Raw genomic sequence first — 71,007 nt, forward strand, 5'->3', positions numbered from 1 at the left:
GCCTTGACAGGTAAGTGGAAGGAAGTGGAATGGGTCCTGAGGCCAGCGTGGCTGGCCAGTTCTAGTTCCCAATCAAGTCCCTCCATAGTTTTTCTGTTTGTTTAAGGGTTTTGTTGTGTTGTTTTTTTTTTATTTGGAGTATAACTGCTTTATAATATTGTGTTAGTCCAATGAAGTGAATCAGCTATATGTATACATATATTCCCTCCCTCCTGAATCTGCCCTCTAACCCCCCATCCCAGCCCTCTAGGTCATCACAGAGCACTGAGCTGAGCTCCCTGTGCTATATAGCAGCTTCCCACTGGCTGTCTATTTTACACATGGTAGTGTGCATATGTGAATCCTACTCTCAATTCCTACTACCCTCTCCTTCCGCTGTTGAGTCTGTAAGTCTACTCTCTGTATCTGTGTCTCTATTCCTGTCCTGAAAGTAGGTTTATTTGTACCATTTTTCTAGATTCCATGTCTCACAAATAGATGGGGAAACAGTAGAAACAGTGGCTGACTTTAATTTTGGGGGCTCCAAAATCACTGCAGATGGTGATTGCAGCCATGAAATTAAAAGACACTTACTCCTTGGAAAGAAAGTTATGACCAACCTAGACAGCATATTAAAAAGCAGAGACATTACTTTGTCAACAAAGGTCCGTCTAGTCAAGGCTATGGTTTTTCCAGTCGTCATGTATGGATGTGAGAGTTGGACTATAAGAAAAGCTGAGCACTGAAGAACTGATGCTTTACAACTGTGGTGTTGGAGAAGACTCTTGAGAGTCCCTTGGGCTACAAGGAGATCCAACCAGTCCATCCTAAAGGACATCAGCCCTGGGTGTTCATTGGAAGGACTGATGTTGAAGCTGAAACTCTAATACTTTGGCCACCTAATGCGAAGAGCTGACTCATTGGAAAAGACCTTGATGCTGGGAAAGATTGAGGGCAGGAGGAGAAGGGGACAACAGAGGATGAGATGGTTGGATGGCGTCACCGACTCAATGGACACAGGTTTGGGTGGACTCCGGGAGTTGGTGATAGACAGGTAGGTCTGGCGTGCTGCAGTTCATGGGGTCGCAAAGAGTCAGACACAACTGAGTGACTGAACTGACTGATGTCTTGTGTGACTTTGGGCAAATCATTTTCTTCTCTGGGTTTCAGTTTTCTCCTCTGTAAAAAGGGGAGGATAATACTGCTGGCCTCACTGAAATCAAGTCTCAGCTGGCACACTCCTAACAGTAGTTGCCTTTACTCTGGGCTCATCTGTACATGGCACTATGATAAACTCATGAGACTTGAATTAATACACTTCTTCCTTGCAAGGTCGGGGGTGGTGCGACCCAGTTTTCAGTGGAGGCAGAGGCGGGCAAGCAGGGCTCCGTGAATGCTGGTGGCTGATGACCAGCTGCCTTGCCTTTTCCTGCCAAAGGAAATCACATACCTGATTTCATGTTCTTAGTCCCCCGGATGAGCCCCTAGTTCGCTGCCGTCCCAAGCTAGTCCAGTTCAAAATTCCGTCAGGATTTGGGAAAACAAAGGGAAAAAAAAAACAAAAAACAATACCAGAGAGCCGGATAGGCCCCCACTCTGGGAAAACAGCAGAGAAAGGCAGCCCACAGAGGAGGGGCCCAACCAATTCCTGGGCGTCTTCTGCCCAGCGACCAGGTCTCCCAAGGACAAATCTTTGCCCTCGTGGGGTTTATATTCCAGTAGGTTGGAGAAGGGGCGATACATAGTAACTACAACACTGACAACAGCCAAAACATGTATTCGCGCTCATGTATTTGTGCCAGCACTGCTTTGACTCATAATTTTCACCCCCTGTGAAGTGGATGGTATTAATATTATTTCTCAGTTCACCAAGAGGAAACAGAGGCACAGAGAGGTTAAGTGACTTACCTAAAGTCACACAGCTGATGAGTGGTGGAACCTGGATTTGACTCAGTAAACAGGTAAACAAGAATCAAAAATTCCTCTGTCCCCATGCCAAGAACTCATATATATTCCTCATGCATGAGATGAGGTTTCCGCCTCAGGGTATGGAGGTTGAGAGAGGTGAAGCTACCGTACAAAGTCTCAGGGTCAGTGGTTGGGGAGGAGGATTTAGAGCCCACTGCCTCTAACTTGGGAGTTGGTCAAGACACTGCTGTACCTCAGGCTCTTCTCCCCAAAATCTACTTGCCCATTCCAGCCAAAGGCAGCCCCAGCACAATCTGCCTCAAGACAAGAACACGTTCTCATTACTATCACAGCACTGGAGCCAGGGCCACCCTAAGGTCCGGCATCCCTCCAGGCCCCAAGGGAGAAGGGAGGATGGGAGCCTGGCTGCGGCGCCCACTTCCCGGCCTTGCAAGGATTTTCTCTGTCTCTAGAAACAGATTGAACTGGCTGCCTCCTCCCCAGCCTCACCCCACTGCCCCCCTCCCCGTTGCTCTGTCTAAGGTCACTCCGCTGTGTTCCAAGGCTAACATGAAATCAGAAGGGGTAGGTGGAGCGGGAGAAGGAGAAGGCGCTGGGGGCTGAAATTTGAGATCCCAGCCTTGCGAGGAGAGGTTGGAGAGAGACACGGAAAGACAGAGACAGAAAAAGAGAATTCAGTTGCCTTTGGTTTTCCGAAGTGGGCAGCTTGCGGGCTTGGGGTGTGTGTGTGTGTGTGTGTGTGTGTGTGTGTGTGTGTGTGTGTGTCTTGTTTTCTTTCCTCCCCTCTGGCAGGGAGGCCAGGCCTCCACTGGATCATAAAAGGACTCAGAGGCAAGGCAGGCAGAGCCAGCCAGTGCAGGGAAATAGCAGCAGTGTGTGGACACGCGTGAGGAGGCAGGAAGAGAAAGGGGGAAGAATAGAGGTGAGGGGGTGGCCGGGGGCGGGAGCGTGCGGCGGTGGGAGGAAGTGGAGCAGCTGTGGTATTTGGAGCAATTATAAATAGCCGCCTGGACAGAGCTTGGCCAAACAGGGCTTTGCAGCTGCGGCGGCTGTGCAGGCAAGCCTGGCCACTGTTGGCCAACGGCGGGTGCAAACAGCGCGCAGAGATAGGTGGCGGACAGGCCCAGCCCCGGGGCTCTGACTCGACACCCCTCACCATCGCCACATCTCTGGATGCCCTCCCGACCAGCCATGCTGCTGGGTGGCCTCCTCCTCATTATGGCCTCTACAACTATGGCCTCTACAACTGTGGCCCAGCGGAAGGGGCAGGAAGCCGCCTGGCGCCACCGGGCCCACCGAGTCCAGCAGGGCCAATGCAGCTACACCTTCGTGCTGCCAGAGCCTGAGCCCTGCCCACCCATGCCTAAGGTCTTCGGGAGCTCTAACAGTCTCCAGAGGGACTCCCCGGCGGCTACACTGAACCTAGGAGACTGGTCAAGACAGCGGATGCAACAGCTGGAAAAAATGCTGGAGAACAACACGCAGTGGCTGCAGAAGGTAAGGGCTGGGTCTGCAGGGCGGTGAGGGCAGCGAACAGCAGGTGGAGCATCTACCCCAGAGCCCTGCCCTGGACACAGATGACCAGGCTAATAGGGCCCTTGTCTCTGAATTGTACATATTGGAATGATGAGGCCCAGAGAGGGGCAGAGATGAGCCTGAGACCACACAACGAGACTGGGAGAAGTCAGAACTGGAAACCTAACTCCCCAACTGCCATTCATTCATCCAGTGTGGACAAGTCCCGTCTTAGGAGCAGCAAATGCAACAATAAGCAGAAGAGTACATTCCCTTCTGGACCAGTATAGGAAAGAGACAATTAAGGGATGAACAATATGTACTCTGTCAGAGGTGAAGCAAAATGAGAAAGGGAAAAAGGCAAGGAGTGACTAGAGGTGGCTATTTGAAGTCAGATAATCAGAGGATGGGGCTTCCCTGGTAGCTCAGACGGTAAAGCGTCTGCCTCCAATGTGAGAGACCCAGGTTCAATCCCTGGGTCGGGAAGATCCCCTGGAGAAGGAAATGGCAACCCACTCCAGTATTCTTGCCTGGAAAATAGCATGGACTGAGGATCCTGGTAGGCAGTCCATGGGGTCACAAAGAGTTGGACACGACTGAGCGACTTCACTTCTTCACTTCAATCAGAGAGGATTTCTCAGAGGAGGTGACATTTGAGACCAGAGAACAAGTGAAGTGATGGAGCAACCTGGGAAGGTTTCTGGGGGGAGGCTATTCCCAGCCAATGGACCAGCAAGTGCAAAGGCTGTGTGGTGGGAATGTAGTTGGGGTACCTGGGGAACAGCAGCATGGCTGGAACAGAGAAGGAGGGCGACAGAGGGTTGAGGGACAAAATCCAAGAGGTGAGGGGAGGGCAGACCATGTCGGGGCTTGAGGGCCACTGGAAGACCTTTGGCTCTTCCTCTGAGCTTCACAGGAGCCATCGCAGGGTTTTGAGCAGGTGAGACACACCTGAGTTAGTTTTAACAGAATAGACTATGAGGGACAGATTTGATGCTGGGAGCCCAAGGAAGAGACCACTGTAGCCACCAGGCAAGAAGTGATGGAGGCGTGAAGCAGGACAGGACAGCAGGGGGGAGTGTGGCCGGTCAGATTCTGGTATATTCCGAAGGGGAAGCTAATGGGCTCTGCTGATGAACTGGATATGGGGTGGCAGAGCTGAGGGGGCTGAGGACCCCACTGCCATTTTGACCTGATGCTGGGGCCACTCTAGGGTCGCCTGTCCTCATTCTTTCAGCAGATATTCTGAGCATCTGCTGTGTGCCAGGCTCTAGGCAAGAAACCGAGGTGAACAGAGAGCTATTTCAACCCTGGGTGGGGCGAGGAAAGCATCCTATGATGTCCAAGATGGGGAGCAGTCCCTCTTTATCCCATGGTTCAAATTGTTCAAACCGTTTGCCTGGTCAGCAAACAATGTTTTGCTCCCCCAGTACATGCATATTTATTTAGTATTTGTGCACCCTATTAATATAATATGTACAGGGTATGACACAAATGAAAACTTTGAGAAGATAACATGAAATCACATAAATTAGAGTTCCAGTGGCTTCCTCTTGTTTTCTAAAGGACGGCCTTTTGCATACCCTGGGTTGACCACCTCCCAGGTGGAGAGTTATACTTATCTAACCAAGCTGATCTGTGCACATACTCGAATACATGCTTAAACTCCTGTTTCATTCCTGCCCTGACCATCTATCTCCTCAGCCTCCTATTCACCACCTTCCCATAGTCCCTGTCTACTTGCCCCTCCTACCTTGCAACACTTACAGCTGCCACCATCCTACTCTTAGGTCCCCCCTCAAGGGAGCTCTTGGCCGCATACACTGGATCGCAGAGGGCTCCATGCTGCCTGAAATCTGTGTGTCTTCCGGCAGCTGTTTCCAGTCCTGTAAGGGTCATGCCAAGCCTTGTCTCCTCCTCAGCCTCCATTTCACCATCCTCTCACCAGACCACGGATCTCCTACTTCAAAGTATGGGGCCTACCCCACACTTGCAGATTCACCTATGCACCCACCAGTCCCCAGGGCCTTTCTCTAGCTCATGGGCCAAAGTCACTCTTTCACACCTGTGGGTCGCATCCCCTGCAACTCCTGAACCTCCTCAAACCAACCATTCCTCCTGTGTCTCTAACAACTCCTCCCTTTAGGCTGTTCCTTCCCCTCAGTCTTTAGTTGCATTTCCCGTGTTAAAGAAAGAAAGAAAGAGGAAGGGGAGAAGGAGGAGGAGAGAGAACAAGACACTTCTCCAGCCTATACCTTCTGACTTCTGGCCCGGCTCTCAGAAGTGTACAAGCTCTGCCTCCACTTCCTCCTCCATCCCATCCTTTCCCTAAGTAGCCTCCCACTTCCCATTTCCTACATCCAGTGGCCACCACTCAGTCTTCATCTTACTTGACCTCTTGGCAAATTTAGTATCGCTAACCAATACCATCCTTCCAGAAACTGTCTCCATCAGCCCGTCCTCATCTACCACTCTGCTTTCCCTACCTCCATCCTGGACCAGTCACCTCCATCTCCTACTTGGATGGCCATCACAACTGCTGTCCTAGGCTCCATTTCCACCCAGACCCTAATAGTCCATTCTGTATTCAGCAGACAGAGGGGTCCTGTTAAAACCTAAGCTAGGTTAGTTTCTCCTCAAAACCCTCCTGGGGCTCCCACTCTCTTTAGTTATTCTTTTACTGAGCAAAAATCCTTGCTAGCTGCAACACCCATCACCCAGACATGTAAGCAGCTCACTCCTGACCCACCTCAGATCTGCTACTTAGACTTCACCTCCTCGGAAAGGCCCCTCCTGACCACCACATTTAAAATAGCCACCCTCCTTATGGTCCATTCACCCAGCTTTGGTTTTCTCCCTTAGCACCTACCACCACCTGTTCTTAAAAACATTTCTTTTGGTCTGTGAGCTCTAAGAAGATAGGGGCCACGTCGGTTTTGTTTGTTACTGGGTTCTCAGGGGCTTAGAACAGTGCCTGGCACATAGTAGGTGTTCAATATATGTCTGTTGAATGGCTGGATGCACCATGGTCTTCCCATCTCTCAGGCCATTCCTGCTCCTCCCCTCATCCTGAAACGTTGCTGTTTTCCAGGGCAGTCTGTTTGTTGCTTCCTCTCACAGTTTGTGGCACAACCCCCAGGGCTGCTCCCACCTCCAGCACTCCCGTAGCACCATCTCCTCCTGCTCCATGATGACACCAAACCAACATCTGAGGGGCTCCCGACCTCCCCTCTGAGGGCTCACAGGTTCTCAACTCCAAAGCTGCGTGAAACTAAGATCTTCCCTCCCACCCCCCCACCCCACCTATTCTACTGAAGGTAGTACCACCCAGCCAGCAGGTCATCTGTGGCCCTGGGGTGTCCTTAACCCCACCCCACTCCCAGGCAGCAGGTCCTATCCATCCTGTCCTCTCAGCTCCTCAGCTCATCCTCCTGTCTTCCTCACTGCCCTGGCCCTTGTCACCTCTCTCCTGGACACTGCTCTCACCTTCCACCTGCTTTGTCTACCCCAAGCCTCACCCTCTCATCCCTCTTCAACTCCCCTGGGTGCCTGGTGGTTGGATAACATTGGTTGAGCCAGATGATAGATTTAAACCAGTGGGTTTCAGGTTAGGAGGTCACCCAGCTCACCTCTTCATCTGGCAGTCGAGTGTCCTCTCCAAATAGCTGTCCACATAGCCTGATAATCCCGGGCAAGGCTCACCATGGAGCCCTGTGGGGTTAAAGAGTTCCCATGTGGGAATCAGGTGGATCTGAGTTTACATCCCAGCCCCAGCACTTGCTTGCCACGTGGCTGTGGATGAGCAAGGCTCAGTTTTTCCTTCCTCGAAGTGGAGACAATAACAGTATGGTAGAGGGTTGGCTGCGAGGATCAGTGAGACCACTAACTCACCCCTCTCAGCTGCATGGGTAACTGACCCGGGCAAGGATGCAGTAGCTGAACCAGCTATTACTTAATTCAGCATCATCTCTATAGGAGCCCTGCACCACTGGTCCTGGTCAAGTCAATCCAAGGGTGGCAGCTAACTTGGGGCAGGGAGTGTCACTTGTCCATACTGGTGTTCTCTGCAGTCCCCAGTCCTACCCGATCTCTACTGGGGTCCAAGCAGAGGTTTGTCCTGCCATCTCCTGAGTGTGCTTGGGTTGCGTGTTCCCTTCAGGCCATTTGGTCTTTGGGTCACCGCCAGGTCAGCCTGTGACAATGGAGCCTGCCCCAAGGTCAGACCCCCTTCAGCAGTCACTTTTCTCTGGGTCCCGTCACCTCTTTAGGCAGCAGCATAGCCTGGAAAGTGAGAGCCCCAACTCCGGAGCCCAACTTTTTGAATTCGAGACTCAATCTGCCCTTTTCTGACTGTGTAACCTATGGCAAGTTGCTTCACCTCTCTGAATCTCTGTTTCCTCACCAATAAAATGCAGTGCCAACACTACCTACCTCTAAGAAGGTTTACTGAGATAACGCACATGAAGTCCTTGGCCCAGAACCTGTCATACAGTAAATTTTCAATCAATGTCGGCTGTTTCCATGAGGAACTCTCCATGGAAAGAAACACAAGTCCCGAAATTCTTGAGTCCTTCCTTCCCCAGATAAGACACGGGGCCGCTGGCTCAGGGGTATGAGGCACCTGAACAGTCCTCTCTCTCCCTCCAATCAGGAATACTTGCTACCTTGTGACCATGACCTTCCTCTGGTTCTTCTCTCATGCATTCTCTTAGTCTGGGCTTGTCTCAGAGTCTTTGAAACTTGAGGGCCTCTTTTTGGCTTCTGCTACAATCTCTCAGAAGAGAAAAAAAAAAAAGAGTTTTAAAATAGTCTCATCACCATTGCCATCGGGGATGACTGGGGAAGACCGGCCTCCCAGACTGAGCTCTCAGCAAGTTTCATTCAGCTGGGAAGTTACAGAGAAGAGCTTCCCTCCCTCATGTCCCCAACCCCTCTCCCTCTTTCCAGTCCAGTGTACAGATGAGCAAACTCAGAGGCCAGAGAGGGGAAGGAACTTGCCAGAATGGCACAACAGGGAGAACCAACGTCCACTTCTCCAAAGTCTGGGCTCCTCCTGCAACTCTGGAGGGTGTGAAGGAGGTGGGGGAGGCCAGATCTGAGACAATGGGGGTGCTCCCTTCCAGAATCCTGAATTCCCTAATACTCACTCTCTTCTTCCAGCTATTCGGCCTATGCTCAGGGTGCTTGGGGGTGCCCCATCCCTGCTCCCTCTCCCCCTTCCTCACTCCCTTCCCCTTCCCTTCCTCCCACTGGTCTCCTTTTCCTCCCCCTCCCCCTCCTCCTGGAAGCCTCTGCCCCAATGACTCATGTCTGGAGTCATCAGCTCGGTGGGCTGCACATCAGCTCTTGGCTCTGCTCCACTCCTTCATCTGGGTGAAGAGCTGCAGCAGGAATGTTGAGGGGAATGGGGGGGTTAGGGGGGGCAGAGCCAGCTGGAGAGCAGGCATCCCTCACTGGGCTGTGCAGCCCAGTGGTTAGTGCCTGGCTCCTGAGTCCCTCGCAGACTCAGGAATACTTGCTGTGAGTGTGAGACAAGAGAGTGAAAGCACCTACTCCTGACATTTGATGTGGGGCTAAGAAAGGCAGAGCCCAGAAAGCATCCGCCCAGAGCAGGTGCTTAATAAAGACCCACTCCTGTCCTGTCACCCTGCAGCGCCCCGGGCCTCTCAATCAGGAAGTGCCACACTTAGTCCTCGTCGCATGAGAAGCGTGAGGAAACACAAGTCCCCAGGCTCCTGTCCCACCCTCAGCACCTGAGGGCAGCAGAGCTTCCGCTAAGTCTCCAGGGTCCCAGGAGCAGGGCAGACTCTGAACCGCCAAACCTGAGGGCCCTCTACTTTCTCGTCTGTACCAAGAAAAGCTAGCCCTCTCTGCTTGGCTTCCTGTGTATCTCCGCCTCTCTCTCTCTCTGTCTCTGTGTCTCTCTGTCTCTCGTCCTGTGGCTCTCACGGTGGCCTGACTCACCTTCTCTAAGTCTGCGGGTGCCCGTCACTAGCATTCTCTCTCCCGTCTGGCTGGCGTCTCCCTAGCTTTCTCCCTGTCTCACACTCGGGCTCCCCCTGGTCCTCCCACTCCTATGCCACCCATCTCTCCTGCTTTTACCTCCCGGGGTGTCCGCATGCTCCGTCCACACTGGAGGACATCCCGGCGCTATGGCCAGCACCCCACTCCCAGCTCTGCTCAGCTGGGGCCTCCTTCTCTTCCCCTTCTGTGCCCAAAGCCAAGCAGAGGAGGGTCAGGGGCTGGACAGGAGCCCCCCAGCCTCTGCTGTTCTCTCCGGGACCCTGACGTCAAACCTCAGAATAACTCGGCCCCTCGGCCCAGTGGTCGTAAGGCCTTGCCTGGCTGGATGTGGGTCAGAAGCGCGTCCAGCGGGAGCACAGCGTGGGGTCCTGCCCCAGCCCAAGATCCTCCCAAACTGGCCAGGACTCCCAACTGCCCTGGCCTCCCCAGGCTGCCCGTAAATTCTTGGCATTTTCGGCCTTTGGTTATCCAAACAAGAAATGGATCTCGGCTGCTGAACAAAATGTCTTGGGGTTTGATTTCCTAACCTCACTGCTGGCTCCTCTAGACAGTTCGGGGCTGGGGAAGGGGGTGGGGAGAACAGCATCTGCTTCTTGGAAGAATGCTTCTCCCTTTTCCAAGAAGGGAGCCTAGAAACAGCTGGCACAGATGCCCTGGGCCTAGGGATGACCAGGGGGCAGCAGCAGCGCAGCCCCTCATGCGGGATTCCCCAGAGGAACCGGCCGGCCCTGTACTTCTGGCTCTCTCCTCCCAGTCCCCAGAGCTCAGCCGGGCTGGAATATACACAGATCCTCTCTCCCCTTCATTCCTTGAGCGGGAAATGTGAGAAAACAGGCCCCAGGTCTGCCCTTAAGCCTGTACCTCTGCCTAGACTCTGGCCTCTGAGTGTTTGCTTAGCCCTGGAGTTGGCTCTGAAATGCCTGGAATGGAGCCTGAATCAAGGGCCATGTCCCAGAGGGCTTGCCAACCAGCTGTGGGCCCTGGGGAAGCCACCTGCCTCAAATAGTGCCTCTGCAAAGTGGAATTTGAAATACTGCCTCCCAGCGAGAGGGTAGGATAAAGAAATAGACCAGGAGTTATGGCTGGCATTTATGAAGCCCTTCCTGTGTGCCAGACACTGCCCTTTGTGCCTTGTGAGAATGATTGCACTGAATTGTCACAATGAGCCTATAAAGGAAGATTGCCTGCCCATTCACAGATGAAAAAACAAGAGGTGGTGACTTGCCCAAGGTCCCATAACCAGGAAAGGTGGGTCACGTTCACCCTTAGACTGTCTAATACCAGAAACCACACTCTCAGCACTTACGCCAGTTCCTGGCTAATCGACAAGACCCATCCATTGTGTCCTGGTCCTCGGGTACTCAGCTGGGGCCTGGGGAGCAGAGGTCCTTGGCCGCCAGAGGGGAAACTCACAGGGGCTAGATTTTCCCCTTCCCCCAGGAGGCCCTCAGCCAAGGAGAACTTGTGCCAGAGAAGATTTACATAGCACCTCAGTCTTCAAGGACAGCCCTTGAGAACTGAGGAGACTCCAAACCTCCATCTCGGCGTCCTCACTGTTACAACCTCCCTCCTTGTACCAGGGCCTGGGGTAAATCCGACAGAAACTGAGCATGAGCCTTGGGGTCCCACTGACTCAACCTGAATCCCATCTCCACTGCTTGCTGGCTGTGTGTTCTCACTTTGCCAGTTTGTGCCTCAATTTTCTTGTCTGTGAAACAGGGACAATAGTAGACGTCACTTTGCAGGTTGTCATGGAGATTGAATGAATGAATATACATGCAGGACTGAAGACAGTGCCTGACAGAGCCCAGGAAAGCAAGCTGTTGTAAACACACCGGGGGAACTTCCCCGGCAGTCCAGTGGTTAAGACCTCGCCTTTCAGGGCCTTTCAGCCAAGATCCCACATGCCTTGCTGCCAAAACACCACAACATAAAACAGAAACTATATAGCAGCAAATTCAATAAAGACTTTAAAAATGGTCCACATTTTTTTTTTAATCTTCAAAAAAAAAAAAAAGAAAGGAAGAAAGAAAGGAAAACATACTGAGGATGCTCGGCCCAGGAAAGGAATCCATCTTGGAATCAGCACAGGAATGCCAACTTTTCTGCATCCTGCCTGTGTGATCTTGGGAAAGTCCCTTTTTCTGTTCCCTGGGCCTCGGTTTCCTCTTCTTCAAAGTTGGGGGTGGTGGTGCATGAATCCAAGCACCTCAGGTGAGGACAAAATGAAGTAAAGCATGTAGAGACCTGGTGGGGTAGGCAAGCAGGTGAGGAGATGACTGGGGCTTGAGGCTGAAAGTAAAACTATGTCCCTTGGCCAGAGGAACAGAGCCTCAGAAGGTTAGAATGGAGGAGACTTGTGGCCCTTCGCTCCTGACTCCAGTCCAGCACTCGTTGGTCTGCTAAATGAAGCTGAAGAAAGGAAGGTGATTCCCAGGCAGCTGAGGGGAACCCCCACAGGAAAGCTCTGCAAAAGCTGTAAGTGGGCCCCCCAGGCAAAGAGATGAGCTGGAGAGAGGCTGCAGATGAGGGGCTGGGGCCTCTTCCTCCAGAGTCATGCTGACCTGGGGTCCAGTCCCAGCTCTACCTCTTGCCAACAGCCCTAGTTGTTTTCCTCAGGTTATGACTAATTTTCAGCATGCAAATATTGAGAAATATGGAATTGTGTGAAGACGCAGAGGGGAAAAAAAAATCATTGTCATCACTATCCCCTGGTTATTTCCTTGCTGCTCATTCTGTGCATTTTAAATGGTTACTGAAATGTTTCAGATGGATGAAAAGGTAGAGAGAAAGATCAGATGAAATTTCTTGTCCCTAAAAACCAGCTTAAGTAACAAAACTTCATCAATCCCTTTAAGCCCCTGCCCCACTCCTGCCTCCCTCCCCCACCAGAGATAGCTACTGTGAATTCTGTGTTACTGATCCCTTACTCCAGGTCCCTCCCACATCCTGTATAAGTGGTCCATCTCTTTCTACAATTTGCTTTTGTTCGCTCAACCTTGTATCTGTGAGATTTATAGCTCCAAAAATGTGGGAAAAGCCTGAGTCTCAGGTTTTCCATCTGTGAACTGGGGACGATGGTAAGTACGTGCCTGAGTTTGCTGTGAGGCCTGAATAACCAGTGCCTGCTGAGGTCTGGGAGCGTGTCTGGCACCACATCTGCTTGTAGGGAAATCAGAAATTCTGCTATCGCTTCTTCTGTCTTCCAGAAGACTCCACACACTGTCTTCTGAAGCCACTCCAGCGACTCCACACACTGTACTGTCTCTGTGCCAGGCACTAGTACACGTATTTTTCAAACATGACTCATTAAACCTCCCAACATCCTGAAAGGTGAGGATTGTTATGATCTCCACTTATTGTGGGGAAACTGAGGCCCAGAGAGTTTATACATCTGGGAAGTGAGGGAGGTGGGCTTGAACCCAGGCAAGCCGGTTCCAGACCTCACACTCTTAATCACTACACAGACTGCCTCTCCCTGCTGCCCATTTTACAGATGGGTACACTCCCCTAGGCAGGAGGAGTGACTTGACTACATTCACCCCGGGGTCATTGTCAGGGACAACTTTGCTTCTCCTCCCTAGTGCTGAGAGGACACACAGCACGTCAGGAAACTCATGAAAAAGCCATGTGTCCTTACAGTTAGAAAACTCTGGGATTGTGTGCACGCCCATGTGTGCACAGTTCCGAACTTAATTTGCCAGGTGGAGTGTTCATTCCTCCATGTGCTTAATCACCCCCTCCACTGATGTTAGGGCTTCTCCGGGGGCTCAGACAGTAAAGAATCTGCCTGCAATGCGGGAGACCTGGGTTCTAACCCTGGATTAGGAAGATCCCCTGGAGGAGGGCATGGCAATCCACTCCAGTATTCTTGCCCAGAGCATCCCATGGACAGAGGAGCCTGATGGACTACAGTCCATGGGGTCGCAAAGAGTCGGACATGACTGAGCAACTAAGCAGAAGCAGAAGCCATTGATGTTTACCACGAGCTTACATGCTAGTCACTGTGCAGATGGTGAAAATTCAACAGTAAGCAAGGAAGACCTGGTCTTTTGCCCTCCAGGAGAAGCAGCAAAGACACTAACCTGGTAATTTCTCATGTGTACTGATCAACCATGATATTAATACATGCTGTGAAGAAGGGGCTCACCTGTTGTAGGAGTAAATAATAAGGGGCCCAACCTTGATGGAGGAATGGCTCCAGGAATAAGAACAGAGCTGGGAATCTAAAGCGTAGATTAGGAGTTCTTAGGCAAGGAAAAAAATGGGAAAACATTTCAAGCACAGGGACCAGCAAGTGCAAAGGTCCTGAGGTAGAACAGAACAAAGGGATTTCGAGGAAGTAAAAAATGTTCACAGTAGCTGGAATGCAGAGAGTTAGGAGAATGTGGCCCAGATGAAACCAACCTCCCCAGATCTTACCCTGCTCTTGAGGCTCTGGGGTGCTGGAAACTGACATGGCCACTTTTCTGTCCCACCCCCAGTGATGGGCAGTGGCTATGGACATCTGGACCTGCTCCTCTCCTCCTTGCCTGACCTTGGTTCTATCCTTGTCACCCTGTCTTCAGGGCCAGCCTTACCCACCAGTGATGGGTGGGTAGAAAGAGCTTAGCCATTGGATTCAGTTCCTTACTTACCAGCTGTGGGTAACGCTTGGCCTCTCTGGGTCTCGGTTTAAACTCATTTGTCAAGAGGGGAGCAATCACTCTTTTCCTCCAGGCTGCAGAGGAGGAAGACCAGACGAGGGCAGAGTTACCCACCAGATTTCCTCAGACAGGAAAGCCTGGTGCTACCTGGGGGAGATACTCCAGCAAGGCTTCCCTAAGTGAATCATTCCCAGAGAACCTGGACTTGCCCCAGTGAGCTGTTTGTCCTTGGACAAGTTGCTTAACCTCTCTGTGCCTCATCTGTAAAATAGGTAGATAGTATCTCCTACCACAGAGGATGGTAACAGGGATTTAACACACATAGTGGCTAAAACAATGTCCAGCACATAATAAGCACTAAGTAGACATTTGCCAAGCAAAATGGACACACCATCCCACTCCAGGTAAGGGCTGATGCCCAAGTGGCGGGGAGGTAAGCAACTGCAAGAAACGTCACCCTGTTGTTTCAACTCCTGGCTCCTACACTTGGGAGAGTAAGAAGGACTCATCTGCTGGGCCTCATTGTTGACAGTCCTCCCAAGATCAAGGTTTCAACACAGACAACCATAAAGGGATAGCTGAGGCCAAGGCCCTGGCTGCCCTGCCCCAGCTGACAAGAAGCACCGACATCCAGGCAGCAAAGGGGCCCACGCCAGCCCCTCTGAGGGGAAGGATCAGTGAGCCCCACTTTCTGATGAGGCCACTGAGGCCCAGAGAAGCTCCGTCACTGGTCCAGAAAGGACGCAGCAAAGCAGTGATGGAACCAGCGCCTGACTCAGTGCCGTCGCCAGGCCCACGCTAGACTCAACGCTGCAGCTGGAAGCTTGGTGGAGCCAGGCCTGTGCCGGGAATCCGGGAATTGCAACTTAAGCTAAGAGTTGAAAAGCGCATCCCTCCTCTACAGGCTGTTGGTGCACGACACTCTCCAGGCCTGGCTCCCTGCCCACTCACTCCACTGAGCCCTGACCCAGAAGGAAAGCAACAGGATCTTTTGCAGCGAGGAAAACAGCCGAAGAAGGCTGGGCCTGGCTGCTTGATAAAAACAAGACAAATCCCCTCTGCCTTTAGCTCAGGGGTCAGGGCCTGTGTGAACCCAAAGGGATGGGAGGAGCTGGAGATGGGCAGAGGAGGGGCCAACCTTGGCCATCAAGTCCACAGATACAACGTTAGTTCCATTGGGAAAATGAAACTAGTTAGTTCCTTTGGGAAACTGTAGCCTGGAGGTGACAGGGTGGGATGTAATGTGTCAGGCAAGGGGAGTGGGCCGCCTGTGAGCAAGAGTGTCTGACTTCCGTGACCTCTGTGAAAGCAGTAGAGTACTTATCTAGCATGGCATAACAAGTCACCCTAAGGCATTCAGCAAGTTGGGCTTCCCTGGTGGCTCGGTAAAGAATCTGCCCACAATGCAAGAGATCCAGGTTCGATCCCTGGGTTGGGAAGATCCCCTGGAGAAGGAAAGGGCAACCCACTCCAGTATTCTTGCCTGGAGAATCCCATGGACAGAGGAGCCTGGCGGGCTACAGTCCCTGGGGTCGCAAAGAGTCGGACACAACCAAACAACTAAGACTTTCATTTTCACACTTTCATTTAGCAAGTTAATTGAACCCACAAACATTTGTTATCTCTCACAGTCAGGAATCGGGAGCAGCGTAATAAGGTAGTTCTGACTTGGGTCTTTTTTCTAGGCGGTTATACTCGAGTGTCAGCCGGGGCTGCAGTCATCTGAAGGCTCGACTGGGACTGGAGGATCAGCCTCTAAGGTGGCCCCAGCACAGGGCTGGGAGGGCAGTGCCTGCCTGTGGTGGGAGGCCTCTGTTTCTCTCCAGATGGGTTCTCAGGACATGGTGTCCAGCTTCCTCCAGAGCAAGAGATTCAGGAGGGACAAAGCAGTAGCCACGACGTGATGATGTCAGCCTGGCTCACCACCACCACGTCTACAGTCCTGTTGTTCACACTGGCCAGTCTGATGACACAGGGGCATGAGAACTGGGAGGGGAGGAGATCACTGGGGCTGCCTTGGCGTCTGGAGGCCACAAGCAGCCCACTGAAGTGCTGACAGCCGTGGTCTTGGGAGCCCAAAGGCCTGGTCCTGAGCCAGCCTCTGCCACTCACAAGCTGTGAGACTTGGGCAACGGGCTCGTCATCTCTGTGCTCCTTTTCCTTGGCTGTGAAATGGGGGCGATGAGACAGCCAAGATCTAAACAGACCAAATAAGGCCCTCGGGGCCATGCCTGGCACCACCTCTGAAGCAGGAACAAGCCTCCTCTGGTCAATGCTCTCCCCCCAGTGCCCTGCATGGGTCCCAGCGCTTCTGAATGAGTTTGCTCAACAGACAAATGAGTCCCAAGACTATGTCAGGTTTCTGGAACTTTCTCCTTCAGATGCCCCAAGCTGTCTCTCTCCCTTGCTCTGAGCCTCCCTCTGCTCCTCCCCCCTCCCTCCAGCTTCCCCTTTTCTTCCTGCCCTTGGACTAGTGGTCTCTCCAAACTCTCTGACCCCCTTGGCAATGCCTCTCACAGGGATCCAGGGGGAGCTGGGGCTGAGTCAGAGTGTCCAAACTTATTTCTAGCACCCAGACTAATATTCTGTGGAAATCTGGTGCCCTTTACATAAAATGGACCCATATGTTTTTTTTTTAACAAATAGTTACTGAGCCCCTCTTATTTGTTACTGAGTTGGTATAGCTACTGGCACTGCTTGAGGCACAGAGGGTGTAGACATGAACAGGGCACCCCTGTGCTCCTGCGGCTGACATTCCCGTGGAGGGAGAGAGGCGAATAGGAAACGACTGCAGTGATTTCAGACACGAGACATGCTGTGACGAAAGCACAGTCATGGCAGCTGTAGTATGGCTGGGGGTGCACTTACCTTTGATGGGGTGGCCATCAGAGGAGGTGACACTTGTGGGCAGACCTGAAAGTCAGAAGGGAGCTGACAGGAGAAGCTCTGGAAGCTCCTGCAATTGGGGCATGTGGATGTGTGTTGGAGGATTTGAGTAGGTAACACCCCGGCTCTGTGGCCAGACCCAAGCATCCCTCTTCCAAACGCAGTGTGAGAACCACAGACACAACCCTCTGCCCAGAGCAGTTCGCCAAATCTCAAGTGTCCTTACCCTTTAAAGAGGCTGCTATGGTTTGAGGGATTTATCCCCAAGCAGCATTGCAGAGGGATTAGTGACAAGTGGGCAGGATGTTCCCAGCAGCCCTGATGTGATGGCAAACGCCTGGAAATGACCTGCAGACCCAGTGATAGGGGACCAGAGGGGCAAACGATGGGGCACTTCAAACAGCAAGGCAAGTTCCTCTTGATGAACATAGAGCAATCTCCAAATTATATTAAGAAAAAAGATGCAAAAAAAAAGAGAAAGAAAAAAAGATGCAGGGTATGGAATAGTGAGCTGACATTGTTATAGACTAGAAGCAGGGGAATAGGAGCATATTCAATGCTGGTATGTGCTTAAGAGTTTCTCTCTTGCCCACTGGACCTGACCTCCTGGCCTTCTAAATCAGCAGACCTGGATATGAATCCAGCAGCTACCAACTTGATGGGTGACCTTGGGGAAGTGACTCTGCATGTCTAAGCCTCCATTCGCTTGGGCCCTTTCTTTGAGGTCCACATCTTCCCTCTTCACTCCAACCCCACATAGTGGTACTGTTACCACCCATTTATTAATGGCAAAATGGAGGCACAAAGGTGAAAAGTGGCAAGCCACGAGGCAGCTCAGGCTGGGGTTCCTTGGTTTTTTAAAAGCACTTCTCTCCTTTCCTGTTGTTCTCTTCGCCAGTGGCTATACCACAGATCTACATGGGGTAGTTTATTTCAGAGCTAATTCTTCCAGGAGGGGAGATGTCCAATCCATCCATTCATTCAGCTCAACAAATATTCACGGAACACCTAGAAACTGCCAGACATCTTTCCAGGCACCAGAAGAATTGCTAGCAAAGGCCCTGTACCCGGAGTTAGTGGCCCACTGAGTGTCCACTCGTGCGTGTGTGGGAGGGGTTTTCAGAGTCTCAGCCTTTCCCGTGCCCTGGGCCCCTCTGGCATCTGGTAAAGATCTACAGCCTCTCTCAGAAGAATGTCTTTAAACATACATAATTATATGCTTCAGGATTTCCCTGGTTGCCCAGGTATTAAGAATCTGCCTGCCAATTCAGGGGACTTGGGTTCGAGCCCTGGTTCAGGAAGATTCCACATGCCTTGGAGCAACTAAGCCCTCGTGCCATAACTACTGAAGCCTGAGCACCTAGAGCCTGTGTTGCACAGGAGAAGCCACTGCAATGAGAAACCCACACACCGCAACTAGAGAGTAGCCCCTACTCACCACAACTAGAGAAAGCCCGCAAGCAGTAATGAAGATAGCACAGCCAAAAAAGAAACAATTCAGTGTGTATACGTAGATTTACAAAGGAAACAAATTGCCTTGTGATACAGATATCAAACATTTTTCAGAACAGATGTGTGATGAGAGAGTAGCGCACACTACCGTGTGTAAAATAGATGGCTGGTGGGAAGCTGCTACATAGCGCAGGGAGCTCGGCTCGGTGCTCTGTGACGACCTAAAGGAGCGGAATGCAGGGGCCGAAGGGAGAGTAAGGAGGGAAGGGATATATGTATACAGAGAGCTGATCTACATCGTTGTACAGCAGAAATTAACACAACATTCTAAAGCAATTTTACTCCAATTAACAACTAAATTAAAAGAAAAAAGAGCAGATGTGTGATACAGTCATATAGTACTTCTGTATTAGTCTATTAAATAAGAAGACCTCTGGTGGATCTAGTACTTGCTGTCATTTTTTTTTTTTTTCTTTTGGCTGTGTTGGGTCTTGCGGCATGCAGGATCTTCATTGCAGCGTTTGGACTTCTCTAGTTGTGGTTCCAGAGCATGTGAGCTCAGAGGTTACACTGCGCGGGCTTAATTGCCCCATAGCATGTGGGATCTTAGTTCCCTGACCAGGGATCGAATCCACAACCCCTGTCTTAGAAGATGGATTCTTAACCACTGGACTGCCACGAAGTCCCCCTTCCATCCTTTTGAAGTTGTAATAAGTATAAACAGTATGTCGTAAATGTCCACAACCACTGGAGTGAGACACGGGATTATCTGTGATGTCTACTGGTGACAGTCACACGCACTACCACCGCTGCAGTAATTTGTGGCCTACATTCATCACGGTAGGAAAAGCTCCTTTCAGTTAGAGATTAGCAAAATAAAAAAACAAACTGAACAAAACTATTTCCCATCCAAGTCCACAGATTCCCTGAATTCTAGTCACAGATCCCTCAGGGATCCAGGAATAGCTGTTAAGAACGCCTGGCTGACACACGGCTTTTCAATATTATAGTAATTATATCTGTACAGGCAGACCTTGAAAATATTGGGAGTTTGGTTCCAAACTGCTGAAAATAAGTGAATATTGCAATAAAGAAAATCACATGAATTTTTTAGTTTCCCAATGCATTGCAAAAGTTGTTTTTACACTATATTGTAGCCCATTAAGTGTACAATAGCATTATGTCTTTTTTTTTTTAAGTACAGGCCTTAATTAAATATACTTCATTGCTAAAAAATGCCAACCATCATCTGAGCCTTCAGCGAGTCATAATCTTTCATAGTAATTACATCAAAGATGACTGATCACAGATCCCTATAAAAATATAATAGTAATGAAAAAGAAATACTGTGAGAATTACCAAAATATGACACAGGGGCATGAAGTTAGTTAATGTTGTTGGGAAAATGGAACCAACAAACTTGCTTGGCATAGAGTTGCCACAAATCTTCAATTTGTTAAAAAATTTTTTAAAAAAGGCAATATCTGCAAAGCATGATAAAATGAAGTATGCCTGTATACAATCTCATTCTGTTTTTTTAGAATCCAAACAATTTAGAGATACAGAATATAAAAAACAAAAAAAACAAAAACAAAACGTTACCATCACCACCATTGTAATCGCCTTCCCTGAAGCAAAGCACCAAGGTTACGAGTTTGTGTCTCCTAGACTTTTATCTGAGTACACATAAAAACACATCATCTGGGATTTCTTACACACAAATGGGTCCACACTGTAGGTAATGTTCCGTATCTTGCTTTTTTCTCTCAAGAGTGTATCTGGAACATCATTTCACGTCTGCTCCTGATGAAGGCCGACCTGGTTCTTTTCAACAGCTGCTTGGTAACCCTTGATACAGACTTACAGACATACCAGAATTTTTCCTGTGTCAGTTACGTAATCATGCTTTAGGCCCTTTAAATGGATCATGTCTGGAATCTTCCCTACCATCTGGAGATAGGAGCTACGATTACCTGCATTCTAGAGAAGTGGCCCAAAGAGGTAGAGGTCACATAGCCCAAGGTCACAGAGCCATTAAGCCAAGGAGCTGTGATTTAAACCCAGGCTCATCATATATAAGGCACTACTCTTTCTTCCTGCCTTGGCTTTTATCTGTAGTTGACAAAATGCATTTCCCAAATCTGAACCGTTTCTACAAAAGAGACAGGCAGGACATATCGTTGTGATTGACCTTTTTGATTCTCTGCCACACCAGACACATTCCCACCTTAAGGCCTTTGCACTGCCTTTCCCTCCATTCCCTTCCTCCTGACTTTCCTCCAGCTGGCTTCTTCACATCAGCTCAGCTCAGATGGCCCCCTCTGCTGAGCATTTCCCTGCCATTGTGGCTAAATATGCCCCTGACCCCGCTCACTACCCTGTCTTGTTTTCTTTGTAGCGCTCATCACCACTGGAATTTAACTGATATAGTCAATGGAAGTGTTCTGGAATCAGAAAACTTGCCAGTTTTGTTCATTCCTTATTCTTGAGTACCTAATACAGGATCTAGCATATAATAGGTGCTCAAGAAATAATTTCTTGACTACATAAATGAAACTCAGAAGGTGAGGGATTAATTTGAGGAAACACATTTATAACATACATTTCCCATGGACTGCATCCTTCCAGGCTCCTCTGTCCATGAGATTCTCCAGGCAAGAATACTGGAGTGGGTTGCCCTGCCCTTCTTCAGGGAATCTTTCCAACCCAGGGATCGAACCCATGTTTCCTGCATTGCAGGCAGATTCTTTACCATCTGAGCCACCAGGGAAGCCCATACGTATATATAACGCATATTATAACATATATTTTATATGGGACATTTTATAGAACCTTGTGTTGGTGGATTTGTTTTATATTGAGATATAGTCCACATACAGTGAAATTCACCCTCTTAATGTACAGCTCTGAGTTTTGACAAATGTATATCATCATGTAACCACCGTCACACAATACAAAATATTGCCAACACCCCCAAAAAGTTCCCCTGTGTCCCTTTGCTGTGAATCCCCACCCCTGGGCCTCAGCCTCTAGCAACAAATGATTCTGACTTTTCCAGAAAGTCATATGAATGGAATCCTACAATCTGTGGCCTTTTAAGTCTGGCTTTTTTCAATGCAGTCTAATTGGAGGTGCCTCCATGCTGTTGAATGCATCAGTAATTCATTCCTTTTTATTGCTGAGTAGAGTTTATTGGATGAGTGGGCCACAATTGCTTATCCATTTACCAGATGAAGTCTTTTTCATTTAGATAATGCAGGAAAAAAAGCAGACTTCAGCAGATCTCCTTGGCCACTGAGACTCTCATGCCTCTTTGCTCAGCTGTATTCTATCCAGCATCCCCTCCTTCCTCCCCCAGGCTCTGCCTATCAAAACTCCTTCCTTTCCTTCAAGGCCCTTTTCAAATTCTCCCTCGCACAAAAGAAGCAGGGTTTACTGTCCCTGTGTCACAGGTCGGTAAAGTGAAGCTCAGGGAAAGGCAGCCCTCAGCTGCTAGAGGCCCACGCTAGGGCGTAGCAGAGCCAGAACCAGACTCAGGGCCAAGGGGAGAAGGGGGCAGCTCAAGGGACAAAGATCAGCCTCTTTGCAGGCCAGGGGCAGTGGGTCAGCGGGGGCAGAGATGCAGGCCCCCTCTTTCCTATGTCAGCCCTTTTACCAGCAGGAGGGTGACAGAGAATGGGTAGGTCCAATCCTGAGTGGGGCTGGGGGGCCAGGGCAGATCCCATCTGGGGTCTGCCCCTCCATGAGGACTTTTCCCTTCCCACCCTTCCAGCTGGTGCCTGAGCCCTGGGCTGGATCCAACCCCCACACACAGGCTGACATTACTCATCAGAGCTGCAGGCTGGCTGAACTGGGGCCCTTTTGCCCAGATTACCATTCTAGAGCCCATGAGTGGGCATGGCAAGTTGGGTGATGAGCCCCAGCTGTGGGTGGCCTTCGCCCCACCCGGCCATTTGCAGCCACAGAACAAATAGGGGACTAATAAGAGTGCTTAGGGGGTTCCCATTACTAGAGAGGACCCCAAGCTACCCTGAGGCCCCAGCTCTGCTGTGCAGACCTGAGGAGCCCCCTGGGCAGGGAGTCTTGGAACCCAGGCCATCAGTTGGTGACCTTGGACAAGTTTTCTGGGTCCCAGTTTGGGGACTTGGGCCTCTGGTCCTGGGTGGAGCTTATGGATACTTTCTCAGAATATTACTTAAAAAAATTTTATTTTATTTACGTAATTTTTTGGTTGCACTGTGTCTTCGTGGATGCCTACAGGCTTTTTTCTCTAGTTGTGGAGAGCAGGAGCTACTTTCTAGTTGCAGTATGTGGGCTTCTCATTGTGGTAGTTTTTCTTGTTGCAGAGCACGGGCTCTAGGCGCACAGGCTTCAGTACTTGCAGCACGAGGGCTCGGTACTTGTGGCTTGTGGACCCTAGAGCTTGCAGGCTCAGTAGTTGGGGAACATGGGCTTAGTTGCTCTACAGCATGTGGAATCTTCCTGGGCCAGGGATCGAACCCATGTCCCCTTTATTGGCAAGTGGATTCTTATCCACTCTACCACCAGAGAAGTCCAGAATATTGCTTTCAAATGCATAAAATAAGAACACCTAGTGACATTGTGATTATAATGCGCTGTGGTTGTAACATTACCCAGTGGTGGGTTTGAGAATGTCCATTATTCTGAAGTCATGATCAGTATTTTTTGACACTCTAATATCTATGCTGTGATAGGAAATATTTGTGATTTCTGTTGGTAACGAATTTGCAGGATCAGCTAACAGTGTTACAATTTGGAATCTCTGCTCATAATTGAAAGTGAGAGCCGCTCAGTTGTGTCCAACTCTTTGCGACCCCATGGACTATACAGTCCTTGGAATTCTCCAGGCCAGAATACTAGAGTGGGTAGCCTTTCCCTTCTCCAGGGAATCTTCCCAACCCAGGGATCGAACCCAGGTCTCCACATTGCAAGTGGACTCTTACCATATGAGCTACCAGGGAAACCCAAGAATACTGAAGTGAGTAGTCTATTCCTTCCCCAGCAGATCTTCTCAGTTCCTGGGGTCTCCTGCATTGTAGGCAGATTCTTTACCAACTGAGCTATGGGGAAGCCCAGTTGCAGGATCAGCTAACAGTGTTGTGATTTGGGACCTTGGCTCATAATTGAAGGAAATGCCAAATTTTTATTACAGGTTAGTGAACAAAAAAGAAAAATGTAATTATTCTTTCACCCAAGTTCATGGACCCCCTGCATTCTCTTCATAGGCCCTGTGGTCCCCCATTAGGCACCTGTGACCTACAGAGAGAATGCCCAGGACTAGGGCATGAGAGCCCCCAAGAAACCTGAAAAAGGAATCAGATAGGGGATGATGGGAGGGGAGGGGGAAGGAATAGGAAGGGGAGAATGAAAACTAGGAGAGGGTATACCTGGGAAGTACTTCCAGAAGAAGAGAGTGGCCATATGGGTCACTGCTGCTGAGACGGAGAGTAAGCTGAGGACAGAGAAGTGTCTGCTGACCACCCTTGTCAAAGACAGTTACAACAAGGTGTGTTAAAGTGTCTCTCCAGGGCTGGGGACAGGTCAGGGGTGCACAGGATTCAACCATATGGGTTGTATTTTTTTCCTGAGTGTAGTAAATACACAGATTTTATTATATTATTATTTATGCTGTGTGAATGTGTGTGTGTGTGAAGAACACCATAATAATATTATTTTTTTAAAGGTAAGCATAGAGAGGAAGGAAAAAATGGAGATAATTTATTCAAGAAGTTATGTTGTTTGGGAGTGAGCAAAGAAATTGGAGGCACAGATAGAGGGGATCTGTGGAGTCAAGGATATTTTTTTTTCTTTAATTTTTAGCTAGGGACCCTTGGACCCATTTGCCAGTTGCAGAGGTTGGGGCCGGAGAGGAAGGAAGGGGTCAAACGGACAAAGGCTTGAGAAGTTCAGACACACTTATCTCCCTGGTCCTCAAGTCCCCTTTGTGACCTCTCCACTTGAGCGAACATCAGTTGGATGAGTCTCTCCCCAGAATTTCTGATTCTGTAGGTCTGGATCTGGGACCTAGAAACTTGCATTTCTCACAAGCTCCTTGGTGATGCTTGCCCCAAGGACGCGCTTTAAGAAGCGAGGCTCTGATCGACACCACTTGCGCCCCCTTCAGGATTTGACATTGCACTACAACGAGCCACGCCCCTTAGAAAGCGCGGAGGTGAGGGAGGTATGGGAGCAGACAATTGAAATGGAAGAGAGGTGAAGAGACTAAGGAAGAAACAGCTGAAGCCTGACCCCCAGCCAAGGTCACCCCCTCTCCCTGGGAAGCACCAGCCTTCCCAGGGACCCTGGGAGCTGCCCTGTTGGACCTCCTAGAGGGCTGAGTGACAGGGGGTGGGAAGGAGCCAGAGCTGGGGGATGGAGATGGTGGCGAAAGGCCAGCAAATATGCCCAATGGAGAGGGAGTGGAGGAGGGGCACCAGCTTTCTGTCCTCAGGCACTGAGCCCTGAGAACACGCTGTTCACCTTTGCAATTTGACCTGGTCTCATGCCAGACCAGCTTCTCCTGCTCTTGGGAAAAAGAGCAGTCCTGTCAAAGAAATGAACATTAGCGTGTCAGATCCCAAGATATCTAAGCAGGGAGGACCCTTGGAGACTGGCCAGTTCATCTCTATTTCACAGACGGAGGGGGCCAGAAAATAAAAGTCTGGTTTGATGGATGGACTTGCAAACTCCAGTATAGGGAAAGATTCATCCCCTCTTCCCGCTGTTGGCTCAGTCCTAAGAAGCTGGGTCATGTGCATGATGTTGGGGACTATAATGACAATTGCTGCTTCCCCTCTTAGCAACTCATTGGACACATTTTTTTTTAACACCCACTGTATGCTAAGCACTGTGCTAGATATGGAGATAAAGTTGAGAGCAAGACCAAGCTCCTGGCTTCATGGCATTGACGTGTCAAGGGCAAGTTTTAAAAGGCAATAAACAAATAAATATGTAATACAAAGTTGGGGCGTGATAAGGGGTTGGAAGAGAACTGAAATGACATGAGGGAGTGAGCCTTGTAGATGGTGTGGGGTGGTAGGATCCAGCGAGTGGGAATAGCATGTGCAAAGGCCCTGAGGCAGGTGCATGCTTGCTGTGTTGGAAGGGTGTCACAGAGGCAAGGTGTCTGGAGTGGAGTGAGGGAGACTAGGAGAGGAAACCACAGTGGTAGCAGGAGGCAGGTCATAAAAGCACCTGCAGTCAGGGAAGACTTTGGCTTTTCCTCCCTGACTTTTCTGTGGAAGACTTTGGTGAGATAGGAACCCTGGGAGAGTCCTAAATGGAGGAGAAGTGTGATCTGACTTCAGTTTAACAGGATCCCTCTGGCTGCTGAGTGGAGAATGGGCTGTGTATGGGACAAGGATGGAGGCAGAGAGGTTGAGGAGAAAGCAACAAATAGAGTAAGCAAGAGGTGATGGCAGCCTGACCTGGCATCAAGGCCTCCCCCAGTTGCTCTATGTCCTTCCAGGGGATATATGGAAGGGACAGGAAGCTTCCCCTAGCCCTTACCCATGACCCCAGCACACTGTCTGTCTCCTCACAGCTGGAAGGGTACATCCAGAAGAACCTGAGGTTGGAGCTGGCACAGGTTCAGCAGCACTTGGTCCAGAACCAGACAGCCACCATGCTGGAGCTGGGCACCAGTCTCCTGACCCACACCACCGCCCAGACCCGCAAGCTGACCAGTGTGGAGGCTCAGGTACTACAGGGTGAGGGGGTGGCACTGGGGGCACCGTGGCAGGCCAGGCTGGCTCATAGCCCTAGTCATCTTGCGTTGACCCTTGTCCCTGGGAAGGCCAGAGCCTCCTCTGACCTTGCAGCCCCTGATGACCCCATCACAGAACTGTCTCCCACCAGGCCGTGAGCCCAGAGCAGGATGAGGGGGCACGGTAGACACTGGGTTTGGCTCTTCCGCCTCTGTGATTCCAGTGTCCGGCCTGAGCTGGGATTCAGCAGCACACATCTGCCCTCGGGGGCTCACAGCACTTCAGGAAAATGTGGATAACAAATTAGACTTGTTTATTAGACCTTAGGGGGACAACATCTCTGAAAGAGGAGGCCACAGGGAGCAGCAGAGAGGGAGGAAGGAAAGGGACAGGAATATAAGTGAAAAGGTGAGTAAATGAATGGCTGAAAAGACAGCTAAGAAAGGACCATGTGTTTCCTAAACCTTACTATGTGCCAAGCACTGTTGGAGATGCCTGGTTCTAGTTTACAGCAGTAAATAAAATAGGTATGCATCTGTACCCCCCCTGGAGCTTCCTTCTAATGAGCACCAAGAAAACAAACAGGATAAATAACATGTGTATGAGACAGTGATAGTGCTAGGGAGAAAGTAGCAAGGACGAGATGACCGGTGGAGAGTGTGTGCCAGGACTGGCGAGAGGGACAAGTTGCAAGCTTAGACAATACAACCAGGAAGGCACTACTGGGCAGGTAGGGTTGGGGCCAGGCTTACTAGAACAGCCTTTTCAACAGGCAGAGCAGTATGTGCAAAGGCCTGGAGGTGGAACAGATCTGGCAAGCTCCAGGAACATCAAGGAGGCCAGTATGGCTGGAGTGACCCAGGGAGACTGTTCAGCCAATGTCAGAGGTGATGGGGGCAGATGGCATTACAGGGTTTTGCCGGCCCATGTGAGGTGGGAGCGACAGGAGGATTTTGAGCTAAGGGGCCGCATTTTAAAAGTCTACCCCAGACTACCAAGCAGACAGTGGCCTATAGAGGACACGGTCAGGGACATGGAGCCCTGTGAAGAGGCCAGCACAGGACACAGGGTGAGAGATGGAGGTCAGGGCCAAGCGGGGCATGGAGGAGCAGGAGAGTGGTCATGTAACCATTTGGAAGGTGGAGCAAATATCTAATTGCTGATGGATTAGCTATTGGGGTGGGGGGGGCGGGTCAAGGGTGACTCCTCCCACATGCATGGCAGGAGGAATGGAACTGCCATGAACAGGGATAGGGAAGAGAAAATTTAAGATAATTACAAGCCTAGTTAGGTGTCATGGTCCATGCACAGGTTGGGAAAGAATTTCCAGACACAAGGCAGAATGAAAGAAAGGACCACAATATTAGGGTCTATGAGTGAGTGAGTGAATGAAACACTGAGAGGGTTTAAATAGGTCAGCACGTTTCTGGGATGGCAGGGCCTGAGGTCATGTGTGTGGCTGCTGGGCAGGGCTCCTGCAGGGCTTACAAAGCTCCCTATCCCCACCTCCCTTGTCGGGGCAGTTCCTGAACCAGACATCACGAATGGAGATCCAGCTGCTGGAGACCTCACTGTCCACCAACAAGCTGGAGAAGCAGCTGCTGCTGCAGGACCATGAGCTCCACCGGCTGCAGGGCCACAACAGGTGGGCACTGGCCCCCTGACACGGGGCAGGGACCAGGGCTGAGCTCCAGGGCTGGGCTGGGACCCAGGTGGGCTGGGGATCCGGGGTGAGCACCAGAACCAGCCTGAGCTGGGCTCCACTGGGCGGCGAGGGGGCAAGATTAAAAGGTGGACTTGAGCTAGTGCCCAGGATGGGGGCTAGGGCCAGAGGGAGAGGCCTGAAGACCGGAGCGGGGGGCACTAGGGCTGGAGCTAGAGCTGGGATGTGGCCAGGGCAAGGCCTGAAACCAGGGTAGGAAATCAGGCTAAAGTTAAGAGTGAAGGTCGACACTGGGGCTTGGCTGAGGCCTGGCCACTCTGTCCTGAGTGGGGATAGGAGACAGGCATTTTCCTAGGGCTCGGGGCACCCTGATTCTTCCTCTCTTCTTTCTCTCTCTCTCTTTCTTTCCTTCTTTTCTATCTTCCTTTATTTATTTTATAGATTTTAACAGCTTTCCTGAACTACCATTTACATGCCATACAATTCACCCTGTACACCTTAATTTGATCTACATATCTGGAAATAAATAAATATAATCTCACCTACCAACTCCTCTCCTTCCCAGAAACAACCACAATGATATGTTTCTTATCTGTATTAGCAGAGAGTCTCAGCATTTATAAGCAAATAAACACAAAGGGAACACCCTTTAAATTACAAAGAGTCCTGGGGTACAGATAAGTCAGAGACATGGACCTCTGAGGCTGATTTCATCTCAGTTTCGAGCTGAGTGGAGAAAAAACTGCCAAGCTGAGGCTGGTGGAGAAAGCAGAACCCACACAGGTAAGCAGTCACAGGCCCATGTACAGAATAAGACGTTATTGTTGCTCATATGCTGAGTCAAGATACGGAAACAAGGATCCTCAAGCTCCCTGTGATCTGGGGACCATTAATGATAGTTTGTGTACCTCCTTATACTTACTCCCCACCCCAAGGGAAGGGGGGAGCGCTGGGACACTACCCAGCGCTCTGAACTGAATTAAAGCGCCTAGAAACCAGCAAGCCAGCAGTGGGTTTCCCTGGTGGCTCAAATGGTAGAGTTTGCCCACAGTGCAGGAGACCAGAGTTCAATCCCTGGGTCGGGAAGATCCCCTGGAGAAGGAAATGGCAACCCACTTTAGTATTCTTGCCTGGAAAATCCCATGGATGGAGAAGCCTGACAGGCTACAGTCCATGGGGTCGCAAAGAGTTGGACATGACTGAGCGACCACCACACACAGAAACCAGTGAAGATGGAGGGTGTCATCAATACACGCTTGGCCCATGGAGACAGCTAAAATTCTAGACTCCAGGTGTGCCCAAATCCTGTCTCTTTCTGAGGCATAATCTGGGGTCCAGGGAAATTTCCTCCGGCCCTGGCTGGACTCATTTTCTTACTCTGGAGAATGGTTGGCATAGCCTTGTGCATAAGAAAATATCTCCCTCCTGCCTCATCAATCAGCTACCCACCCACCGGCAGCAGAGGCAAATATGTATGCATAGTCCCCTTTTTAACCCTTTTAAACCCAAGTGGAACATACTATTCTTTGGCATGATGGTATTTTCTTTTTTTTTTTCCCAATTATCCTGGAGATGGTTCCATAACTACATGACACACTTGGGCATTCTTTTCTCCAGCTGCATAATGTTCCACTGGACACCTGTCCCCAGATATATTTCCCAGGGCCCAATTAGTGGATACTGAGATTGTTCCAGTCTTTTATGATTCCAACACATGGTGCTACGAATATCACTCCCATCCCTTATTGAACACACATGTGAACAAATCTGTAGGATAAAATGCCAGAAGTGCAAAAGCTGAGTCAAAAATTTCTTTCTTTTTAATAAAACTCATTACAAAAATGCCTCATGCTTATTATATCCTCAGACAATAGACACTTGTACAAAATGAAAGGGAAAGTTGGCCCCCTCCACCCACCCCTTCCTTTTCATTTCCATCCGCTCAAACCGGCACCACAGAAGTACCAGCACTTAGTAGATTTTCTTTCACATTCTCTATAAACACAGGTCCCACCAAGTCCTTCCATATGTCTATCCACGCCTCTTCCTATAAGCTCCCAAGTATCCGTCTACATTTACCTTCATACCTTTTTCTTCCTCTTTTAATTTCTTCCATGCAGGGTTAGACCACAGGCAGTGACGTGCCACTCCGAGTCCCTGGCCTCTTTCCCCTTCTGCACAGCTGTGCTTAGCCTCCTTGCTCTTCAGAACCGCTCCAGATCATTTCCAGGGAAACCAGAACAGAACAGCCTCAGCCACTCCTGGCTGTTGTGCATTTTGGCTGTTTTGTTTTTCCCTATTACAGCCGACTCCCCCAAAGGACATTCTTGCCCATGCCCCCCGCAGGCTGTCTGCGGTGAGTGGACTGCTAGGTCAAAGGACACACATATTTGGGATTTGATCAGGGCTACCGGGTTGCGGGTGTGTCCCCCCACCCCACCTGTTTCCTCTACTGGACCCTGAGGCATTTTACTCCAGGGCCAGGTTTCTCTTTCCTCCCTTCCTCACTCTGCTATCCGTGGGCACGGACCTTCCGGATGTGGAACCCTAAGGCAGGGCGCTCCCTCTCCGAGCCTCGGTGAGGACCCAGGGGAAAGCCCTTGAGTGTGACTGCACACTGGGGGCGGCGGGTTCACCCCTGTGCGCCCCCTCCCCTCCCCGCAGCGCGCTGGAGACGCGGGTGCAAGCCCTGGAGACGCAGCAGCAGGCGGAGCTGGACAGCCTCCGCGACGAGAAGGAGCAGCTGCGGCGCCTGCTGGGCCGCCAGAGCGGCGCCCTCGCCGGCCTCCAGAGCACCCTGCGCGCCGCCAGCATTAACTCCAGCCTCCTGCAGCGCCAGCAGCACCAGCTGCTCCAGTCGGTGCAGCGCCTGATGCGCGTCATAGCCCAGGGCCCGGGTGAGCGACCGGGGCACCCGGGGTGCGGGCGGAGGGCAGCAGAAGGGAGGGAGACCCTGCTTACCCTCCTGCCCTTTCACGCTTGTTCTGGCAGCCACTGCAGGAAGGACCATCCCCGCCCCTACCCATGAAACGGAAATGACAAAGAGTAGTCATCATGGTGACAACAACCAGAGTCCTAAGAGGAACCAATCCAGACTCTCCTGACTCCATGAGTGACCTTGAGCATGCCCCATCCCTCTCTTGGTCTCCCTTTCCCCATCTGTTCAATGGCGGTGATGATAAGAAGGACACCACCAGCCCAGACTGACAACTTGGGGATTCCAGGATCCGCCCTCCATCCCCGCTTGCTTGGGCTTGCCCCCTCATCCCCAGGCCTCAGTTTCCCTGTCTACAGAATGGAGAGGTTGGATTCTGCCCCACCCCACCCCCCAAGGACTTCTCTTGCCCCCTAAACCAAGAGGGCCAAACAGAAGCTGAGACGCACCTCTGGATCAGTTTCCTAAGGACAAAGGCTGGGCCTGCTCCCCAGCCCCCACTTCTAATGGGGCTGACTTCAATCACTCAGTTCCAGGGTCAGTCACTCAGTCAACAAGCGCTTACTGAGCCAGCCCAGCGCTGAGTGCTGGGGGTACAGCAGTGAACAGCATACTTCCACAAATGTCTCTTGCCAAAAAAAAAATGGCTAGCCCCCTCTGTGGGTCTCTGAGGGAAGGAGGAAGAAATGCATATTTGTTAAGTGCCTGGTATGTGCTAGGTGCCCTCCTAGCAGTGTTCTTGAAGTTTCCAGACTTGTTTAATTGCTCAGCTGTGTCTGACTCTGCCACCCCATGGATTGCAACACACCAGGCTTCCCTGTCCTTCACCATCCCTCGGAGTTTGCTCAGGCGCATATCCATTGAGTCGCTGATGCCATCCAACCATCTCATCCTCTGTCATCCCTTCTCCTCCTGCCTTCAATCTTTCCCAGCTTCAGGGTCTTTTCCAGACAATGGAAAGCCTAAAACGCTATGTGCAGGAGAGGGGACTTCAATCTGAGGGCTGCAGGGAGTCACAGGAAAGTTTTGAACAGGGTGGGACTAACTCATTTTCTAGGGACTAACTTTTAGGAAGTGTGATTGGAACCAGGGAGGGGAGAATGGGTGGTGAGAGAAAGGGAAAGGGTTCCTACCGCTGCTGGGTCACCATAGGGGGAAGTTGGAAAGCCTTAAGGCACAGGAGTTGAACAATAATGATGGATTCCAGACACTGTGGCTGGCAGCAATGTGGAGACAGAGGACAGTACCATAGCGCCATCTAAGCTGGGCACCCCCACAAGGTGGAGGTTTGAAAAGGTTTGAGGTAGCCACAGGCAAGAGAGGTGGATACCGTCCATACCATGAGATTAACAGTGACCTGAACCCATCACTGGCTTGTGCATAGAGCCGTGGCAATGAGGCTGCCTAAATTCATCCTGTAGCTCAGCCAAAGGAATGGGGACTGGAGCCAACACCTCACCCCACAGGCTCACTGCCAACCCAGTCTCCAGTTGTGGCCCAATGTCTGCTTCCCTTCCCCAGGGACCAGGGGCCTGGCCAGTGAGACCATGGAGATCCTGTCCAGGGAATGTTTTTGCACAGACTGGGATGGATTGAGGGCTTTTGTCTCTTCATTTGCGATCTGGGAATAATAGCCTCCTTTCAACAGGGCCTCAGCTCCAAGATCCAGGATTGAGGTTCACGTATGAAGCCAAAAACAGTAAGTCACACACTTGGTAGCTTCCTGGTTCATCCCTGGTCAGGATACCTATCCATCTGGAACTTTAGCCCTGTCCATGGATACCCACCTTAAACTTAGTGACTCAGACATTAAAGGATCTCCCCGCAATGTGGGAGACATGGGTTAGATCCCTGGGTCAGGAAGATTCCTCGGAGAAGGAAATGGCTACCCACTCCAGTATTCTTGCCTGGAGAATTCCATGGACAGAGGAGCCTGGCGGGCTACATCCTTGGGGTCGCAAAGAGTCAGACAAGACTGACTGATTAACATTATTGGATACCCACCTACCCAAAAATTGGATTCTGGTGGATTCATAGCCCAAAGCTCTAATTGGATTCCACAAAAGGAGCCAGAGAGGGGATTTGAATAGTTTATTTACCAATAGTCACTTTTTTCGTGCTAAGCCTGGAGGCACCCAGAGCCCTGGTGGAATTTGGCCATTAAATTAATATCCTCTCTTAAGGCCAATGATCAGTTCCCAGGGAAAGCAAAATGTAGGGGAGGGGCCCACCTAGGAGATGCTGGTAGAGTGGACTGTGGAGGGGACCCTGGGCCACCTACCCCGAGGGAGCTCTAAGGACAGCTGCCCAGTGAGACCCAGAGAGAAGGTAAGCCCTACTCATCCCTTGCCACCCGACCCAGTCGTGAGTCCTTGTGCCAGTTACCTCACTCTTGGGCCTCAGTTTTCTGGTTTATGAAATGGAGAAGTACCTTAGTGGAGTTGGAGCCCCAGTTACCTGTCCTGAAAGACTGTAACAGCCTCATCTCTGGCCTTCCTGCTTTGAGTCTCATCCCTCCCAGTTTCTGTCCTACACTCTGGCCAGAGCACTCTTCCTAGCCACAGTCTACGCTCCTCAGCCCCATGTTCAAGACTGAAATCTCAAGACTCGTCTCTCCTTCCTTGACGACACTTTCTAGTTCATCAAACAGCCAGAGCTCCCTCTGGCCTCAGGTCTGAGATCAGGGTGAGTCATCTCCTTTCTGTGGCCTCAGGCAAATTCCCCGTGTGTGTATGTGTGTGTGTGTGTGTGTGTGCGCGCGTGCTAAGTCAGTTCAGTCCTGTCCAACTGTTTGTAACCCCATGGACTGTAGCCTGCCAGGCTTCTCTGTCCATGGGATTCTCCAGGCAAGAATGCTGGAGATCTTCCCACTCAGAGATTGAACCCACGTCTCTTACATCTCCTGCATTGGTAGGCGGGTTATTTACCACTAGCACCACCTGGGAAGCCCCAAATTCCCCTCACCACACCCCAACCCCAGCACACACCAGTCCTGTTCCCACATCAGAGCCTGCGCCTGTGCTGTTCCCGCAGACTGAGACGATCCTCCGTCTACACCTGGGCAGTCCCTGCTCCTCGTCCAGGTCCCAGCTAACTGTCAGCTCCTCTAGGAAACCTCCCCGGGTCTGATACATTCTGTGTCCCCAACATCTCGCAGCCCAGAACCTGGCACAGAGCAGGCAGGAGTGCCCACTTGGCCCCTTCCGTCTCACTTTGTTATTTAGTTGATCAGTCATGTCTGACTCTTTGCAACCCCATGGACTGTAGCCCGCCAGGCTCTTCTGTCCATGGGATTTTCCAGGCAAGAATACTGGAGTGGGTTACCATTTCCTTCTTTTAAAAAAATTTTGTAATAATATATTTTATTGAAGTATAGTTGACTTACAGTGTTTTAGGTATACAGCAAGATGATTCAGTTTTATGTATACACATATATAATTTTTCAGATTATTTTCCATTATAGAATATTACAAGATATTGATTATAGTTCCCTGTGCTATATAGTAAACCTTTGTTGCTTGTTGTGTGTCTGTTTTCTTTTAAGTTAGATATATACCGTTCTATTCATACTAAGTCAAATAAGCAGAATCAAAATTTGTCATAAATTTTTAGCTAGGCAAAATTTCATAAGTTTTCTAAAGGGATCTTCCTGACCCAAGGATCAAACCGCATCTCCTGCATTGGCAGGTGAATTATTTATCACAAAAGCACACCCACCTTCATCAATGTACATGCATGCTCAGTCGTGTCCGACTCTTTGTGACATCATGGACTATAGTCTATAGGCTCCTCTTCCCATGGGATTTTCCAAGCAAGAATACTGGAGTGGGTTGCCATTCTCCAGGGAATCTTCCCAACCCAGGGATCGAACCTGAATCTCCTGTGTCTCTGCATTGGCAGGCGGATTCTTTGCTACTGAGCCACCTGGGAAGCATTTTGCTCTCTGCTAATTGTTTTCACCTTGTCTCATTGCAGCCTCCATGAAGGCAGTTGAACAGGTGTTCCAGGACTGTGCAGAGATCCAGCGCTTTGGGGCCAAAGCCAGTGGCATCTACACCATCCATGTGGCCAGTGTGGCAGAGCCCAGAAAGGTTAGGGGGCTCCCTGGGGACTGAGGCTATCACAGGGTGCTGAGCCAAAGGGCCCCTGCTCACCCCCACCTGCTCCCCACATTGACTTCAGGCCTTGTCCAATATCTGAGATCCCAGAGAAGGTAGGGGTGACCCAATGAGGGGTCAGATCATGCGGTTAAAGCAGATATTTTCTAGCTTGTTCCATGTGGGATGTTAGGGACTGGGGCTGACGAAGACCCTGAACTTTGAGGACCAGTTATCAAATGTGTGGAGGGAGGATAGTCAAGGCAAAATGTGGATGTCAGGAGGGAGGGTTTGGGGGCCAAACCCAGAAGTGGAAGAGTTTAAGGAACAACTAACCCATCTTCCACTTCATATTCCCTTTTCAGTTTTCTTTCAACCTTGCTGAGCATATCGAGAAGAATGGCTCAGATTATCTTTAACAGTTCTCACACACCTGCTGAACCCCCTTTTAACAAAGAGAAATCAGGCCTTCAATTTCTAGCTAGAATTTTATAACACTATATTGTTTTATTATATATAGTTTTATAATTATCTGAATAAAGGCAAGTGTTACTAGTTTTCCTTTCATGGTACTAATAAGATATCCTTTCTAAGATGCATTCAGTCTGAGTAGTTACTTAAGTGAAAAAAGACACCACTTTTAAAGTAAATATTTTATATGAAATTAAGTGAATTCAGCTATGGTGGAATTCGGGAAGTGTGAATAGCTGAAATTTGGCAACACTGATAGAGAGGGAAGAGCTGGCCTGGGAGGTAAGAGATCTGGGCTCAAACTTCAGCTTTACTTTTGACTCATTCACCTTGAGCAAGTACGTTCCCCTCTCTGGACCTCAGTTTCCCTTCCTGCAGTCTCTGCTAGCCTCACAACACATACCACTGTCTTCTCTCCTGAACAGACCTTTAACATCTCAGAACCTCTCTTCCAGCTATTCCCCTCCTCCACTGGAAATGCTATTTCCACTCATCTCTATCTGGCAGGCATATCAACATCCAAAGCCTTGTTCCAATGCCACTTCCCCTGGGCAGCCTTCCAGGGCTGCCCCTGACTCTTTCTTGGGAACTCATCTTGTAGCTGCCCAGATGTTCATATTCAGTAGTCTGCCAGTTGTATCAGACCTGCTAGCTGTATCAGTCTGCTAGCTTCCTCCAGATCAAACCAGCCCTGGGGGTTGATTTATCTCTCATTTGTCTCTGATTTGTCTATTAATAGTATGGGACTAGACACCAAGTATGTCTTCATCAAACATTGAAATCTACTGAACTAGCTGAAAAAATAATATGTAAACAAAAGTTAAACTGAAAGATGTGATTGCAATGGATGGTAAGCTCTTCAAAAGAATGAACTCTTTGTCTTATCCATATTTACATTCTCCATGCCTTGAATGGAGTCTGCTACCTAGTAAGTACTCAGAAAAACATTTGTCCACCAAATGTAATAACATTTTTTTTTTTTTTGGTATCTTGTCCCGACCGCATGGCGTGCAGAATGGTTCCCCAACCAGGGATTGAACCCAGGCCTCCATAATAAAAGCACTGAATTCTAACCACTAGGCCACCAGAGAACCCCTGTAATAACATTTCCTGAGTCTACACCATATATCAAGCACTTTATACCTCTTGGCATTTCATTCTTAAAAGAACCCTGCAATAATAGTGAATAAAAAGCCTCCGTTTACTGAGTTCTGTTCTTTAGATGGATGACTCATCTAATTCTCACAATTCCAGTGTGCAGACGAAAACCTAAGGCACAAAAAGATGAAGGTATTGGCATCTTCGGTGGACAAATGAAGAGAGGAAGGGTCTGGGCCTGGATCTGTGCGATGCCCTTGACCACCTAGCTCACTGCTTGCTTTGTGATATTCTGTCAGTCAGATGACCCTCAGGCTGGCCCAGACCTGGCTTCTGGCTACCTCCAGGGACTTCGAATTCCCCACCTTTTCAATTCTCTCCAGGTGTTCTGTGACATGGAGACCAGCGGAGGTGGGTGGACCCTCATTCAACGTCGTGAGAATGGCAACGTGAGTTTCCAACGGAACTGGACAGATTACAAACAGGTAACATTACTGCCCTGGGGAGGATCTTGTCAGTCCTGAAACCTGGGGCAGGGCTTGGGGTGTGGGCAGGCATCTGGTTTGCCCTCAACCCTTCTCAGAAAAAAAAATCAGCCTGCCTAAACCAACTCCCTTTAAACAGGTTTGGCCAGCACACATTTACTGTCAGGGACTCCAACACCCAAAATTGAACCTTCTTTTTGCAAGTCCTGACATATATCCTAAAAATGAAAGTTTAGCTTTCATTTTATTTTAGTTTTTGCAGAAGATACACATTGCTGGAAAAATTTTAAAGAATACCAAAAAATGGAACAGAAAAAAGTAACGTCTGCTGCCCACCCCTGGATGCACTGCTTAAATGAATGTCTTTGTCTTAACACACATACATGACTACATTTGCAGGAGAGATTTTTTAATGCAGAATTGCTGGCTCAAAGACCCCATGCATTCTACAAGATGAGGGATAATGGCTGATTGTCTTCCAACTTTTTAATTAAATTTTGAGTAAAGGATTTTTGGCAAGCTGACTTAAAAGCTCTTAAAGTTTTTAAGAGCAAAAGAAATAGAAAAAGATACTCATACGGAAATATAACAACACTATTTTGTGTGTGTCTGCTTGCTGTCCTTTTGATAAATACTTGAAAATGAATACCAAATTAAGCAATGACTGTTCTTGAACCAGTTGGGTTTTAAAGGATCATTCAAATGGAAAAAAGAAATAGGGTGCTCAGAAGCAGAAATACACAAAAGGGTGCTGACTATAAACCATTAGACTGATCAGTGGTACTCAAAGGGGGAGTGGGGCTTAGGTATGCCCTGTCCTTAGTGCTGAATTACTGTCCTGGCTAAGGGTGTTGGATACTTGTCACCCTGGGATACTTTCCACCTCAATGCTCTTCATTTTACATTTCTGTTACTGAAATTTTGCAGTGGCTGCCATGTCACTGAACAAAGTTTGCTCTACCATGTATGAAGCTGATTTAAGTTTTTAGTTAGTTTTTAACTGAGATTTAATATACATGCATTTCTGTGCACAAATCCTAAGTGTAAGTAAGATTCAGTGACTTTTCAGTGAATATGTATTCACCCATGTGACCACCATTCAAAGATAGATATGCAACATTCCCAGCACCCCCAGAAAACCTCCTTGTGTCCCCTCCAAGTCAAGACACCCCCAAAGTAGTGGTTATTCTGACTTCTACCACAACAGACTTTTTTTGGCCTGTTCTTGAACTTCATAGAAATGTGCTTTCAATTGCTTTTAACAGATTTTTACATTTACAAAAGTCTTAGTCTTTCTACTCTAGAAGTTGGGGAGCTCCACCCTTAGGCCTGCCCACACTATTCTTTATGAACTTGGTCATTTAGCAAAGTGGCTTTGGGTGAGTGTCCCCAGAGCCCGGCCCAGCCCAGATCCTTAACCAGAGGCATAGCCTCTGTCCTCTGCATGCAACCCACCCCCATTCTCCCCTTCCCTAGGGCTTTGGCAACCCAGCTGGAGAGCACTGGTTAGGCAATGAAGTGGTGTACCAGCTCACCAGCAGGGGAAACTACTCTCTGCGAGTGGACCTGCAAGATTGGGAAGGCAACGAGGCCTATGCCCAGTATGCGCACTTCCAGCTGGGCAGCGAGGGGCAGCTCTACAGGTGGGCTTGGGGCCCAGGCTGGTGGGCGGGCAGGGGACCCTGGGCTAGTGGCTACGGAGTCTGCACCAGGGGTCAGTCCCTGGGCGTCTCCTGTTCCTGCCATCTGTCCCCCATCTGGGCGCGCGTCATGGGCTTGGGAGGCGGCTGGTTAGCACTCAGCACAGCCCGGCCACTGGGTGGGGTGGAAAGAATGCCGCTGACGCTGCCGTGCCAGGAGCGGGAAGGGGCCTTCCAAGGTCAGTCACTCCGAGTCAGTCATTTTTCACAGGCCTGGAATCGGGGAGGTGATGTTCCCAGCCTGTCCTATGCTATGAGGTGAAGTGGAAAGGTCTCCAGGCTGGGAAGTGAGAGACCTAGGCTTGTTCTCGCTCTCTCCAGCTCGCTGTGTGAACTCAGGCGAGTCAAGTCAGCTTCTCCGTACCTCTGTACCACAGGGTGGGCTTAAATATGAGCAACTTATAAAATCATCAAGCTCTCCCACCATCCCCCTCAGCCTGGGTTCTTGGTCCCATGCAGAAAAAGAAATGAGCATTTCTTGAGCACCTACTATGTTCCAGGCACATAACTCCGTTTAATCCTCCTGATAACGTTTTGAGGGCTTCTCCAGTGGCTCAGATGGTAAAGAATCTGCTTGAAATGCAGGAGACCTGGGTTCGGTCCCTGGGTCAGGAAGGTCCCCTGGAGGAGGGCATGGCAACCCACTCCAGTATTCTTGCCTAGAGACTCCTCATGGGCAGAGGAGCCTAGCTACAGTCCATGGGGTCGCAGAGAGTCAGACACGACTGAGTGACTAAGCATACATGCACACATAACCTTCGGAGGTAAGTGTTGCTATACTTGCTTTAGTAATGTAGGAACTGCCCAGAGTTACAAGGTAAGGAGGGCCTGGTTTTGAACTCATTTTTGCTGCCAAAACTCATTGTGTTTCTCCTCCATCTTGTTATGTCTCTGAGAAACTCGAGGATATTAAAGATAAGCTATCTTGGAACCAGGACAGAATTAAATTCATAGACTCATGCCCCTGGGCTACAAGGGACCTCACATGTCATCTGGTTTTTCACATGATGCTAGAACCTCTTCCACAGTCACAGTCATCATCCAACCATGTTGGAATGCTTCCATTAATGGGAAGCCACTTCCTTCCAAAGAATCGCTGATGACTCTGACCCCTTGCACTGTATGCCTCGTCCCCCCTCTGACGACCTCTCAGTGATATGCCCCCAAACCCTCTTTCTGTGAAATTTTCCTGGTTCCTCCAGTTGGCTGCTTCTGACATCCCTCTTTATGGGACTCAACCCAATCTGCCAATGCTCTTTCCTAAAGTGTAAGGTCTGGAGCTAAATGAAACATCCCCAGGTCTGGGCTAGGCTGGCTGAGCGGAATGCCCCCTGACTCCTCGAGCTGACCAGTGAGTAGCCACAACACCCGGCTGACCTCTCTTTAAGCCACTGATCACCAAAGCCAAGGCTTAAATCCTGGCTTTATCCTTATCTCCCTGAGGGATCCTGAGCAAGTCGCTCCCTCTACTGTCTCATCTGTGAAATGGGTGCCCAAAGTGTACACACCTCAAAGTGCTGTGAAGCTTGAATGAGACACTACACATGGAGCATTAACACCAGCACTTGGTAAGCATTCAACAAATAATATTATACTATTATATTACAATTATTGTTCCCAAGCCATCCCTTCACACACTTTGCTGGCCTGCTCTGTGCGAGTTCACTGCTGTTCCCATCCCCAGTGCCTGGGACATAGTAAGTGCATAACAGGAAGTGGGGGGTCCCTCCCTTTCCTACACATGTAACAGTTAAACTTCATTTCATCTCCATGACCCAATTCTGGGGCAGCAGCTTCTGTGGCCTCAAGTCCATGATCTGTCATTTTTCTTAGGGAAGAAATATCAGGAAAATATTATATCCCATTGTGCTAAAGAACATGGCCCTAGAGCCAGATTGCCCGGGGTCTGAACCCTGACTCTTTCACTTGTCAGATTCATGACCCTAAACAAGTTACTTACCTCTCTGAGCCTCAGTAAAACACACTATCCATGTCATAATTGAGATAACCTGTGGGAAAACACCTAGCATATGGTAAGTGTTAAGTAAATGTTAGAGATATATAAGCAATATATCCAAAGACAGAAATACAGTACCTCTACATCTATGTATATCTCAGTTATTTATGTCCGTTTATACAAAAACACTCGCATTTATGTTAAATTTGGAACCACTTGCTGTGCTCTCCTATGTGAATTTGATGTGCTGCCTCTGACTTTTTATCTGAGACCCGGAGAAGCTCCCTGCCCATTACTCTCAGGTCTCAAAGGGCCCACATCTACTTCACCCTTTGCAGACCCCAAAATAATAACAACAATATATTGAACACTTGCCCTGCGCTAAGTGTGGGCTGGCCTTGGTCATTTGGAGAAGAATCAGACCTGCGCTCTACCCCTCAAAGTTCTTCACAGGCCAGTGTGTTGTGTGTATCTTGGGATGAGTGTGTCTTCCCACACCCCCAGGAGTATAGGAGTTGCCTAAGGGGACAGCACAGGAGCATAGAGACACTTGTGCTATCAAGGAGGGCTCCCTGGAGGAGGTGATGGCTATGAAGAGTAGGCATTCTCCAGGCAAAGAGAGGATAGAGAGGACACCCCAGGCAGCAGGGATATTCTGGGAGGAAAAAAAGACAGAAAAGTTGCCATCTAGCTGGCCATAGAAACCTTAAACTTAAGCCACGCTCTTTCAAAGGCTGCTGGGATCCTAAAGAATAGGCCCTGCTCATTCAGGAACAGTTTGGAAGGTCCTGGAAAACACAGAGGGGCTTGGAAACTGCCAGAGAAGGGCTAGGGGAAAGTGACAGAAACAGATGCTGGTCCCTGGGCCCCAACTGTCCAGAGTCAGCTGCCTGGTAAGATGAGGAGGATCCTCTGAGGGAAGCCCGGAGGCGGGGAAGCCTGGCGGTCAGCAGCTGGGGCGTGGGCAAGAGGGGCACCCTTATATGTCAGATACAGTGATGGGGACCCTCCGGAACCCAGCTGGGGTGCATGCAGAAGCCTGCAGAGAAGTAGCCATGGAGCAGGGTGAGGGAGGCCCAGACAAGGCGCAGCACGCACTGAAGTAGGCACAGGCCTCCCCGAGGTGCCCACACACCCAGACCCGGCACAAGCGCAAGATACACACAGAGGTGCGTAGGGACACGCACAGACACACATGTTCGTACGGAGGGGCTTACCACACCCCTGGGGTACATACATGGACCTTCAGAGCACAGAGACTCATACAGGTGCCATAGCTACCCAAACCAGCACAGGCACGCAACCAGGCACCTGTGCAAACATGCCTCAGAGAAGCCCTTGCAGATAAACACATGCACAAGCCCAGCCACAGACAGATTTCAGAGCACGCACTCAGACCCACCATAGATAATGCTGCACAAACTCAAAACACAAGCACACATACACACGCAGGCCCAAAGATGCATATCCAAATGCTCACGACCTCAGACACACAGGCTCACACCCCTTGTGTATCTCGCTTGGGGACGTCCAAGGACTCATGTGTTTGTTTGCGTTCCCCAGGCCTCGGCCATGAATATGTTCAAAATGTATCTGAAAAATGGGTCAAGTGGGGTTTCCTGGCCCATGACTTGAGGGTCCCCTAGAGATTGCAGATCCCCCTGCTGGCTCCCAGAGGAGAGGGGAAGGGAGGCTGAGGACTTGGGCCCAGTAAGGGGCTGATGCTGCTGAATGACCTCATGAGATCATTTGGCTTTGTCCAACACCGATTTCACGCAGCCCCAGACTAGACATGACCCCCAACCTCAGCCTGAGTCCCAAGCCTGGCCTTGAAGTGACATGTCTGAGCCCTTAAGGGGAGCCGTCAATAGTCACAAGAAGCTGGGACCATATGAGCAGGTGGGCCGGCCAGCCTATTCCCACCCCAGGGAGGCCCTGGCTAGGTGGGCCTCTTGGAAGGGGGTTTGCAACACCAGTCATGCAAGCCCAGGGTGATATATTTAAGGGCATAGTTGAGGCTTCATGACTGCCTGCCCTGAGTTGGCCCTGCCCTCTCCGCAGGCAGAGTCCATGGGTGGGAGGTACCAGGACTGAGCTAGGCCACATGCCCAGGCACCACCTTCCCTCTGGATCCCTCTAGGGGCATCTTGCAGGCCCTGCCCTGGGGAACTCCCCTGAGCTCCCCTGAACTGCCCTGGCTGGACCTGGTGTCCATTTGCCTCCACCCGGAAGACCTTCTTGATTGCCCCCAAAGTGGCTCCCGCCGCGACTGTCAGTGGAGCCCCTGCCCCACTACAAGCCCCCAGCACTGTCTTCAGTCAGGCTCAGTGGAAGCCTGTGCCAGCCGCGCGCCCCAGGCTGGAAACACATGGACAGGACAGGACGGATAACAACAAGCCCTGAACGTGCTGGGCATCTAGCGCGTGCCAGCACTGCTCCACGCTCGTCACATGCTGAGGTCACCTCCTCACAATGACGGTTAATATGCTATCATTACCGTTTTAAAAAAATGAAGAAGCTGAAGCTGAGAGGTGAAGAAATCTTCCCAAGAGCATGCAGCTGGTGAGCAGCAGAGCTGGGATTTGAATCCAGGCATTTTGTCCCCAAAGCTCATGGTTGTAATCACCACACAGGCCTCAAGGTGCCTGCCAGGGTCTTGTAGCCTGATAAATAGAAACCCTCCCCAGCTGGCTGCAAGGGTCTAAGTCACAGGTGTTGGGGTGCCTTGGGGCCTGATCCATGTGGGCTGGTGTGGTCAAGGAAGTCTTCCTGGAAGTGGGGGCCGGAGGATGAGTGTGAGGAGGTGTGACAGGGCTGGGGATGCAGGATGGTCAGCTGGGGAGGGAAGGCACACAGCTCCCAAGTCAGGCCACTTGGGGCAGGCTCCTTTGGCTCTCGGGAGTTCTGTTTCCTCTTCTGTAAAACAGGAGTTTTAGGGTATGGTGAGGATTAAGCAAGAATGAGTTAACTCATGTAAAGTGCTTTAAACAATGCCTGGCACATAGTCGATGTTCAAAAAGTGTTAGCCATGGTCCTCATTAATACTGTTATCATTATCATGATCACTCTCACAACTGTCCAAGACTCAGGTCCAGCTGAGAGGGTCCTGGCACACATGGGGACTCTGTCCCTGGCGGCAGCAGGCAGGGAGGGCAATCCAGGAGGGGAGATGGCCCCGCATCCCAGGATGGGGCTCCCTTCCCAGGACAACCAGAGGGGAGCCCCTTCCTCAACCAGCCCCAACCTGACTCTGGGCCTCTCTCCCATCACCACCTCCGGGTGGCCTCCAGGCTTTCTCTGAGGGGGTACACTGGCTCAGCAGGGCACCAGAGCAGCCTGATCCTCCGGAGCACCAACTTCAGCACACTCGACGCGGACAACGACAACTGCCTCTGCAAGTGTGCCCAGTTGCTGTCTGGAGGTGGGTGCAAGATGGGGTGAACCCATGCCTCCACACAGGCTCACCTGGCCGAACACCCTCATCCCCTCCCCACTTGGGTCTTTGTGCAGCCAGGTGCCATCAAGAAGTGGGTACAGGTCAGGGTCTCACTCACTCGCGGGCTGGCCTGGCTGTACCTCATCCAAACTCCCCTGCTTCCACTGAGTCCTTAAGGTCCCCTCCAGGGTCTCACCGCCCCCTAAAGCGGGCACCTCCAGTTCTCCGCTGAGACCTTGGAGCAGCACTGATGGTGGGGACCAGGGTGCACCCTAGGGGGGTGAAGTGCCTAATCTGCTCCAACCCCAGATCTGAGACTCCCCCCCAACCCTCCTCCAGGCCAAGCAGGATCGGGAGGAGGGAGACCTGGGTGGAGGGCAGAGGGGCAGCTGCCCATCAACTCTGACTCAGGCAGTGTTTTCTGCAGGGAGTGACGTCAGAGAGCAGGAGATGGGATGTGAGAGATGGAATGAGAGGGACAGAGATTGGAGGGGACCTCCGGAGACACAGAGACAGGGACAGATGGAGATGAGAGAGACATCAGGACAGACAGACAGAGAGGTGGACACAGCGCTGCAAGGGGACAGGGGTAGGTACAGAGTGAAAGGTGGAGAGAGAAACGTAGACCACATTTCATCCACGAAAGACGGATGGAAACTGGGTGAGAGGCAGAGAGACCCAGAAAGGCAGGGTCACAGGGAGCAAAGAGAGACAGAGACATCAGAGAGACAGACCCAAGCTCCCAGCCTCTGGAGGCCCCAGGCTGAGGAGAGGGTCTGGGGATCTCCCGCCCATTCCCGCCCAACCCCACCCTCAGCAAGCTGGCTTCTCTCAGGGGCCAACAGCCCTGATTCATCTGTGGGGTATGGGGGCTGCCCTCACCCTATTGACTGCGTCCCCACCTCCCTAAAGCCTCTTCCTCTCGCCTCCACCAGGGTGGTGGTTTGACTCCTGTGGCCTCTCAAACCTCAACGGCATCTACTACCCGGTCAGCCACCACCTGCGCAAGATCAACGGCATCCGCTGGCAGTACTTCAAGGGTCCCAGCTACTCGCTGCGCGCCACTCGCATGATGGTGCGTCCGTCGGGCCTCTAAGGGACAGCCACGCCTGGAGGCTGGTCCCACGGGAGGACCTGGCCATGGTATCCCCTGGACAAGCTGGACTCAAACACAGGACACAATGCCAGGACCTTGTCCCGGACAGCCTGGGGGTCCCCTGAGCCAGCCCTCCTTGCCCCAGGAGTCCAGAAGAGTCACCTCCTGCCCTTTTCCCCTCGAGTTGTGAAATGGTGGACATTTGGGGGTTCCTGCCTCTTCAGTGTCCCTTTTTCCTCTTCCCGCCTGCTTCCTGCAGGGCCCTTCTGCCTGCCTGAGGGTGTGCAGTATTCTGAATGAGATACTGCATAGCGGAGAACAGATTTAACTGGGCTCTGCAAAGGAATACGCAGCTAGTGGTGGAATCTCAGGCAGGTGGGAAGGTATTTACAGGAGGAAACAGCCCAGGTGGAGGCCCAGATTCTGTCCCCGGGTTGTTGGGTAGGCCATCTCTTGTTCTAAGCTTTCTCACGTCCTTGAACATCCTTAAACTTTCTGAGACAGAAGGAGCTATGTCCCCCTATAACGGGAATCTCCATTTGCACCCACACTGTCCATCACTCCTAGGCCCCAGCATCTAAAGCTCAGACATGGTTTCTCAGGAGCTCTAGGAGATCTAAGAGGTACTCCTTTACCCCTAGAATGTTCTAGAATATGTTCCAGTGAGAATAAAGGTACCTGTGGTCTAACGAGGGAGGGAAACACCAGGTTAAATCACTGTAGACAGGCATTTTTAGCTGCAGGCCTTGTCAGAGCCATCAATGTGGTCATGTGCTTTGTGACCGCCCGTGAAAGGGCTCGAGTGGGCCGCTTTCCCCAAATTTACTAATTTGAAAATGGGACCTGATTATCCCAGAGCGTCTCCTGGGGCTGTGGATGCCCTCAGAGAAAATTGGTTCTCCCAAGTCATGAGTTAAACCCCAGGCCCCATCCCCACCCCCAGCTGTTCTCACCATTTTCAGCGATGAGGGCCACCATGACATTTTCAGACAGCCTCTAAAAACAACTGGAAGGAGGCTTTGGGTTAAAACAGACATGCTGTCACGGAAAAAGAGTCTAGAACTAAGTCTTTGGTCTTAGAACTAAGCGTGCCAAGGCTTCTCTGGCCCTAGGAAGCCAGTTTTCTGGCTGGGGCTGCCCTCCACCCTTCTTGTGTCCCCAGCTCATGCCAGCTCTCAAGTTTAGGGACTCTTGGGGACTGCCCACTCTGCCTTGAGCAGGACACCAATCGCTGGGTCCAGATCCTTCCTGCCTCCAAGCCAGAACTCCTAGTCTCCTCCTCTCTCATCCAGAGCGACACTGCAGTTATCCATGGAGACTGGGCTTTGCTGAGTCTGGGCAACCAGGGGCCCTTCATGAGCTTCTTTCAGAGGACAGGAGCAGAAAGGGGCCACGGCCACTCTGCCACCCACTCCCATTACTGTGTCACCCACCTCAATCCTGATGTGGCCACTGAAGACCTGTCGTCCTCAGCCAACACCTGGGCCCAGCCAGGACCAACCTGCCCTCCCGCCCAGACACCCCTCTATCTTCAGAAGGATTTTCTCCTGCATGATGCTGTGCGGTGGAAATAGGGCACCTTCGTCCCCCCTGGCTCTGCCCCAGCTCCCACCTCCACCAATCCCCTGAGTCAATCCAGCACAGATTAGTGCTGCTCTCCTTCAGGGAAACCAAAGGGTGTGGTTGCTAATGGTGACATTTCAGGCAGGACGGAAAAGTACCTAGGGGCAGGTTGCAGCCCAGAAGGCTGACACCACCTTATCCAGCATTTGCTAGGCGAGCCTTTATTTAGCATTTACTGTTTGCAGCGTGGTGCTCTGGGCAGGACTTTGGAGTCAGACAGACCTGCTCCGGCTCTTGAACTTGAAACCGGTGGTCCGGCCTCTCAAGGTCTCGATCATCTGGTCTGTGAGATGGAGATGGTGATTCTCCCTCCTCACTGTGCCGGGGCAGGAGGAAATGAGACCGTGTCTTTCAGCCTCTTAGCAGAGCCCAACAGAAAGCAGGTGCCTAATAAATGTTAGTTCCCAAAGAAGTGAATGGGGTGGAGAAATCAGCCCTAGTAGTACATGCCACCCCTTCTCCTGGACCTAGGGATGGTACGTGATTTATTTTTGTAGCTACAGCAATTTTTTTTTTTTTTTTTACTGCAAGTGTATAGGCACTGCTGGGAGCCCCAGGAACAGAGCTCCTCTGGGTGGGGTGAAGGCTCCAATCCCTACCTGCACTCCAGTTGTCTAAAAATGCCAAGAAGCCAATTGGGGTAACCCTCACATATCTGTTCTTTAAAATGTTCATCCTTCCTTTTTAACTTTCCTTCCTTCTCTGTGCCAGGATTCTCAAGTGCAAGGGACAGAAAACTTATCCCGAGGAGTGGATTGACTCACATACAGGAAACCTAGTGATAGATTCAGGTGTGGTTAGATCCAGGTGCTCAAATGATGTCGCTCCTCACCTCTCAGGCCTGTCATCCTTCCTGCTGACCTCATTCTCCATCAGGTTCTCTTCTGACAGATGGCTCCAGCAACCGTAGGCTCGTGTTCTGCCTGCTTAACATCCCTCAGCCAGAAAGCTCTCCTGTCCCAGTGATTCCAACAAGGGCAGGATTCTTTCCAGCCAGGATTCATCCTGTGACCATCCTTGCACTTACCACTGTGATTCTGGTTGACCGGACCTGGGTCATACGATCATGCCTGGAATCAGGGACTGAGGTCAGTCCCCTCCAAGGCATTGGATTGGCCTTGGAGAAAATGAGGAGCTGCTTCAGGAAGCAGAGATGCTGGGTAGTCAAGAACAGGGGTTCACTTTTTCTCCTTCCCTCTTGCAGATTCCCATAGCTCATCTCTATCCCTGCCCCTTCTCCTAGCCTCCGTGCCCCCAAGGCCTGTCCCTCGGGCTCCAGGTAATCCCCGGTTTGTCACAGACTATCAAGGACACTGCTGTGTCCTGCCCAGAGGTGTCAGACCCTAGTTCACAGTCCCAGCTCTGCCCCTGGAGCAGCGCCCCTGGCCCTCTGAGCCTTTACTGTTCCCATCTGTGCTATAAGGACAGAGCACCTGTGGATGCCTAAAAGACAGCAACACTGACTCAGCACAGCTGCAGACATAAACAGCTAAAGGACTCTGGGTGCACAGGGTCCTGGGGCCTGGCTGACATGGCCTTGGCCTTGGCTGGGTCTCCTGAAGCCACTGCTTGCAGAAACTGCAAGGATACCTACATCTGCAGGTTCCCACGTAGAAGCCTTGTCACCTCTCTCTGCATCAGACCAGCATTCTCCCCATTGTAGTGGTGAAGAATTTAGAGCTCAGAGAGGGAAAGAGTTTCATCCAAGCAGCTCAGCCAATACCACCTCCAGTGCACTTGCATCTTTCAGTTGCCTTCCTTGTCCAGAGCTCTCTGGAGGCATCTTGGCATCAACCACAAAAAGGCTGGAGTGATGTCCTCTCCACCTATATCAAAGGCTGAACGAACCTTCTGGGAAGTTTTCCAAGACTATTCTGTCTTTCCCACCGGCGTCTGGTAAATCCCCGTGGAGCCAGGCAGGGAGAACACATTGTTCCCGAGATCTCTGCATGTTTCCAGCAAAGGCAGTTTCCACACTGGGGAAGAGAGTTCACTGTGCACAGCCTAGAGACAGCAACCATGGGTGGGGTACGAGGTGGCCCTTTCCTGGGTGCAGTGGAGTGGCCAGCATCAGCATGGTTTGTTTCGGTAGAAAGGGATATTTGTCCCCTTTCTGCAGACTGTACCCCCCCCAACCACTACCACAGTGTCCGTGTGGGCCTTCACCTCTCTCACGAAAGATGCTTTGGAAGCTAACAGTGTTGCCTTGGCGACAGCAGCATCAGCATCTTTTGATGGAGCAGCCCTTCAGAGAAAGGAGTCTGATTCAGGCCACAGCCAGCATCAATGTGTTACTTCTTGTATTAGATCAATGTGTAACGTATCCTATTGAGCTGCTGTTGGATGTGTCCAGAGGACAGGGAAGTCCAATGGCCTTAGCATCCCACACTTTCCTACCCTTCCCCGTTAGACCTCTCTGACCCTCACTTTCCTCATCTGTACAATGGGGAGATTGTGATCTAGTCACAGGGAAGTCGTGCAGGTTCAGGGCAGCAGTGAACGTCCAGGCTTGGCACAGTCACTCAGGTATTTTATTCGTTCATGCACACATTCACTCATTCGTATAGCAAGGATGTACTGAGGACCTTGTCCGGGCCAAAGCCTGCCTCAGTGATGGGGGAGCAGCAAGCAAGACAGACAGGCAGCCACAGTCCAGAAATCATAGTGCTTAAGAGACTAAAGGGAAAGACTCCCCAAAATCAAAATGTTTTAATTTAAATTAACTGATTAGTTAATATATTATAAGTGAAGAAAATAAATAGGAGTTACAGGTAAAAGATTTCAGAGGGTCCAACTGGGCAGGATGATCAGGGAAAGACTCTGAAGAAAGTCACTTAAGTCAAGGACGAAAAGTGAGAAACAGGCTCTCAGGTGAGGAGCTGTGGGAAGAGCTCTCCCACTAGAGGGAACAGCATGTGCCAAGGCCCTGGGGTGGTCGCAAGGAACTGTAAAGAAGTTAGTGCGGAGGAGCGATGCCACTGAGCCAGTGCTGCCACTCCCCAGTGAGCTGGGGAGAGGGTGGGAGAGGTGCCCCCAGCACCTTTATCAGAGATCTACTCCTTGCCCAGTGCCCACCAAGAACTGGATTTGGCATCACTCTGAATGGACCTGTGCAGCTGAGGCAAACGCCTGCCTCTCTCTGGACCTCAGTTTCCCGATCTGTAAAATGCAGGCTAGGGATCACTTCTTTCTGAAAGTCTTTCAGATCCTGGGTCAAGGGCCCTGGAGGGCCCTGTGTCCACTGCCCTGAGCCCTGAGCCACCAAGGGAGTCAGAAGGAGGAAGAGAAAATAAAAGGCTTGCCCTTGGGCTAAATGAGAGTTAGGGGGTTATGGGGGGTGGGCAGGGCTTGTGCAGAGATAAGGGGCTTTAACCACATGCCTCCTCTGTTTTAGTTCTATACACATCATCTCTGAATCCTAGCAGGTTCTACTGTTGCCCCCAGTTTACAAAAGTGGAAATTGAGGCTCAGAGAAGTAAAGTGCCTTGCCTGCGGTCACACGGTGAGTTCTGGTTCGGGCTAAGTTGCTGTAGCAGAAAGACCCTAAAACTCAGTGAGTTAAATATTTCTCTTTTGTGCGAGTCTGGAGTTGAGTAGTCTGTGTCTTGTGCGTGGCTCTGCCATCCTCGATCACAGCTGCCTTCTCTGGGACCAGGGCAGCTGTACTCAAAGGTGACACTTCCCAGCTGGCAGGAAGAGGGGCAGGACATCCGGCACCGCTTCCCCTCCGGCACCTGCCCTCTCACCCCAGCCTCATGTTTTGCCTGGAAGATCCCAGCAGCCTCCTCATAGGGACCCGTCTCTAGGTGTGCTCCCTCCTGGCCTACAGTCATGTCACTTCCCCTGTCTAGAACCTTCAGAGGCTCCCAAATACCCTGAGTTCAGCCTACCCGCAGGACTTTATCACTCAGCTCAACCCTTTCCCAGCTCCACCCCTGCTCCAGGGGTTCTTTCACTGGAGTTCAGAGGCTTCCAGTCGGAAGCATTCCTGCTTCCTGAAGAAAGGGTCCCAGATGGCCACCGGGTATCCTGGAAGAATTGTCCATTTCCACTTGACCTTTATGTCCCTGTGGCATGGAAGTCAGGGCCTAACATGCAGTGGCTGCTCTCTCTGTAGTGGTTCAGCTGTCTGATTTCTGCAGAGAGCTGGGTCCCCGTCCCACTTCTGCCCCTTTCAAACATCACGTTGGAGCCTCCGAAATCCCCATGAAGTCTTAGTAAATTGCGGACCCCTATAACTGGGCCTGTACATAGTAAGTTCTCTGTGATGCTGTCTCCAATTATTTCTCTATGCCAGGCATACCATGGAGAATTTCCCTTAGAATATCTGGGGAAGCCCTGTAATGACCATGGAAGATAGGTAGTATTATCATCTTCCCCTTCTACAGATGGGGAAATTGAGGCCCAGAGAAGCCAAGACATTTGACCAAAGTCACACAGTGAGGAGACAGTTTTGGACACAAATGACCTGCTCCAGAGTGTGTTCACCCTGAGACCAAGGTTAAAGGAAAATAAATATATACATAAGCAATTTCTGAGTTCAAGCTGGCCAGTGCTTGAAACACATAGGAAGACAAAGGCCCACTGACGCCGCTGGATCCCCCTGGGGCAGGGATGCGAGTTTCCTTCCTGCTTCTGACTTCCTGACTCCCTTGCCCTGGCCTCGGAACACATGACCACAGCCCCGCCACCTCAGGCTCTTCTGCAAGTAGGACTTAGTTTTTTCCTTGTCAATTTCCTTGGCCTTCTCCCCATCCCCTTGCCCCCTCCCCGATTTCCCCCTGCCCACCACATCCTGGGCAGGGGAGAGGCAGAGACAGGTCACACTTGCCAATTCTAATCTGGAGAGCAGGGGAGGGCTATGGGAGGCTGGGAAGCCCCCTGGATAGCTGAGGCCCTTCCTCTCTGTCTGAGAGAGGTGTCAGGACCACGGTCACCCAGGCCTGGCTGGTCACAAGTCACAGGGGACTGGATCCCTTCCCTCGCTGGGCCTCACTCTCCTCGTCCATAGAATGACAGTGAACAGCCCAACCCTGCTAGCTTCACAGAGTTGTTGTGAAACTCAAGTAAGATGGTTCCTTCCCTCAACAAATGCTTACTGAAATACCAGCTGTGTGCCAACAACTAGGCAATGCCAACACAGCCATGAACAAGACAGACACACCTGCTCCAAAGTGTCTACAGTCTAGGGTGGGTGGGAGGACACAGAAACACAGTAACCAAACAGCAAAAACAGCACAGTGACTGGGATAGGTGAACTACATGGTGCTATTGGAGCAAGCGTGGCAACTTAGGGAAGGCATCCTTGAAGGACAAGCAGAAGTTAGGTGAAAGAGGAGAAAGGGTTCCAGGCAGAGAGAACAGCACGTGCAAAGGCCCAGGGGCTGGTTCAGGGGAAAGCTTCAGAATATTCAGGAAGGGAAGGAAGAGGCTGGAACTCTGACAGAGGCAGAGGTAGGTAGAGCCTTGGGTGCCAGACAGAGAAGACAGGAAGATGCAGTCTAAATCAAAGGAAGCCAGGGCTGTCAGGGAGACCAGAGCCTCCAGCCTCTCCCATCTTCCAATGTGAGCAAGGAACCTTGACCAAGGTACTTCCCCCCTCAGAGCTTGGGTTTTCCCTCCCCGTGAAAGAGTGATCACAGTACCTATTTCGCCAAGACTTTTGAAGATGAGAGAAAATCTACAAAAGGGCTTCCCAGGTGGCGCTAGTGGTAAAGAACCCGTCTGCCAATGCAGGAGACATAAGAGACGTGGGTTCAATCCCTGGGTCGGGAAGATCCCCTGGAGGTGGGCGTGGCAACCCACTCCAGTATTCTTGCCTGGAGAATCCAATGGATAGAGGAGCCTGGAGGGCTACAGTCCATGGGGTGTCAGAGTCGTACACGAGTGAAGCAACTTAGCACACACGTACATAAAAGTCCTGTCCCAGTGCAAATGACTTCTCCACAGAGGATGGCCACTTTTACTCTCAGTGCAGCTCATGGCATTTCTGGGTTTCCCCCTGTTTCTTGAACATCTGTCATTGTTAACACTAGGTAGCAGACAAGTGGGAATGAACCCCAAATGTTTTAGGGAAATGTTTGCATGTAGAAGAACCAATCCATGCATTTGTTCTTTTTCCTGTCATTTGAGAAAGGACCCCAGGGTTCCACGGGAACCTAGTTTAAGAACAACAACCCAACAGAATAGCAGAACCGTAGAGGAGGATCTAACAAAGCTGACATCTGTGTAACAGGTTTTGATGGCTGTAATTAATGCCAAAGAGCATAAAATGTATTAGCCTCTAACTGGAAACACCAAAAGGAAACTGGATACCATGGAAGGGAGTATCTGCTGGGAAGGGGGACTAGGGCAGCTTTTAGGGGGCCAGGAATGTTTGTTTCTTGACCTGGGTGAGGATTACACGCATCTGTTTAGCTTCACCAAGAATTTGTCAAGCTGTACCTCTATTAGTGCATTTTTCTCTACGTATTTCTCTGTAGGTATGTTGGAGAGGGAAATTATACATGTACAAATATATTGTAAGCACAAAGAAAGTTGTTTAGAGAGGAATTTGGCAATAGCTAACAAAATTGTGTATGCATTTTACCCTTTGACACAGTAATCCTCATTTCTAGGAATCTAAATATACACAAACTATGCACAAAGTTATTCATTGCAGCTTCATTTGTATTAACAAAAGGTTGGAATCAACCCGAATGAATAAACAAGGATACATTTCCTTCTGCATATCAAATGACCCCAATCTGGTGAAATACAACCACCATGGGTTTTATTTTGCTCAAGGATTCTGTAGGGCGGAACTCAGGCAGGGTATTGCAAGAATGACTTGTCTCTGTTCCCCGAGGGGTGGGTGTCTGCTGCAAGATCCAAATGAACGGAGGTGTCTGGAAGTTAAGCTGGGGCAGGGGGAGGGTTAGGAGAGGTGGGAATGCAATCATCTGGAAGCTTTGTTTCTGTCACCTGGGCTGAGACACCCCAAAGGCTAGGCTTGGGCAGGACTACTGACTGGAGAACCTACACATGCTCTTTCCATACTGCTTGGGGTTCCTCCCAACATGGCAACTGGGTTCTGAGAGGAAGAGTCCTGACAGCAAGCATTCCAAACAGGGCCAACAACGTGATTTGCAGCACGCTAAGTCACTTCAGTCGTGTTTGACTCTTTGTAACCCCATGGACTGCAGCCCACCAGGATCCTCTGTCCATGGGATTCTCCAGGCAAGAATACTGGAGTGGGTTACCATGCCCCCCTCCAGATGACTTGCAGGGCTTAATGCAAAGTGAAAATGTGGGGTCCCTTGTTCAAAGACTAGAAAAAACGTGCAGTAGGGGGTACCAAAATATAAAACTTTTTCTTCTAGTCTCTCAACTTGTCATGGTGTTTTTTATTTGCTACTAAATGTTGTTCCAAGTAAAGGAAAATTAAAATTTTATATTATCAGCATAAATTTTACCGTTCATCTTTACACTGTGTAATGATAGTAAAGAATCCGTCAGTAATACAGGAGACCCAGGTTCAATCCCTGGGTCAGGAAGATTCTCTGGAGAAGGGAATGGCTACCCACTCCAGTGTTCTTGCCTGGAGAATCCCATGGACAGATGAGCCGGGCGGGCTACAGTCCATGGGGTCATAAAGAATCGTACACAGCTGTGCGGCTCACTTTCACTTTTCACTTAACAGAAAACTCAACAAATTTTTAAAAGAAAGTGACTTGCATAGCAGTTAGCTTTTGCTGCATAATAAACTACCCCACAAGCTAGTGGCTTAAACTGACCCCTGCTGTGCTCATGACCCAGTGGGTGGGCGGTGTGGCCCTGGCTCAGGGGGCAGAGCTCGCCTCTGGGTCCGTCATTCATCTGCAGTCAGCTGTGAATGAAGGCTTCCAGCATGTGGCTGTTACCTGGCTGTCGGCAAGGGTGGGGCAGGTGACTGGGCCACACCACTTCCCCTCCTCTGCAAGCTAGCTCCACTTCCTCACTTGGTGGTCTTAGGGTCCCGAGTACAACAGCCCCAATGCACAAGCCCCTTTCACGCCTTGGTCTCTTCCCCTGGGCCAAAGCAAGTCACACAGCCCAGCCCAGACTCCAGGGATCCAGAGAGAGGGCCAGGTCTTTCTTGATGCCAGAAGCTATAATAAAGTCACATTGTAAAGGCATGAGAATGGAGGAATGGGAGGAATTTGAAACCATGGTTGTGAAAAATCTATCTCAGTTTGTTTTACTCAGGTGAAGAAGTGAAGTGTGGGGAGCCAGCAGAGCAGCATCCCAAAGACCAAAGATGGAACAATTTAAGCAAAAAAATAAAATAAAATTGTACTGAATTATACCCCCAAAGAATAAAATAAATATCCATGAGCCCATATAGATATAAATAAATAAATAGAAGAGATAACACTCCTAAGAATTCCAAATATTTATGTAGATACTCCACCCTTAAGGAGGGAAAGTAACTCCCACTTCTTGAGTGTGGGTTGTTTGTGCACAGTGACATTAATCCAAAGAACACAGCATAGAAAGAGCGGGAAAAGGGTAACTCTGCACAGAGAACTTGACAGTGATCAAAGTTCACCTCCACACCAAGAAGTAATATTGACAGTGTCTACCCTTGACAGAAGTGAAGAGGCTGCCACTTCACCTCTGCGACCTCCCTCCCCAAACACATCACCTGGTCCAACTATAAGAAAATCATCAGACAAATCCCAATCAAGGGACATTTTACAAAATACCTGACCAGAACTCTTCAAAATTGTCAAGGTCATAAAAAAAAAAGTCTGAGAAACTGTCACAGCCAAGAGGAAGCCTCAGGAGACATGATGATAAATGTAATCTCAGTGTCCTGGGTGGGAACCTGGAATATAAAAGGGACATTTGGGGAAAACTGAAGAAATCTGAATGGAGTGAACTTTTTAGTTAATAATAAGGGAACAACATTGGTTCATTAATGGTGACAAATGTACCATACTAATATAAGATGTTAATAATAAGGGGAACTGGGTGTGGAGTATATAGGAGCTCTCTGTATTATCCTTATAATAGATCTGTAAATCTAAAAGAATTATTTTTAAAAAGAAGTCTGAAAAGATCAACCTGAGCCAGAGCCGGTGCAGCCTCCACAGTGTTCATCAATGTCTCAGGCTCCTTCCAGCTTCATGTTGCTCATATTGTTCATGTTCATCCTTACCGCATATGGTTTCACCCTCCAGGTCCTTTCTGACCCAAGATGGCTACTGGGGCTCCTGTCTTAATGCCTGATTCCCAAGTAGGAAGATGAAAAAGGATACATTGGTTTCCTTCTCAGCTGCATCCGAGTCTTCTAAGGATATTTCTCATAAACCTCACCTAACAACTTCCACTCATTGGCTACAGGTAGCTGTAAGAGAGGCTAGGTAGCATTTTGGCTGGGTACATTGCCACCAGAAATAAAATCAGGGTTTGGCCAACAAAGAAAAAGAAGAGAAGGGAATGGCATAGGAAACCAGCAGTCTATCAGGCACTATTATAGTCCCATTTTAGAGATGAGAACACTGAGGCTCAGAGAGGTTGAGTGACTTGCCCATAGTCTGAGGACAAGACAAGGAGGAAGATGGATTTGAACTCAGAAATCATGTCTCTTTAGCCCTAACCATTAAGTTATGCTGCCACAGCATCAATGTAACAACATTAATTTCAGTGATACAGAGGATACTGCCTTGCTAAACCTGGACTGTCACTAGCAGTGTGCATGTGGGACACTCATCATGCTGCCATTTCTTTTGGGTGTGTCACACACTTCCACCCACCCCTGTGTGCTGCTGACTATTCTCCCACCACTTGGCTCTATTTTTCCCATGGCAAAACCTCCTTCCCACTCTCTACCTTTGCATCATGTGGCCTTTCGCTTAGCAGGAACTCATTATACATATCAAGGCTCTATCTGCCCTTTTCTCACCCCTCCAAGCAGGTGACAGTGGTAAAGCATTGTGGTCAAGATCACAGACTCTGAAGTCAGCCTGCGTTCAAATCTTGGCTGCACCCCATCACTCGCTGTTGATCATGTTGCAATTTACTTAACCTCTCTTTGCCTCAACATCCTTTGTGAAATGGGGATGGTAATGGTACCTATTGCGAGGGTTAAATGAATACCATATGAAAAATACAAAGCACAGTGCCTGGCCCATGGTTAGTTCTCAATAAATGTTATTCTTTTTTTAAGGATATTTTTCATGGAGACCATTTTTAAAGGCTTTATTGAATTTGCTACAGTACTGCTTCTGTTGTTTATGTTCTGATTTTTTGGCCAGGAGGCATGTGGGATCTTTGCTGCATGACCTGGGATTGAGCCAACACCCCCTTCCCAGTGGACTGTCAGGGAAGTCCCAAATGTTATTCTTTTATGCCAGTGTGACCCCAGGTCCAAATACAATCCCAAGTAGGTCTTATCTGTGGTTATGCAGATGGTTCAGAATATACTTGAGTTACTTTTTTAAGATTACCATCAGAATAAAAGCAAGCAACTTAACAAGTCTTGTGGGGAGCTCATTAACCACTACCCTCAATGCATTCCCAAATGCCAGCCTGGGAAACATTCACTTAGAACAAAAAGCCCAGACTTTTCAGATCTGGCTCAAACTGCAATGAACTTGGGGTGTGACCATCTTGGGGCTCTCTGGGGTTCATTTGCTCAATCTTTGAGGTGATGTTGATAATACTGCCAGGACAAATGTGACAACTGGTTGGGAAAGGAATTTGTGATCTTCGAAGTGCTTGGGGCCTGAGGGTCATCTAGGGAAAACCGGTCCCATCACTAATTAGAGACATACTCCCTGCTCCAGGGACCGTCTCATCTCCAGAGCTGGCATTTTTAGCAGACACAGGAGCTCTCCAGGGTCTGTCCTAAACGCTGTGTGGCTTTAAGTTAAGCCCTCCTCTTTCTGGGCTTCATTTTCCCCATCAGCTCATTGAGGTCCCCTCTCATCCCATCCCACTGGACCACACAGAAAGGCTGAGTGATTTGCCTAAGGTCACACAGCCAGTAAGTTTGTAGAGAACCAGAGTTTGAGTCCAGTGCTCTTTCTGCCTAGAAGCGTCCCCCAGCTGCCTGCGTGGACCAGAGGGTCACTGCTCTATCCCACAGGTGGCCCTTAACTCCTCACAATGTTCTGTCCTCCCAGTCACCATGTCAACCAAGGTGAAGTGGGTGACAAACACCAGAAAGTGACTAACCAAGAGTCTGGCGGTGGATTAATGGGAGGGCCCACCATTCAAGTTTCAAATTCCTGGGAGAGACTCTGGCCTGGCCAGCCTGCCATCAGGTATCTGGAAACACCTGCGGATTAGCTGTGGTCAGAGGATGGACACCATAGAGATGCCCACCCACGTTTGTGTCTATGATACACATCCCCGCCTCCAGGTGTTGGCACAAGCTACTGGCATCCCTCTAGAGAGAAGCAGGAGGCGGTTCTCAGAACTGGGAACAGAAATAAATGCATAGTTTTGTTTCCCAAAGCCTGCCTGTAGGATTATCATTTATAAGCACTGTGATCCTGGCTCTAGATCTCTAGATTGATGGAGGACCTAATGGCTGGGGGAAAGTTTGGATTTCCCAGAAATGCTTGTAGGCCCAACCCACAAACATTATCTCCAAGGAAACTGAACTTACCCACCCTGGGAGGCTCTGCCCTATTGCCCTTGTCGGCTGGCACTACCTAACTCACATGTTCGGAACTATGATAATGAGGACAGTAATAAAACTAGCTGAGACACTAGACTAGGTATCTGACCTGCATTTCTCATATAATGATAGGTATTGCTTTTTTTTTAATTGGAGTATAGCTGATTTGCAACGTTGGGTCAGTGCTGTATAGCAAAGTGACCCAGTTATACACATACATCCATTCTTTTTTATACTCTTTTCCATTATGGTTTATCACAGGATACTGAATATAGTTCCCTGTGCCATACAGTAGGACCTAGCTGTTCACCCTGTCTAAATGTAATCATTTGCATCTACCAGCCCCAAATTCCCAGGCTATCCCTCTCTCTACCTGCCTCCCCCTTGGCAACCTCGTCTGTTCTCTACATCTGTGAGTCTGATTCTGTTTTGTAGATGGGTTCATTTGTGTCATATTTTAGACTTCACATATAAGTGGTGTCATATGATATTTGTTCTCTTTTTCTGACTTACTTCACTTAGTATGATGATCTGTAGTTAAATGTTGCTGCAAATGGCATGATTCCCTTCTTTTTTATGACTGAGTAGTATTCCATTGTAAATATGTACCACAACTTCTTTATCCATTCATATGTCGACGTATGTTTCCATGTCCTGGCTATTGTGAACAGTGCTGCTATGAACCTAGGGGTGCACATATCTTTTTGAATTATAGTTTTCTTCCAGGTATATTCTTGGATCATATGGTATTTCTGTTTTTAGTTTTATTAAGGAACCTCCACACTCTTTTCCATAGTGGCTGTACCAACTTAAATTCCTACCAACAATGTAGGAGGGTTCAATTTTCTCCACATTTTCTCCAACATTTGTTATCTGTAGACTTTTTAATGATGGCCATTCTGAATGGTGAGAGGTGGTACCTCACTGTCGTTTTGATTTGTATTTCTGTAATAATTAGTGATGTTGAGCATCTTTTCATATGTCTACTTGCCATCTGTATGATTTTTTTGAAGAAATGTTTATTAAGGTCTTCTGCCCATTTTTCTTGGGTTGTTTTTTTTGTTGTTGTTGGTTATATAAGCTGTTTGTATATTTTAGCGATTAAGCCCTTGTCTGATGCATCATTTGCAAATATTTTCTCCCATTCTGTAGGTGGCCTTTTCATATTTTTTAATAGCTTCTTTTGCTGTGCCAATGTTTATAAGTTTGATTAGGTCATACATGTTTATGGCCTTGGGAGACTGACCTAAGAAAACATTGGTAGGATCTAATGTCAGAGAAAGTTTTGCCTATATGATAGGCATTATTAATAGCCCATTTTACAAGTTAAGAAATGTAGGCTCAGAGAGACTAAATTACTTATCCAGGTCGCACAGCTGATAACAAGCAGAACCATAATCTGAACCCTAAAATGGTCAACTGTTAGAGCTAAAAGGACCCCCAAAGCATATCTAAAGCATGAGATCAATTAGCAAATGGGGAAACTGAGGCCCACATGAAGGAAAATGTTGGGGATGTGCATTTGTACATTTCAGAACTCCCAACAATAGTTCCATGTACCTGAGCTCACTGGCCACCTGGAGAACAGCAATCCTGCTCCCATTTCACAGATTGGACCCTGCAGCTCAGCAAAGGGTTGTCCCTTGGCCAGAGTCCTACAGCCAGTGAGCAGTAGAGCCAGGATTCTAGGCACTGTCCCTCCCTGCCGGGCTCTCAGATTCAGATGTGGCTCTTCTGCCCTTGGGCCCTGCTCTGTTGTGGGGAGGAGGATGCTACCTCTCTCCTGGTCACTGGGCCTGGCCCAGTGGGGAAACTGCCCAAGCTTGCTGGCCTGGGAGCTGAGGGTATTCAGTGGACACCCAGAAGCTGGCTGTCTAGGGGACCAGTGCCCAGACGAAGGAGGGATTGGCAGAGGAGCTGGTATTTCCTAGGAGATGAGGGGCTGGGCCTGGCAGGGCGTCCAGCTTCTGCCTGATGCTGCCTACCTGTTGGGACCAGGGTTCAAGGCCTGTCTTCTCTCTGGACCCCAGTTTCTCCAGCTGTAGATGAGGAGGTTGGACTCAACAGTTGCCAAGGAACTCTTTAGTTCTAATGCTGTAGGATTCTAGGATGTCTGTATTAGTCACCTGTTGCTGAGTAAAACATTATCACAAACTTAGTGACTGAAAACCACCATCTGAGTTACTATGGATCAGGCTCTGGGTGCGGCACAGCTGGGTTGTGTGTTCAAGGTCTCACCAGGCTGAATCAAGCTCTTAGCTGGGCTGCGTTCCTTTGGGGAGGTTCGGGGTCTTCTTCCAAGCTCATTCAGGTGATCCACAGAATCCAGTACCTTGGAGTTGCTGGCCTGAGGTACACGTTACCTTGCTGGCTATTGGCTGGGAGTCACTCTCAGCTCCTAGAGGCCACCTCAGGTCCCGGCCATCCTTCATATCTCTTTCCCTCACCTCCCATGTCCAATGCTTCCCCTCTGGCTCCACCTTCAGAGTAGACCCAGAATCGGACACTCCTCACCCTCCACCACCTCAACCCCGGTCAGCTAGCTCCTGCATCTCCCACCAGGACCATTGCAGCAGCCGCCTCACTGGCCTCCCTGCTCTCTGCCTAATAGCCCATTCTCCATTTAGCAATCCAGGGGGCGGTTGTTAAAATACAAGCTCAATCCTGTCCCAGCTCTTGTTCAGAACCCTCCTGCGGCTTCTCAAAGTAAAAGCCAATGCCCTCACCATGACTTCAGGGCCGGACAGCATCCAGCCCTGTCACACACTGACCTCACCTCCTAGGCAGGCCTCTCCTGTGCACTCAGTCTAATCCTGCCACGTTGGCCTCCATGCTATTCTGCTGACACCCGATCCCCCAATTCCCTCTGCCTAGAACACTCTTCCCCACAGACACTCCCCTTGCCTCTGTCTGGCCTCTGCTGAAACGTCACCTGGTAGGTGAAGCCTGCTCTCACCACCCTATTTAGGAGCACAGTCCTCCCTTCTAATAAAATTACACATATACTTCCTACTAGGCCCAGCAACTCCACTCCCAGGTATTTACCCAAGAAAAGGGAAAATACGTATGCACACAGAGTTGTACATGAATGTCCATAGCGGGTTTATCTGTAATAGCCAAAAAGTGGAAACCACCACCCAGATGACCATCAACAGGTTGGATAAATAAACAACACAGAGAGCCATACCATGGGATGCAATTGAAAGGAACCAACACACAACAGCATGCATGAATCATGAATGTATTATGCTGCGTGAAAGAAGGCAGATTTCACTTGTAGGAACTCCAGAAAAGACAAATTCAATCCACAGTGGAGGGAGACTGATCAGCAGCTCTCTAGATGGGTCGTGGGGTGGGAGCAAGAAATTGACTACAAAGGTACACGTGGGAACTTCACAGGATGCATGGAAATGTCCATACCTTGTCTGGAGTGGTGGGTAAGCAGATGTATACAACTTCAACTCATTGAACCATACACCTGAAATGGGTTGATTTTATTGTACATCATTTCTACATCCCTGGAGAAGGAAATGGCAACCCACTCCAGTATTCTTATCTGAGAATTCCATGGACAGAGGAGCCTGGTGGGCTATAGTCCATGGGGTCACAAAGAGTCAGACACGACTAAGCAACTAACACAATTCTACATCAGTAAAAATGGAAAAACCTGAGAGCCCCACTCCCTTTGCCTGCTTCTTCTTCCTCCACAGAACTCTCACTCCCTGGTAGGTATTACCTGTCCCCACACCAGAGGGCATGAGGTTTTTACTTGGTTTGTTCCATAGTGGCTCAGTGGTAAAGAATTCGCCTGCCAATGCAGGAGATGCAGGTGTGATCCCTCGATAGGGAAATAGCAACCCACTCCAGTATTCTCGCCTGGAAAATCCCATGGACAAAGAAGCCTGGCAGGCTGCAGTCCATGGGGTCACAAGAGAGTTGGACATGGCTAAGCACACACGCACACTGCTGTTTCTTTAGTGCCCAGGAGAGGATTTGGCACATGTTGTTATTGTTGTTGTTGTTTAGCCACTAAGTCATGCCCAACTCTTGGCCAACCCCAAACCCACCAGGCTTCTCTGTCCATGGGATTCTCCAGGCAAGAATACTGGAGTGGGTTGCCATTTCCTTCTCCAATTTGGCACATAGTAGGTGCTTAATGAATATTGGGTGTATGGATGAATTCAGTCCCTAAAGGCTCAGAGCTAGTTAATGGAGATGGTTGTTTTGGTGTCCACACACCCACCTAGAGGTTGCAAGACAAGCCCCAGACCAGCCAGGCCTGTGGGACTGTGGGAAGAGTTATCATTCCACTGGGGGCTGCGTCATCACTCAGGCACTTGGATGATGCCATTAACAGAGATGTGTCATGCCCACCACCAGGCGGTCCTGCCCAGAACCTGATGCCTATTGGTTGGGGTTACCTGTGGGTGCTGTGTCTGTGGAAACCAAAATATTACCGTAGAGGGTGGAACCACAAAACCAAGCTGGGCAGAGCCAGAATTTGGCCCCTGGCTGCCTGCCCCAGGGGAGGTGGGGAGCCGACTGGGCCTGCAAACCTGATGTCTGTCTGTCTGTCTCTTTCAGGTTTCTTGCCATCTACTATGTGTTACTTTATTTTAAATTTATTTTTGTTTTTTTATGCATAGATAATACATTCACAAGATTCAACATTCAAACAGTACAAAGAGGAGGAAGTGAGTTTCCCCCTCACTGCTGGCTCCAGCCAGCCAGTATCCACAGGCCACCAGGGTGTCAGGTTCCCTGTGGAGCTCTCCAGGGAGACTGAAGGCCTGTACAAGAGGGTTTGGGAGCATGGTCTCACACCTTGCTCTACTCACAGAACCAGGTGCCCTGCCAGTCCACACCAGTGTCTGCAGGCCATTTTTCTAGTGCTGTGTGTACTGGTGGTGCAAGGCTAAACTGAGCTGAGTTAACCACTTCTCATTAATGGACATTTTCAATTGTTTGCTATTACAAACCATGGCGTGATAAATACCTATAGCTTTTGTATGGGGTGTTTTTACATTTAAGTAATACTTTTATGTTTAAGGTATTTTTACAGTAAGCCCACCTGATGCAACTCATTGAAAACCTGATGCTGGGAAGGATTGAAGGCAGGAGGAGACGGGGACAGCAAAGGATGAGATAGTTGGATCCATCAGCAACTCAATGGACATGAATTTGAGCAAACTCCAGGAGATGGCAAAGGACAGGGAAGCCTGGGGTGCTGCAGTCCATGGGGTTGTAAGGAGTCAGACACTATTAAGCAACTAAACAACAACAACAACATTAAGCTCACATTTAAACAGCAAGACAATAACATACTAAACATTTTTGAGGTCTCATTTTTCATGAGAACCCAGACGCTTTGGGCCTGCCGAACTCCCTTTCTCAGGGAGGAGGCAAGGCTGGGCTACACCTGTGTCTCACCAGTAACTGCACTAGGTCCTGGCTATGTAAGCTCCAATGAGACAGCTGTCCTCTCTGAGGCTTTGTGTTCCCCCTGGTAATGCAGCTACCCTGCAGAGTGAAATTAGACACAGACCAAGGAAGAGGTTTGCAAGCTGCAGAGGCTGCAGGCATGTAGGGGATTAAGGGATTTACCTTGCCAACGGACACTCATAAAGGAGAGGGGAGTAGGGAGGGAAGTGGGGGGCATCCAACCAGCCCAGTTTGCCCTTAAGAACCTCCCAGGGCTGCCTGACCCAGCTGTCAGGAGGCCTGATTCCAGCCCAACGCCAGGCTGGCAGGCTCCAGACAGAGCCCCCTGGCTCCAGCTGAATGCCACAGTGAGGGTAGGGGGCCAACCCTGGGGGCTGGGCTAGGCTATTTTCATCCCCAGGAAAGCCAGCGAGAGGGCCCCAGCTCCCTTCCTCCCCAACAGGCCCTAACCCTCCAGAGCCTGGAGTCTTCCTTTCCAAACCCAGAACCAACCTAGAGGCCACAAATACCTCACAGCACAGCTAGGGAAACCAGGAACCAAAAGGTGAATGGTTTGTCTAGCTCACCCAGCTGGGGGCTTAAAGCCAGACCTCCTAATATTCAGGAGTCGGTTCTTTCCAGCATGCTATTCACTCATTCGTTTTCACTCATTCCTTCATCCAACAAATGGTTATGCGATACCACCTGTTCCCCAGGGGATGCGGACTGGGCCTAGACAAAGCAAACCCCCCTGCCCCATGGAACTGCATTCTAGTGAGAGACACACACAAGAAACAAAATGTGGCCTTTGTTTACTGTAAGTGGTGATGGGAGGTGGGCGGCAGGAATATTTTTCTAGCAAGAAAAATAAACCAGGGTAGAGAACTAATGGTTATTGGAGGCTGATGGTTTAGCAGGGAAGACAGTGAGTGGGTGGGTCAGAGAAGGCCTCTCTGAGAAGGTGCCATGTGGGCATAGACCTGAATGAAGAGAGGGAGTGAGTCATGTGACTATCTGGGGTAGGATAGATACTGGCAGTGGAAATAGCAAGTACAAAGGCCCTGAGGTAGAAATGTGTCTAGTGTGTTTCTGGAATATCAAGGAAGCAACAGGCTGTGTCGGAGTAGATAAGGGGGAGGAGGAGGAGGAACAGGGATCCTGGTCATGAGGGCTTGTAGAATACTGTTAGACCTTTGGTGTTTTTTGTTGTTGTTGTTGTTTTTCTTTTTCAGGATGCCTGGCAAGATAGACCCTCACATTGTTCAAAGGCTCTGATAGCCTCACACAGTCAGGCCCTTATGTTTCAGGTTCAGCCTCACCAATCCTCTTTGTTCCAAAAATCTACTCCTCCCACCACAGGACGTTTGCACAGGCTCTTCAGTCTGGAATCCTTTTCCACTCCTAGGCCCACCTCTGCTGGTTAACTTCTACTTATCTTTCACATCTTAACTCAGATATCTCAGGCTTCCCAGACCTCCTTGGTCAGGTCAAGAACCTCTCCTTCCTTTAGGATCTAATCTTAGATATCATAAAATTACTGAGATGATCAAATAGTATCTAGACTGTCTCCCAAGGGAGGTATTTGGTTCATTTTGTTTGCTACAATCTCTCCAGGGTGTGCCTAGGACTTGGTATGCAGTAGACTCAAATAAATATATATTGTATGAATGAACACATGAATGGAACAAGCACTTAAAAAGACCATAGCATGTCATTCAGTTTTATCCAATTTACAGAGCTCAGAGAGGTGAGGCAACTTGACTAAGATCAGACAGCAGGTGGTAGCACCAAAAAATCCAAGTTTTTCTGATTTCAAAGCTGGGAAATTTCCCCCAATACTTCACCTACCACACACACACACGTGTGTGTATGTACGTTAGTTGCTCAGTCATATCCAACTCTTTGCGACCCCATGAACTGTAGCCTGCTGGGCTCCTCTGTCCATGGACTTCTCCAGGAAAGAATACTGGAGTGGGTTGCCCTTCCCTTCCCCAGGGGGTCTTCCCAACCCAATGATCGAACCCAGGTCTCCTGCATTACAGGCAGATTCTTTACTGTCTGAGCCACCAGGAAGCCCATCCAGCACACATAGGCTGTGATACACTGAAAACTGACTGCAAAAATTCCTCCATGCCTGTACTCATACCCTTTGCAATATGACTAAGAGATGGAGTCTATTTCTCTACCACTTAAATCTGACTTGACTGTGTCAATTTGGTCAATGCAACATTAGTAATCATGACCCAATAAGAGGCTTTAAAGAACACTTGTGCAATGGAGCTGAACACAAAACCTTAAGATCACCATGTGAATGAGCCCACGCTAGCCTCATGGAGGTGAACTGAAGCACCCTAGTAAACAGCTTGCCAACTGCCAGATATGTGAGCAAGGCCCTCCAAGACGACCCAGCCCCAGCTGACTGCAGGTATGTGAGTGAGCCTAAGTAAGATCAGAACTACCCAGCTGAGCCAAACCAGATTTCCAATTCACAGAATCATGAACTAATAATTTGTTGTTTAGGGTCTAGGATGTCCTGTTACCCAGGAAAGGCTTACTGATACATACACCTAGTGAACACACACTGTCAATGTCTATACACACAAGTACATGCATATAAATGCACACAGATGAACTTTCATGGCAAGTCTGCTGGCACCCACATAAGCACTCACATGCCCCTACAGGTCCCTCTCTCACACACACACACACACACACACACAAACACACACATACCCACAGAGCCATCACCTAACCCCACACACAATCTCCTGGCTGCCAATGTAATGTAATGCATAGTGTAAATGCCAATCTGGGAACAGATGGGTCGACACTGCCCAAACTCTATGTTGCTGGCACTGCCCAGTAGAGTTCCAAGGTGAATAGAAACAGACTTTGGTTGAATGGGTAAATGAATAAAGCCAAGGGCACAGGACAAGCCAGAGGCTGGCAGCAGTGAGTAGACATGCTGTAGGAGTTCCTGTGGATAAATGCAGAGGCCTTTTATTCCTCTTAGAGACCCACGTGAGCAGGGACAGAGTGGATGCTCACAAGTGCTTATCTTACAAATTGTATTTGTACTTAAAATTGCATTTAAAAAAAATTGGTTCCATTGTTGTTTTTAAAGGGGTGTGAGGATTGTTATAAAGCTCTTGAAGGGTTTCAGGAAGAAAATTGGAACCAAGAAATTATCCTCTATGTGTAACTATGGGGAAATTGAAGATGTCCGAGAATCAAATATGAGTAAGGAGGAAAGTAAGTGAGTGGAAAACAAAGCAGGTAATAACTCCAGGAAGACCAGAGTTTCACAAAAAAAGGAAATCTAACTGTAATACGCAACTTGGCAAGGAAATATTTATATGGTCACAATATAACAATATTAATTAATCATTTAATGAAAAATTGTGATAAATGTTGATTTTGAAAGAAAAGTGGGTGAGAAAAGTTGTCTTCCTTGATAATAATAACTACAAAAAGAAACAGTTTTGACCACTTACTGGGTGATGTGCCTTATTCTAGGCATTTCACATGCTGAATCCTCATAATAGCCCAATATCTTCAATATTCTTATTACTCATTTTACAAATGAGGAAACTGAGGCACAAGGTAGTTAAGTCTTAAGGTAGCTAAGTCTAAGTTAAGAGGACTTGCCAGGTCATCTGACCAGTAAAGGAAAGAGCTAGAATTCAAACACAGACAGGCTGCAGAAGCCACACTCTGGGAACATCAAACCTAAAAGTCAACATTTGCCTAAAATTAATCAAGAAAATGGCAGGAAAAGAATGCTACTTAGAAATATGGAGGAAAATGTCAGAAGAAATAGTTTAAAAAGTTGAATGTGTTTACTTTGGGGAGCAGGGCTGGGAGTGGGAAGGGAAGGGCAAGGGAATGTTGTTTTCAGTAATATTTAATTTATATAGACACATAGATACATCCATGACGTGGGGACAAGAACTGACTGGGAAGGAATGTGAGGGAATTGTTCATGGCTCTGTGTTCTGACTGGGGTTTGGGGTACATTATGTACTTGTCTAAATTCGGCAAATGGTACTTTTAAGATCTATGCATTTCACTGTATATAAATTTTACCTCCCACCCCCAAGAACTAACCATAAACAGATAGTTAATATGAAACTCTAGCTGATGATATACATGTTGAAGTGTCTTTGAGGAGAAGGGTACTGACGCTTCAGTTTACTTTGAAAAGTTTCAAAAAAAACCAATTGTCTTACTGGATGGATAGAAGAATGGATAGATGTCTGATAGAGCAAATATAGCAAAATATTAACAACTATGCATCTAGTAGGTGATACATGTATTCACTGAATAATTCTATCAACTTTTAAGTTTGAACATTTTAATAAAATTTGGGGGGGAATATATAAATGTATCATCTGAAAAATAATATTAAATTTTTTAAAAACCTGGATGGGGCTTCTGTCTTGGGCCAGGGTGGATCTGCAGACTCCCCTGGACACCAGGTGTCAGGCAGGATTGGGGGGTCTCCTCCCCCTGAACCCCTTCAGCAACTCATTAGCAAAGGCAGAACCATTTCATCAGGGCAGGGACAATACCCTCTCACTATATCCCTTCCTCTGTCAAGATAAACTGAGGTCCTGCAGGTGGGGACGGGTACTTTCCCAGAGGGCCCATCACACCTTCATGACAGAAGTAAGCAGCCAGGTTGCCAGTCTCCCAAGCCCAAGTGTGTATAATTAGCGGGTGAGAAATAGATCAGGGAGCAAATCTCATCTTTGCCTAATTAGGGGCTAGGCAGCTGGGGCCAGTCTGGCCTGGGGAAGCTGCTATGGAGGCCAGGCAGCCCCAGGGGACAAGGCAGCAGCTGCAGGCCCTCACAGGGGCTGAAACACAGCGGCTGCCAATCACTGCCCCTCACACTCCAACTGGAGGCGAAACAATAGAGGGCCTGTTTCTGTGGATCCCCAAGGCTTGGTAGGCTGTGGGTAAGGGGATGGCAGAAGCCGCTAGCCTCTCCTTCCACAGAATCCTGGCCAAGGGGAACCCCTGTCAGAGAAGTCAAGGCTCAACCTGGCTCACCTTCCTCATTTCCAAGAATCCCTCCCTGCTCTCTTGCATCAGACCCTCCCAATGCCCCTCTCGGTTTCCCCCATCGCAGCTCCTAGGAACAGCTTTGGTCTTAGGGGAGAAGTCCCTGAATGCATCTGTTCCACCTTATATGACTAGTTTCTGCTTAGTGGCTCCTTCCCTGCCCTGAGACCTGGTGGGGCCCATGACTGTCTTGCCAACTGCTGGACATCCAGTAGGTGTTCAATAGTGACTAGGAGGAAAGGCTGCCAGGATGAGGAAGAGAGGTGAGGCATGTGTCAGAAGAATCGAGGAGCCAGAGAGCCAGTGACTGGGATGCCTAGGAGGCTAGGGTGTGCCCCTAGGCTGGAGTGCAGACCCACTCTGTGACAGCCCATAAGCCACTACCCCTCCCTGCTCTAAAACAAGAGGTGATCTTCTCAGGTGACCCTCAAAAAGTCACCTTGAGAATTCAGTGACAGGTTTAGTATGAATGGTCTGAGTCCAGGACTCCAGGAACAAGGGGTCTTCCAGATCATCACCAGCAGTCCTGTGACCCAAACCTTAATTTCTTTGCATGTAAAACACAACCAATGCTCCCTCCTTGTGTTTCTAGAGAACTGATAGCTCACGGCAAGGGACAACCATTAGCACAGAATTCAGGCTGAGTTGCCTTTGAGGTAAAGGTTTTGACACCTCAAAAGACACCACCTCTGCAGAGCTGACACAGATTATCCCCCAACCCCATCACTACTTTAACACGGGGACAAGGGGGCCCGGGTCCTGCATTGCCAAACCTGCTAGGAGCCTATAGCAGGTCATCCCAGGCCTGTGCCTCAGCCTCCTGATCTGTATCATGAAGGGTGAACTCCATCCTCAAGAATTTGAACACCATCCTCTTCTACAACCTGATTTCCCCTTATTTCCCCAAATGGCTCAAGCCCAGTCAAGTCCCCTAGGGACTGGTGGTGGACTGTAAGACAGACAGCTGGACTGAGCTGGATGTTTGTCAACAGCCCAACGGAAATCTCCTCTTTATGCTTAAAATAAAACCTACATCAAACCTGTCACCAAGGGCCCCCATCAGAGCTTCCTGTTTCTGAGTGCTACAGCCCAGGCAGCCTGCAGGAGAGGAAGCGCCACCCAGCCCTGCCCCCCTCCCTCGGGAAAGCAGGGATGCAGAGCCCATCCAGGTTCTCATCCTTTGTGTGCCTGGCCCTAGTTGCTTCATCAGCCAAGGGTGGGTTCTCCTAGCAGGTAACTAACCTGGAGGGAGACAGGAAGAAGCCGAGATCTCAAAGCCCAGTGCCAGCCACCTCCTTCCCTTTCCCCAAGCCCAAATAAGACCATGCTGCCAACTCATCCACCAAGGCCCAAAGAGGGAGACTGGCCTGACCAGGGTCACTCAGAGTTAGAGGCAAGGCCACTCATTTTTTTCTATCCATCTCAAGTCCTGCTTCCTCTAAGAATTCCACTTCCAATCTATGGACTGTGTGACCTCAAGTTCAGGGCTTGCCCTCTCTGAGCTTTCTGCCCCCTTGGGAACTGGGCTGGGATGGGAAAGGGCACATCACTTAAGGTTGGGGAGGGTCCATATACCTGTCAACCTTTCCCTGCAGGTCCTTTTCCCAGTCCTCTATCCCAAATTCCATGAAGAAGGCCCATCAGCAAGCCTCCCAGAGGGGTCTTGAGGATGCCCTGTGAGGCTAGTCTCAGGCCAGGCCAGACACTGAACTCATGTTCCCCCAGATCCTGGGGTGGATAATCACTGACTTTTGAAGGCACCATCCCAAGACTTCCCACCCTTTCCCCTTGTGAACACAGAAGAATCTGATGACCCAGCCTTTGAAAACCAAGCATTTGTGTTTATTAACTAAAAGGAGGGAAGTCAGAGCAGTGCAGACTCCTACCAGTCCCTTCTGTAGTCCACCCACCTAGGCCCAGGCTGCCAAGGCCACTCTTCCCTGCCCCACCCCAGAGTGAGTTCCCAGGTAACCAAGGCCCACAGGCTAAAGAAGAGGAAGTCAGTAAAGGACAGAGGCCAAGGAAGGAAGAAAGAAACAGAGCTGCTGGGTAGACAGTTCTGGTGAGATCCCCTGGCCCCCCACTCTCAGTGGGGAGGGTTAAGTGCCCCAAATCCAAACCCACAAGCAGGGGACATTCATGTCAAAACC

The 71,007-nt window shown here is 49.6% G+C and overlaps 2 protein-coding genes across 6 annotated transcripts in view; one reads left to right on the forward strand and one right to left on the reverse strand.

The window, feature by feature from the left end:
- Nucleotides 1-2,512: 2,512 nt before the first annotated feature.
- On the forward strand, nucleotides 2,513-50,217 carry ANGPT4 (angiopoietin 4). 2 transcript variants are annotated; one of them, XM_043479875.1, is made up of 10 exons: nucleotides 2,514-3,405; nucleotides 25,996-26,151; nucleotides 27,682-27,803; nucleotides 30,486-30,718; nucleotides 32,405-32,455; nucleotides 34,732-34,847; nucleotides 36,806-36,907; nucleotides 38,384-38,550; nucleotides 43,855-43,985; nucleotides 44,936-50,217. In XM_043479875.1, exons 1-10 carry the CDS (start codon nucleotides 3,082-3,084, stop codon nucleotides 45,094-45,096), a joined length of 1,563 nt encoding a protein of 520 aa, XP_043335810.1. In that variant the 5' UTR covers nucleotides 2,514-3,081; the 3' UTR covers nucleotides 45,097-50,217. The 2 variants fall into 2 exon arrangements, with proteins under 2 accessions (XP_043335811.1, XP_043335810.1); XM_043479876.1 differs by lacking the exon at nucleotides 32,405-32,455 and having other exon boundaries at nucleotides 2,513-3,405.
- Nucleotides 50,218-70,682: 20,465 nt separating this feature from the next.
- Nucleotides 70,683-71,007, reverse strand: part of FAM110A (family with sequence similarity 110 member A) — an 11,691-nt gene continuing 11,366 nt past the window's right edge. For all 4 annotated transcript variants that reach the window (XM_043480088.1, XM_043480086.1, XM_043480089.1 and 1 more), the window contains exon 2: nucleotides 70,683-71,007. This exon is cut by the window's right edge. The gene's annotated coding sequence lies outside the window, so the exon portion shown is untranslated.

This window comes from Cervus canadensis, chromosome 10 (assembly GCF_019320065.1).
Source record: "Cervus canadensis isolate Bull #8, Minnesota chromosome 10, ASM1932006v1, whole genome shotgun sequence".
Classification (NCBI taxonomy): Eukaryota; Metazoa; Chordata; class Mammalia; order Artiodactyla; family Cervidae; genus Cervus; species Cervus canadensis.

Bases quoted from the DNA above. Each gene is read 5' to 3' on its own strand.
- ANGPT4 (XM_043479875.1), top strand. From the start codon at position 3,082: ATGCCCTCCCGACCAGCCATGCTGCTGGGTGGCCTCCTCCTCATTATG. The intron at 30,719-32,404 runs GTGAGCGACCGG...TCCTTTCAACAG, and splicing joins CGTCATAGCCCAGGGCCCGG to GGCCTCAGCTCCAAGATCCA. The intron at 38,551-43,854 runs GTGGGCTTGGGG...GGTGGCCTCCAG, and splicing joins AGCGAGGGGCAGCTCTACAG to GCTTTCTCTGAGGGGGTACA.